This window comes from Coccinella septempunctata, chromosome 5 (genome assembly GCF_907165205.1).
Source record: "Coccinella septempunctata chromosome 5, icCocSept1.1, whole genome shotgun sequence".
NCBI classification, from domain to species: domain Eukaryota; kingdom Metazoa; phylum Arthropoda; class Insecta; order Coleoptera; family Coccinellidae; genus Coccinella; species Coccinella septempunctata.
Window position 1 is genome coordinate 5,696,752 of NC_058193.1, and position 72,089 is coordinate 5,768,840.

A 72,089-nucleotide genomic window follows, 5' to 3' on the forward strand; every position below is an offset into this window, starting at 1 on the left:
TTGAAGTTTGTCACATATTCCAAGAATAGTTTGGGAAATATTTGTTTTTCTAAACTTAAGTCTAAGACCCCGAAAGCACTAGAATCAAATTTGGTATACATAATAAATTGTAACAATTGTGATGGCTGCTATATAGGCACCATAAAACAACTCCTAAAGGCTAGATTGTCCAATCATAAAAGTTCAATAAGGAACCTATCCAACAATAAAACTGCCTTGGTAGAACACCATCTTGTCACAGGCCATAATTTTGATTTTGAGTTAGAGAACGTTTGCATTTTAGATAGATAAAGAGACTATAGAAAGAGGATGATATCTGAGATGGTTTGTATCAAAAAGTTTGATAATTCTGTTAATTTTAGAAGTGACATAGACAATTTAAGTAATACATATTGCCATCTCATCAATAAAATTAAAATTTGGAATGGATAGTTGCTGGCGAACACAACAGTGTTGTCAAATGTATGTTTTCTCTTTTTCATCCTGTGACTGTTTGTTTGTGATCTCTACGCTGTTAAGTGAGATCACATCCATTTGACTTGTTCACGAAACTGAATTTTGTAACCTCTAGTTGTGGTTTATTCTGTGACTATTGTTGATAGGATTTTCTGTAGTCGTCCACAGTACATATTACTTCTACACCGAGTTCGGTGCGGAGAGCGGATCGGTGCGGACCTAACCAATTTCGATTCTTCCTGGTGGCGTGTTATTTCCCCTATTGCAAGGTGGTGAGATAGTTCAAAAACAGGAGTCGGATTATTACTTTTTGATTTAAGGTTTCATTGGGATACTTTAAGTTATTTTTCATTTGTTTTTGGGGTTTTTCTTGTATATTTTTTTCTTTCTTATATACCTATTTAAAACTGTACGTGAAGTACACTTCTTTTTGAGAGTTGATGAAAAAGGAAAAAACATCAGTAGAAAGGGATAAAAATGGCAAATAATAGTCCGGGGATTCATCCCCGGATAAAAACGGCAATTACTCCGAAATCGATAAAAACATTGGAGAATATACAAGAAAATAGTGAGCAATTTTCTTTCGCAGATTTAATAATACTTAAAAATGAATTAGATGAACTGAAAAAACAGGCAATTTTGAACGAAGACAGCGAGTTGAATACTCAAGTCGACATATTATCACAATCTTTAACATTGAAAAAAGATGCGAACGAAAATAAACACATATTCAAATACGGAGTTAATGATAAGGGACCATATGTTGTTTTTGTAGAAAGTAAGATTGGTAACGTGGGAAATCTAAACCCATTGACTATAGGAAAAATTTTTTTCGAAAATAACAACTTTGAATTAAGAATAAATAAAATATCCAAAAAAGGTAGAAATAGAATAGGAATAGAGTTTTCCACGGCCGAAGATGCAAGCAAGTTTGTATCAAATAATACTTTTCCAGCTTATAATGTATACATCCCTGCAGTATATTAAACAGTCAGGGGTATCATTTCGGGAATAGATGTAGATATTAGATGAACAAGAAATTATAGATTTTGGAAAATCCGATTACGAAATAATTAATGTTCGAAGACTAAAGAAAAGAATTATAATCGATGGCGAAGTACAATACAAAAAGACTAAATCTTGCGTAATTACGTTTAGAAGTACTACATTACCTAAATATATAACATTATACCATAATTTTTTAGAAGTCTCGCAATACGTCTATCCTGTTATACAATGCTTTAATTGCCTACGTTTCGGACATACGGCACATTTATGTAAAAGTAGTAGGAGATGCAGAAATTGTGGTGAGGATCATGAATATGTAAACTGCCCTAATGAATCAAAATGTATATTTTGTGGAGAAGGGCATACGTCGATGGAAAGAACCTGCCCGGAATACGAACATCAAAAATTGATTAAAGAAGTTATGGCAGTATATAAATATACCTTTTATGAAGCGAACCTTATGCTTCGAAAACGAAAAAATTTCAATATAGGTACGAGTGCATTTCCGAGTCTTCCGAAATACGAGGAGGAAAATAACATCAAAACACTCCCGGTAACAGTTAACAGAATATCATATGCGGACAAAACAAAAGCATCAAAAAAACATTCAGATAATAAAACGAATAAACCCCACAGAATTACCACCTTTTCTCCTAGGAAAAGAATAGCTCCTCAAAAACCAGCATATGACAGAGATGAAATTAAAAAATGCCTGATCGAATATGAACCAAATTACAACATGAATAATAGAGAAAAAATTTATAATACCCAAAACTCAGAAATGGATAAATCTATAAACTCAGATGATATTAATCCAACAAATGAAATAGAAACTCAATCGAACTATTCAAATTTCGAAGAGAATATTATAAATAATGAGAGAAAAATAATTATTCACGATGTACAAATACATAAACCTCCAGAGTATAAAATAGAAATAGATGATACATCTATGGATGAAATTGGAGAATATTAACCCTTCATTATATCATGCCCACCGACAAATATATGTGTATATGTAAACCCCTTTATTATTTTGTTTACCTAACTAGTCTCAAATATATTCAATATGTTTATTATACAATGGAATATAACATCTATAATAGCTAATTATAACGAACTTATGGGCAAGCTGACAATGTCTATGCCGGATATGATAGCCTTGACTGTAACCCTTCTTGATAAAGATAAAATAATTAAAATAAAAAATTTTAAATCATCAGAAATGACAGATATGACCGTTGGGGAGGAATAGCCCTCTTAATCAAGGAAAATATAAAGTTCAAAATTATAAACATCAATATCCAAAATATGCCAAAAAACTTCCAATTTCAGATAGTAGAAGTAAACAAGGTCTGGTTTATTAACATATATAACCCACCAGATACCAAATTAGACAAGAAAATATTGATTAAAATAATAGATTCAAGCCCAGGTCCTTTTGTGATCATGGGAGACCTGAATGCGCAAAACTTCATGTGGGGTTCTGAGTCCATAAACCCCAATGGTAGGATTATTCAAGAGCTAACTGAAGATCGGGATATAATTATACTAAATGATGGATCTGCGACAAGACTGACGAAACCAAATGAAAAGAAAAGTGCACCAGACCTGACTATTGTACCGACTAATCTCGCCAACAAGTTTTCGTGGATGGTAAATCATGATACAGGACAAAGCGACCACTTCCCAATTCACATACATTTTTCAGAAGAACCAAACATAAAAACGACAAAATTTTATTCTACAAGAAAATTTAAAACTTCCATAGCTGATTGGCCTAAATTCCAAACGAATATAAACAATTTCATGAGTGAGAATGAAATAAACAACTTAAGTGAATTCGATGATATGATTAAGATATGTGCGGAAAGAAGCATCCCCATCAAAATAGATAGAAAAACCAATAACCATAAGATTGCGATATGGTGGACTGATGAACTGACGAAGGCAATACTCCAGCGAAAAGATGCCTTTGCGGAATATATAAGAGAACCCAATTTGGAAAATTATATCAGAGTAAAGGAATTGAAAGCCAGAACCAAACGTATGATCAAAACCGAAAAAAGGAATAGTTTCAGAAAATTTACTGGGTATAAATTTCAACAATAGCAAGAAAGCATGGAATACCATAAAAAAATTCAAAGGTAGTAAAGATGGACATACCTGCAATAACCAACCCGAGGTTGAAACCGTGGAAAAATTAATGATCAAACTAACAGAAAATAAATCACCCCTGATATCTTTTAACCTAGAGAACAACCATTCCCCTATGATCACCCCATTGGAAATTCGTAAACTTATACCGGAAAAAGACTCTGCTCCTGGAATGAATTCGCTGACATATCCAATGTACAGAAATCTACCTATAATGGCTTGGGAAAAATTAGCGGAAATATTCAACAAGCTACTTGTAAATCCACAAACTATAAATACCTCAATGAAATTTTTCATACTCCCTTTCGGCAAACCAGGTAAAGACGTCAACAATGTAGACAATTTACGACCCATCTCGTTGGCACCCTGCTCAGTGAAAATATTGGAGTCAATAGTAATTTTGTATGATATGTTATCGGCATACCAGTAGACATCGCAAATCTGATTATAGCTTTAATGAATTATCGGGAATTATATTTTCATGATAAAGATGCAGACAGCATAAAGGGACCCTGGATAGCGCATGAAGGATTAATACAGCGATCATTACTTAGCCCTACATTATTTAATATATATCTCTTGAAAGTTGGGGTGTGCGCAGCGGGAAATGTTAAGATTTGTCAGTGTTCTGATGATCTGTTTTTAGAATGTACAGGATGGGACATAGGAGAGATATGGGAAAATCTAGATAAAACCTTAAAAAATCTAGGAGAATGGCTGGGAAAGAGAAACCTCAAAATGTGTGCAGAAAAATGTGCTGCAATGTTATTTGCACGTAGACCCATACCTGAACAAATACCAAAGTTCTCCATCGAAGAAACAGAAAACCCCTGGAAACAAGAGATAAAATATCTGGGAGTAACATTAGATCAAAAACTCAATTGGACAAAACAAATAGATGAGGTCTGCGGTAAAGCAATGAAGAACTGTAACATACTGAGAACATTATGTGGAACCTGGTGGGGTGCCCAACCTGGAGTACTGTTGGGGATACATAAATCGCTGATCCGACCACAGTTGGATTTTGGGGCTCTATTGTATGGAACAGGCTCTGTGACCTCTCTGAGGAAGTTAGACAGGGTACAATATCATGCACTAAGAATAAGCTTGGGACTTATGCGATCTACACCAGTAAACATTATCCTTTCAGAAAGTGGAGAAATGAAACTGGAAAAAAGAAGAATATTACTATCGTCAAAATATATACTAAAAAGAATGAGATGCAGAAATGACCCAATACTACAAAACATTGAAGAATTAACACTTTCCAAAGGTTTTTGGAACAATAATAGAAAACCACCCTTTGTAGAAGCGTATGAAAGAGTAAAGCCCAGAATTAAACTCATGGAGAGATCACAAAAACTTTCAGTCTACAACTTAAATATTGATATGCACATCAGGGACCGTGATATAGTGGTAGCTCCAATAGAAAAAAATAGCATCGACGCACCTTTGAAGATCCAATCCTTTTGCGAGAGGCATATTAAATCCCCATATCAGGCTATTTATACCGATGCATCAAAACAGGACAATCCTCGGACCGTTGGAGCTGGAATATACTCTGAAAATATATCGGCATCTCTCAGATTACCAGATCATTGGGCTATATACACAGCAGAAATGTTCGCAATTGGATATGCCTTAGAGTGGTCCCTGAAGAACAACCCTAGAACAAGTATCATCATTTTCACGGATTCACGAAGCGCAATTATGAAACTTAAAAACTGGAAAATAAAAACTGACATACATGCTATAGAAATTAGGGTTAAAACACTGCTAATAAGAGCAGAGGAGATGGGAATTAATGTTAAGTGTGTGTGGATCCCCAGCCATTCTGGCATAGCTGGGAACGAGGAGGTAGATAGGCTGGCTAACAAAGGGAGAGACAAAGAAGTAACAAAATACGAGGGTAGCTACCAGGATATTTACAACATGATTAGACAAGAAGTCAAGAAGGAATGGCAGACAGTATGGAAGGAAATGGGCAGAAGTAAGGGAAAAACCTACGTCAATATGGTGGGAGTTAAGGATAACATTACGGGAAACAAGTTAATAGGAACAAATATTTCAAGAAAAACATTAACAACAATGATTAGATTGTGATCTGGACATGTGCTATCACCCCAACACCTATACAAAATAAAAATCAAAGATGAGGAAAAATGCCATTGTGGCGATCGCGGTGATATAAGACACATATTTTTCGAATGCTCATTGAATCAGGAAAATTGTTCACTATTTTACACAAGATTAGAAGCATTCTCCTTTCAACGCCCAATTAATCTGAATGAGGTCATTTTCAGCTCCTCTCCTGATGTTGCAAAACTCATATCTGAGTTCCTCAGGGCCTCAAACATTAAGCTGTAATTTTGATTTGACTCCTGTTAAAAGACCTAATAACATATTATGTTTGTTTGACAGTAACAAGTTGTTGTTTTCCTATGTCAGTGATGTCAACCTGTTCCTGTGTAAACACCGAACCCGAGACCGAACGTTTTGACACATGATACTGGGTGCATGTCCAATGGACGACCCCAAGGTTTCCCAACGTGACAGCTTAGGAAACAAAGAAGAAGAAGAAGAAGAAGAAGAAGAAGACTTCTACACCATTTTTTAGGTTAGAGTAGAGTCATGCCCTATCTGTTCTCGTTATACCGCTGATGTCGTTATTTTCCTAATTTCATTATATGTTGGTAGGTTGCCTCCTCTCTTCGTACTCGATGAAGTCTGTATGTTCATTGTTTTGTTTTTTTTAGCCTGAAGAAGAGGACAATCGTTCCTCGAAACTGGAGCAATTTTGTAAGAATTGAATAATGAATATATTCGCCACGATACCGACTCAATTTCTGCTGATTCTTGTTTTTTGGCAACTAGAGGTATTTCATTGATTGGATCCTTCGGTACTGTTGACACGAACAACTTTTGAGATGACATTCTACGAAGATGTGCAGGTTCATTTTGGTTTTGAGGCGAGGATGGCACTCAAAGCTTGGTCCAATGCAAGGGAAAGCTTGATCAAGTTGGAAGGTAGAAATGTTGAAATGCAGAAGCATGAAACTTATCCCTACACACATAAAACAGAACTTTAATTCAGTCTATGGGATGATGATGTCTGATCATCCATATAAGCACAAAGTGAACAACATCATCACTAGCTTCCAGAGGAAATGTCTCAACACTGAGATAATAATATAATAATATCTTTATTCCACTGAATATACAGTGACGTTAGCAACTTCAAAAGTTTTATATTGAACAGAAAAAAAGAGTAAAAAACAAGTGAACAATAAAGTTAAAAATACAAATACTCAAATACATGTAAAACAAAAAATTATAGGACCCTCATTGCCAAGACGAACTCACTCACGCTATAATAAGAGCCATTGGCGAGAATCGATCTCAGTTCACGCCTGAACTCCGAAGGACGTTTTTCAATTAAATACATCGGTAGAACATCATATATCTGAATACCCGATATCATCGGAGATTTCTCATGAAATGCATGGTTCAAGCCCGAGTGGTAGAATCTTCGACAACCGCGAGTATCATACGAATGGTGGTCACAGAGTCTAGGAATCCTGAATCTCATGTCATGAATATAAATCATGAGGTGGTAAACATACATGGATGGAAGTGTCAGGAGTCCACGGAAACGAAAGTACTCCCTACACGAGGTTTGGGGATCGAGCCCAAACAACGCGCGAATAATACGCTTCTGCAAAACAAATGCTCGGTGAGATCCCGCAGCACGCCCCCAAACCAGCAGACTATATCGCAGTACTGGGGCGATGTCTGAGTGATAGAAAGTCAGAGCACAACGAAAGCCAACATGTCTTTTTAGATGACATAGGGTATAGTAACATCTATTCAACCTAGCGCAAACGTTGTCGATCTCAGATGTCCAGCGCAAATGTTTGTCAAAAACGCAGCCAAGAAGCATCACCTGATCTGACAGCCTTAGAACAGCACCTCCGAAAACAAGACGAGGTTGGCAAGGCTCCCTATAAGGGCTGTGAAACTCGATCAGTCTTTTCATTATTTATAATCAAATGGTTGTTATCGCACCACTTTGAGAACTGGTCGAGCACAGCGTCGCACTTCTCCTTCAATACTTTGGGGGACGGATCACTCACCACAACACCAGTGTCATCAGCATAGAGAAATACCTCTCCATCAAGTATGTATTCAGGTAGATCGTTAATGAATAGGAGGAATAGCAACGGTCCCAATGAACTTCCCTGTGGGACTCCGAATAAAATGTCAAATTCCCTTGAAATAGAATCCTCAACCCTTACGCCAAATCGCCTATTGCGCAAGAAGGATATGAGCCAATCATTCAGCTTGCCGCGAATTCCCAAGCGATACAATTTTCTCGAAAGAAACAGCGGATCAACACAATCGAATGCCTTACGCAAGTCGAAACTAATCATTGTGACATAATGACCGTCATCCAGCCTTTTGGAGATGGACTGCACCATACTACAGATGGCAGTTGTAGTGGATCGGCCAGCGCGGAAACCATGCTGACACTCGGTGAACAAACCGTGACCCTCAATGAAATCAACCAATCGTGTATAAACTGTCTTTTCAAAAATCTTAGAGAAAACACTCAGCATAGTGATTGGACTATAATTATCAACTAAGCCACGATCACCCTTTTTAAAGATCGGGACGGTCAAACCCATTTTCAATGTGTCAGGAAATGATCCGTTCGAAACAGAAAAGTTTATTGTATCTGCCAAAATGTCGCAGATATACGGGGCAGATTGTTTCACAACTCGAGCTGGAATGTCTTCCCAGCCTGCTGTTGAACGATTTGGTAATGATGCTATTATACGTTCAACTTCCTCTGGAGTAACGGGATGGAAAAACATAGAATTTGAGATGTTTTTGGACGTGGTGGAGCACTCAACCGAAAGAGAAGCTGGAGGGAAACGACCAGTAATAAGTCCCTGGGCAGCCGAACTGAAATATCGACCAAAGAGGTCGCACAATATTTTAGCATCCGATATTTCCCGATCACCCTCGTACAGTATGAGGCCTTCACGGGAAACACATTTATGCCGAGCCGAGTCGACAATTCGCCACGTTGTTCTCATCTTATTTCTACTAGCATCAATCATATCATCAAATATGCCCTGACGATAAGACAGAATCATATTGTTTACCTCGAACTTCAACAGATCTCGATTATTACGTGTTAGTAAACAAGGAATGTTAGATGCTAGCCAAGTAGCGTGTTCGAGCTCCAGAATTTTCTGTCCCAAATTTTCGGGAAATATTGCAGATTCGATAGCAGGACAACACCTTACATTTCTCAGCCGCTTAGGAAAAGCGGCATTAAAACACCAAAGGAAGTCCTCATAAAACGAGTCGAAATCATCGTCCAATCGGTGTTGTCGGCCCGTCAGAAGATTCCTACGCAGAAGGAAATCAAACTCGGCAAACCCGAAATCGGAGAACCTACGACGAAATACCCTCCTAAATGTGTGTTGATGGGGTAGCGTTGTTTCGTCCTTGAACGTGACAACTTGAACATAGTGATCTGAAAAACCTGCATGATAATTCAAAACATTTACGATCTGGGGCCTATCATTTCCACATATTACATAGTCAACGCTACTTTTGGATGTTCTGCCGTTGCAGTCGGTAAAAACTCTGGTGTAGGAGGAGATTAGTGAACGCAAACTAAAATTTCCCAAGATAGAAAAGAAAGATCTCGTTGGCGCGGCGTCTGGTGAACACTCATCTATATTGAAGTCACCGCAAATGAAAACATTGTCAAAATTAACGAGAACTAACGAAAGCATTTGTGTAAATCGGTTTTCAAATATCTCTAAATCACCGCTTACTGATCAGTATATACAGACAATGCATGTTCGACCATAAGAAGCGCCACAACACTCAAAATTAAACTCCTCGCACAAAAGCTCCAAGTATGAGATCCTGGAACATTCAGTTTCAATAGTTGATCTAACAAAAATCACACTACCACCGTGGATGTGATCCTTCCTACAGTATTCAGCCACTCGGGTGTAACCGCTCAAATTAAAACAATCTCTATCGTGCATTTCAGTGATCCAATGTTCCGTAAGACAAACAAAATCTGGGAAATCATTTCTGAGTAACAAAACGTCAATTAATGGGTACTTATTAGAGATACATTGAGTATTAAGATGCAAAACTTTCAGTGAATTAGGTTTACTTGCGTGGAGTGAACCCGCCTCAACAGAAGAGCCCAAATCAATCTGACGACCCTGTCCTGTGGGGATTCCCACGGGCGCCTCTTCGTCCAGGAAAAAAGTACCTCTTGACAAGCATTCCAGACGGCCAAAAATCTGCATTGTATAAGACATTCTCAAGAGAAGGATCAGCTCCTATTCTGAAGCTGGAATTTGGTCCCTTAGTATCAAGTTTGACGATATTAAAAGTATATTCTGGTGTCTTAGAATTGAGGTAGTTGCGGACATCGTCAACGGTAGTGCCAGCCTTGCATCTTCCGACATGGAGCCATATATTTCGCGGAGTGGCCGCAAAACCATCAGAAGTCTGGACAGCCATTCCCAAAAATTACATTTCCCTTACCGGATGCCTTCGCTGGCTTTCGTACCCTGGATTTCTCAGGTTTTCCCCCAGCATACGAAGTCGGTGGTCGAGGAGACGACAGCAACACCGCATTAGTCATCATTCTGGTGGATGTGGGATCCGAAGATGAATTCTTATCAGCTTCCCTACGGTCCAGATGAACTGTGTCATGATTAACTTCAGCCATATGCAGTGCCAACAATCGCTCGTTTTTATTCTGCAGATCGTCGATTTTCGTTTCCAAAATACGAATGTGAGATCTTAACTCAGCTGTGGCTGTGTTTATTTTTTCTTCAATAAAATCCTTCAGAGCAGATATCACTGAACTAAGATGAGAGTCCTCGCTATCGTTTTGGCCTTTTAGGCGCAAATTGTATGAGGTTTTCGACATATTCTTTAAAAGAAATCGTTAGGCACACATGCACAACCGCTTGTTCGACGTTCGAATATTCAATGATAATGATAACTTTTTGGCATATCTGTAGTATAAATAAGAAAATCAGAGAGATTGTTAGACAGGCATCCACCTTGATCCACCATATAGTTGTCCAGAACTTCATTAGGTTTCAGGACATAAAATTTAACAGAGTGTTTCAGAAGATACACTTAGTCCATCAGAAGAAACTGAGAAAACTGTCATCGTCACAATCTGTGGTCAAGATAGGAGAGAATCATGATTGGATATATAACACAACGAATGTCACCCTGCCAGAAGAAGTTGGTGCCATACTAGCAATGGGTCCTAAGTTCATCACTCCTTTCAATCCTGACAAAGTACGTTTTTTTAGTTTACTAAAGGATGTTGAATGTATAATCGGTGAAAGAATACCGGAGGTGGATAGAGAAGAGAATAGAGCTCTTTGCACTAATGCCATCACTAATTTTATGAATAAGTCATCCTTTGGAAGATATGAAAGACCAATAGATGGTGAAATTCGAAGAAAACTGAAAAGCACAAAAATATTCCTTAAGAACAATCCAGAGATCATGGTCACTCGAGCTGACAAAGGTAACCGTACAGTACTGTTGATGAATCCAGAGTATTTAGACAAGATGATCAAGCTAGTTCAAGATGCTGACACATATAAATTATTGAAAGGTGATCCTACACCATCACTACAGAGAGAAGCCAACAAAATAGTTCTCTTACTGTTTAAAGAAGGCTACATTTCAGAGTCAGAGAAGAATCGACTCGTCAAATACAACTGTATACCACCAAAGTTGTATGGACTATGTAAAAAACATAAGAGTGGCATGCCGTTGAGACCAATGGCTTCCTGTTTAGATTCACCAGGATATAATATAGCCAAATTCATCCATGAAATTCTCAACCAGTTGACTCCAACTTTTTCACACAATATTAAAAATTCAGAAGAACTTATAGAAAAACTGAAAGACATATCAGTACCACAAGACTATTGTCTTGTCTCGTTTGATGTGGAAAGTCTGTTTACAAACATAAAACAGCCTCTTGTTGAGCAGCTTATCTCAGATAACTGGGATAATATACAGCCTTTTACTCAGTTGGACCTCAATAACTTTTTGGAACTGGTGAAGTTCAGTTTCCGTAGTGGCTATGTGATGTTCTTGGACCAATTTTACGAACAGGTTTCAGGATGCTCAATGGGATCGCCCAGCTCACCCAAATATGCAGATATGGTGATGGATTATGTTCTGTGTGAGGTGGTAAGAATATCTGGTATAGACCTTTTAATCTTGTGCTCGTACGTAGACGATGTTTTTGCCGTGATAAAGAAGAGTTCAATCAACCGTGTTCTTGATGTTTTCAATGCTATTGACCCACATTTGAAGTTCACTTGTGAACTCGAGGATGAAGACTCATTCTCCTTACCATTTCTGGACGAGAGTGTTAACAGCAGATTTAGTTAAGAATAATTTCCCCAGAAGATTAGTCAACAAATGCATTAATGACAATATAAATCAACCTAATGAAACTAGAGACAACTTTCATTATGTGAAGATACCACTAATTCCTGGTCTATCTAACAGATTGAAGTCAATCTTAAACCTAGATAATTTGAAGTTTGTCACATATTTCAAGAATACTTTGGGAAATATTTGTTTTTCGAAACTTAAGTCTAAGACCCCGAAAGCACTAGAATCAAATTTGGTATACAAAATAAATTGTAACAATTGTGATGGCTGCTATATAGGCACCACAGAACAACACCTAAAGGCTAGATTGTCCAATCATAAAAGTTCAATAAGGAACCTATCCAACAATAAAACTGCCTTGGTAGAACACCATCTTGCCACAGGCCATAATTTTGATTTTGAGTTAGAGAACGTTTGCATTTTAGATAGAGAAAGAAACTATAGAAAGAGGATGATATCTGAGATGGTTTGTATCAAAAAGTTTGATAATTCTGTTAATTTTAGAAGTGACACGACAATTTAAGTAATACATAATGCCATCTCATCAATAAAATTAAAATTTGGAATGGATAGTTGCTGGCGAACACAACAGTGTTGTAAAATGTATGTTTTCTCTTTTTTATCCTGTGACTGTTTGTTTGTGATCTCTACGCTGTTAAGTGAGATCACATCCATTTGACTTGTTCACGAAACTGTATTTTGTAACCTCTAGTTGTGGTTTATTCTGTGACTATTGTTGATAGGATTTTCTGTAGTCGTCCACAGTACATATGACTTCTTCACCGTTTTTTAGGTTAGAGTAGAGTCATGCCCTATCTGTTCTCGTTATACCGCTGATGTCGTTATTTTCCTAATTTCATTATATGTTGGTAGGTTGCCTTCTCCCTTCGTACTCGATGAAGTCTGTATGTTCATTGTTTTGTTTTTTTTAGCCTGAAGAAGAGGACAATCGTTCCTCTAAACTGTAGCAATTTTGTAAGAATTGAATAATAAATATATTTGCCACGATACCGACTCAATTTCTGCTGGTTATCAGTAAATAGATCTTCAAAGAAAGAAGAAAAAACAGATAGGGTAGTGAAAATAATATATGACAGCAGCAAAGACGAAGATATCTGGGAGAGTCTGGTGAAGCTCAGAGATGAATTAGTCGGGGAAAGTCATCTTGCCATGCACAGATTTGAGGGTATGTCTATAGAAAGACACAGAAAAATGTTAGAAGTGATTTTCCTAAGCTCCATCACAAGAATAATTATCTTTAATGATGAAGACGATGAAAATACAAACAAAGACGGGAAGAGAACTAAAGAAAAGAAGACATATGCAATAGTTGTGGAAACAGCAGGCTCAGGATACACGGAAACACTTAAACTGGTCAAAAAACAGTTTGAAAGTAACCCAGCCAGACAAGCCATAAAGACAATCAGGAGTACTAGGGACGAAAAGATGGTCATAACCCTGGAAAAGGATGACGAGAGAATGAAAACCTTCAAAGAAGCCCTAAATTCAGCCCCAGAAAAAATAGAAGCAACATGTCGGTGGGCCAGAAGCCAGAAACAATCCATACTTCACATAAGGGCCATGGATGCAATAACTACCGAAGAGAAAGTGAACACCGCTATTAACGAAAGAATCGGTGGAGAAGGATCCCATCTCGTGAAAATAAGCAGCATCAGGCCAGACAGAAGTAACACACAAGCCGTCACGGTCACGACGAACGAGGTTATAGCAAGGGAACTGCTAAAAGAGCCCCTCAAAATAGGCCTGACAAAGTGTTCTGTGGAACGGAGAATAGAGCTAGAAAAGTGCTATAAATGCTGGGAGGTCGGTCATACGGCAATTAAATGCAATGGCTCAGATAGGACAAATCAGTGCCACAGATGTGGAAAGGAGGGCCATAAGAGCAAGGAATGCTCAAATGAGGAGGAATGTCCAATTTGCAATGTGACCGGCCACAGGGCCGCAACTAGCAAATGTCCTCAGTACAGGAGAGCACTTGGGAGAGCCAAAAGAGAAGGACCTACCACAAACAGTCTTCGGTAGCTGCAAAATAGAAGTGCCGGATGCTGAAGACAAGACTGATACGGAGGAACAGAATTTAAAATTACCTAAAATATGGAAAAACAACTGTGATAAACATGAACCGGGCTGTGATAGAATACCGATATACCTTGGCTGTGATTTTACTTAAACGGGCCCTTTACACCCTGTAGAGTATAAAAATTGCAGACTCTTTTTACACCGAAAACCATATTTGTTTAAACATGTGTGTGCGTTAGATTTCAAAGTCGAGTTTCATCAGACAAAATGTTAAAAATACTTCAGTTAAACCTGGGAAGAGCCAAAGAGGCCCATGATCTAGCTTTTGAGGAGGCTACCAGAGGAAAAATAGACTTGATGATAATCTCTGAACCAAATAAAAAAATCAGCTCCAACAGGAGATGGCCAACGGATGAGAAGGGAGACGTGGCAATAGCAGTTCTCAACAAAAATTTAGAAATAGATGAAATAAATAAACAAAACGGGTACGTCCACGTAGTGCTATATGGGATTCACATAAACGCGATTTACGTATCACCGAACATCGATCTGGAAGAATTCAAACAGGGAGTGGATGAAGTCTTCATAGCGGCCTCATAGCACCCGGAAAAGTCAATCATAGTTGGTGACGTGAACTCAAAATCGCCCTTTTGGGGCTCATCCTCTGCTGATGCCAGAGGAGAATACATAGAGAATTGGCTGGCTCAAATGAGGTGGATGGCAAGAAACAACGGATGTCACACTTTTGAGCGAAATAATTCAAGGAGCCATATTGACGTGACATTATGTCCAGAAAAAATGGCAAGGAAAATCCAAAATTGGCAAGTGGATTACGTTAACCCGTTCACTTATCACGGTCACATAAGGTATGAGATTACAACTGAAGGAAGAAAAATAAAAAAAAACTGAGCCAACTAAGCTAATCCTAAATATGTGAAAATATGTACAACTCCTAAGAGATATAACAGATGACGAGGGCCAAGACGTGTACGAAAGCATTATAAAGGCATTTAGAATGTCGACGACAAAGGAAAACATGGGAGCTAACCGAAAACCGTATTGGTGGAACGCAGATCTGGAAACCCTTCGAAATGAGTACATTAAGACAAGGAGAAAATACACTCGGCGTAGCGGACCTGAAGAAGAGCGGTTGCGACTGCTGCAGAAAATGAAAGAACAGGCTAAGCAATTAAAGAAGATGATATGGGCCTCAAAAAAAGAAAACTGGAAGAATATCCTAGCAAACCTAGAAGCAATATCTGGGGACAAGGATACCGCATCATAACCGGACATCTCATGAGGGGAAATACACAACACTAGCTACCAGCCGCAAAGAGAAGGAAGATATTGCGCGACTTATTCCCGAACACGACCAAAAGGCCCAGAAAAATACAAGTCGACATTCCCACCCCCGATCCTTTCACAGCAGAGGAACTCAAGTCGGCTATCGAAGGAATAAAGAACGGGAAGGCCCCTGGACCTGATGGCCTCTCAGTCGAGGCTTTGAAGCTGGCATATAAGATCATACCAGAGAAGCTTCTAGCCATGTTCAACGATCTATTGGAAAAGCAGGATTTCACGAACACCTTGAAAGCAGCAAGGGTGGTGTTACTCCCAAAGAAGGGCAAAGACCCAAATCTCTCCACGAGTTACAGACCTATCTGCCTCCTGAACACAATGAGTAAGTTATACGAGAGACTGATTGTGAATAGACTGGAACTGGAACTGGAGGAGAAAGAGCTTATATCCCCCGGTCATCATGGCTTCAGAAAAAAGAGATCGACAGTGTCGGCCATCATGGAGGTGAAGGACAGAATAAAAAGGGGAATGTCGAGGTGGTGCCTTGCGGTATCCATCGACATCAAAAACGCCTTTAACACGGCACGATGGCATCACATATTGAATAGCCTAACGAAAGGAGGAGTAAGCGAATACCTCATAAGATGCGTGGACGCGTATTTTAGGAAAAGGACTGTCAGATGTGGGAATGTGGTTCACGAGTGTGCCATGGGGGTCCCACAGGGTTCCATAAAGGGACCGATCCTGTGGAATGCCATGTACGACGGTGTCCTCAGACTGCCGTACGACCCGGAGGTAATGGCGGAGGCATACGCGGACGGCCTCCTTTTTCTGGTTGAGGGAGAAAACGAATCGGAGGTGAGAGGAAGAGCAGAGAAAACGGTGAGAACAGCCGTGAAATGGATGGAGGCCAAGGGTCTGGAGATTGCACCACAGAAGACGGAAATACTGGTGATCAGAGGGCCAAGGTGTAGGGAACCCTTCGAGATGATGGTGGAAGGCGTCAAAGTCAGAGCAAGACCTCAAATGAAGTACCTCGGAGTCATCCTGAGTAGAAACCTAAATTTCGCGCCGCACGTAAAGTACATAATGGAGAAAGCCTCGAAAAAATGCGCTCAACTAGCGAAAATTATGCCAAATATCAGCGGACCGACTTATGGAAAGCGTAAATTACTGTGTGGAGTAATACACAGTATTGTCCTCTATGCGGCACCAGTATGAAGAGAAATAATGAGAATTAACACCCATTGTGAAAAGCTTATTTCAACGCAGAGAAAGGGACTCTTAAGGGCGGTGTCAGCCTATAGGACGGTGTCGGCGGAGGCGGTGCAGGTGGTTTCGGGATTCCCACCTTTGGACCTCATGGTGGCAGAGAGGTGTTTTTTATTTAAGGTGGGAGGACACCTTGAGGGAAATCGAAGAATGGCCCAAGAGAGAACCTATAGGAAATGGCAGGAAAGATGGGACCGGGATACAGGAAAGGCGGCCTGGACGAAACGCTTAATTGCTAATATAAAGCTATGGATAACATGCAAGCATAGGACGACCTCCTATTTTTTCTCGGAGTTCCTTACGGGGCACGGCTCCTTCGGAACATTTACCTATAAAATCGGAAAGACCGCAACAGAGCTGTGCGCGAGATGCGGAGTAATAAACAGCCCGGAACACGTTTTCCTAGAATGTGCCAGATGGGAAGTGGAAAGACGAGAAATGGTAGCAAAACTCGGATTTTTACCGTCGATAGACGAGTTGATTCCCTGGATGCTGGAGGACGAGCGGATCTGGAGAAATATATATTATATGATTCTATCATGGATATAATGGCCAAGAAGGAGTTAGAGGACCGAGAGGCACAGAACAATTGAGGGCCAAGGAGTACCGTTGAGGTGTGGATTAACTCCTTTCCAACGATACTCAGGAAAGAGGTGGGGGTTTAGTGGGTGCGAGCCCCACACAACCCCTGGCAGCATTGCACCGCCCAGCTGCCGGAAAAGGCTGAGAGAGCTTCCCCATTCCTCAGGGCAAAAAAAAAGGTTAGGTTAGGTTAGGAAGACCAAAGGAAAATTCTGGACAAATTCGTGAACGAGAAGTTCGAATTGCAGAGTGATCGATTAGGTTAGGTTAGGTTAGGAAGACCAAAGGAAAATTCTGGAAAAATTCGTGAAGGAGAAGTCCGAATTGCAGAGTGATCGATTAGGTTAGGTTAGGTTAGAAAGACCAAAGGAAAATTCTGGCAAAATTCGTGAAAGAGGAGTTCGAATTGCAGAGTAATCGATTAGGTTAGATTGGGTTAGGAAGACCAAGGAAAATTCTGGAAAAATTCGTGAAGGGGAAGTTCGAATTGCAGAGTGATCGATTAGGTTAGGTTAGGTTAGGAAGACCAAAGGAAAATTCTGGGAAAATTCATGAAAGAGAAGTTCGAATTGCAGAGTGATCGATTAGGTTGGGTTAGGTTAGGAAGACCAAAGGAAAATTCTGGAAAAATTCGTGAAAGAGAAGTTCGAATTGCAAAGTAATCGATTAGGTTAGGTTAGGTTGGGAAGACCCGAGGGGTGAACCGGTCGTGAATTGTGGTGTACACATTGCAGGAATTGTCATGAATTGAATTGAATTTCCAAGAATTGTTGAGAATTGTCATGAATTGTTGAGAATTGTCATGAATTGCCAGGAATTGTGGTGAATTGTCAAGAATTGTTGTGAATTGCCAAGAATTGTGTGAATTATCAGGAATTGTTGAGAATTGTCGTGAATTGTGGAGAATGGGCTATTTTTCTAAATTTCGAAATCTAAGAATTTTTATAACTCAAATACATATATCGAAATTTATTTTTTTCGAATTTTAACACATTGCATTCGGTCGGAAATTGTGATTTCAGAAGAGCTCTCTTATGAACATTCTCATCATTTTCACAATCCGGCGACGCCCATCGAGTCAATAGTGGTCATGAAAGTTTTCTGATCACCTGTGACTGATAAATATCAAGTTTGGTGATCACATTCAACAAGAAAAACAAACAATGACACGAAATGTCATCGGTTTTAAGAGGGTATAAAACATGGATAAGGTATACAATTCAGAAATTTTTTTTGTAATATGTGGATATTTCGGTGGATATGGAATTCCATATTTTCTTGATCGGTTTCACTGGTGTCGAATTGACAAAAATTACTAGACTGTAGTAAGGGCATTCTACGTCACACGCTTTTACACAATCGAAGGTTTATTAAGTTTCGAAGGGTGTATATCTGAATTTTGAAGCGAATCTCTTACGTGTTGGATAACTAATGGAAATGGGTTTCCATAAATAATTTGTATTCGATTTTGGAGTTTTAGGAATCTTGCCCATCGTCGTAAATTATAAAGAATTGTTCTGAACTATTAATTTCCGTGAATTGTTCGAAAATTCTCATGAATTGTCTGGAATTGTTATGAATTGCAATACATTTTCTAATTGTTGGGCGATTCGCTGTCTTGCAATTCACAGGTGTCCAACCTGTCCAACTATCAGGAAGCAGAAAGGGAGGTATGCATTTATGTATATGGACATGTATATAGTCATATACATGTAGACATGTATATAGTCGCATACCGGCGCAATAGTGCAAACTCTGAGTTTAATTTCTGTATTCTGTGATTTGAATTAAAGTAATATAAGATTGAGCAGGTAAGAATTATACAACATCTTATTTTTTCATTATTTCTTATTGATACACAATAATTTCCTATGGGTGTGAAGCCAGGTTTCTTTCACCCACAGTTACAATCTGTCAACGCCGCGCTCTGAGGATAATTGTATTGTTCAGTATACAATTCTTACAGTTCTGAAAAAGATATTAATGCTCGTTTTAGGATTTGAGTTTCTCTTGAAAAAAGAATGAGATATGGTGCAGTCCGATATTATTCATACCTTGATTTATACCAATGAAAATTATTGCTAGGAACAGTCATCAAAGCTCATTGTCAGCCCGTACGGGGGCCTGGAGGGATTCAAAGTTGAAAATTTCAAATTTTCTCGAGACATGTGCATTCTTGAGAATAGAGTAAATTGGTCCGATATAACATTTTACATCATAAATAGTCATCAAAACACATTGTTAACCTGTACAGGGACTATTCACCAACAAGATTCCATTGAGAGAATTGGTCCCGGTCTCTTTGCGTTCAATAGCAGGTACCTGAAACGATTCCTTTGGTTGAAACCGTTTTATTACTCTATTGGGAATAACCCATTAAAATCATTGGCGTTCTTGCTTCGGGCGTTCTTTCTTCAATGCATATCATATAATTTTGGTTATTTCAACCTCATTTTTAACACTTTTATAATTTCTGAGAAGATGTTAATTCGAAATGTCGGTCTATATCGGTATATCGATAATGTCAATTATATATTCACAGCTTCTTCCCTCTCAACCTGACAAAGATCATTCGGAGGTTCATCTAAGACTTGGAGACTCGCTTGGAGATGTCTCCCCAAGTCTAAACATTTGGCTAATGTTTCAAATAATTTTTTTGACATGCCCCATAATATTCAAAATAAAAAATTTATCTTGTTGTATTTTGATATTTTATTCACGCTGTTCTATTCAACTGAATATTCAAATATATAAATCATATATTTCGCTCATACCATTTGTTATCATTAGAGCTTTAGTAATGTAATAAAGATTGCGTTGAATAAATTCCTAAATATGTAGGTACACACTAAGGATCACCGAGTTGGGCAATTCGGAGATGGATATATTTTTAGTTGATTAATCAGTGAAGATGAATTAATAATATTAATAATTGTTTTCAGCACACAAAAAGTAGACATAGACATAGATATTTCAGCACGTGTGTCGAATCTCTTGATGGTTATTCTGTAAGCTCTTTGTTATTCCATATAAATTGAACGAACAACTTTCATGAGAACACAATCTTGATTTCAACGCACCATGTTTTTGAAACCTGGTAAGTTGTGTTATTATTTTGTAGTACTTCACATACTTTCATAATATTCCATAAAATAACTCGACATCGAGCTCGACATGTTGATGTATGATTTAAAATTAATAGCTTGCACAGTAACCATTTTTTTCAACTACTCGATCAATTTGCGTTTGATAGAAGGTACTGATTCAAAAGATTCCACCTAGAAGTATTTCTTCGCTTCATAAAATTTTATAACTCAATTTGGAAAAACCTACAAAAATTGTCGTTACGAACTAGTACGCTCTGTTGTATTCAATATTGGGGCCTGTATTGAAAGAGGAAATGCTAGGCTATATAAGGCGCTTAAAAAACAAGAAAACAGTTGGATATGATGAGATACCTGTTGACCTATTAAAAACCTGTGCATCAATACTTGTGAAACCTTTAACTCATATAATCAATCGAATATTGCAAGTAGGCGAATATCCACAGGCACTCAAAGAAGCTTTGGTTAAACCAATTCACAAGAAGGGAAATAAAAACATCTATGATAACTATCGCACTATATCAATATTATCTAATATCAACAAGATTTTCGAGAGAATAATTTTTGATAAGGTCTTACATTTTTTTGAAAAAAATAACATCTTGGTTAAGCAACAATGTGGTTTCAGGCAGGGAAAATCCACAATAAATGCAATGTATCAGGCACTAAATTCCATCATAAAATCATTGAATAAAAATCAAGTGACAGCAGCTCTTTGCCTTGATTTGACAAAAGCATTTGACAGTGTGAATCATAACATCCTATTAGAAAAAATGGAAAAATATGGAATAAGAGGAGTTGCACTAGATCTCTTCAGATCATATTTAACAAGAAGAACTCAAAGAACCACAGAGAGAGGAAGAAATGGCAAACAGGTAATATCAGATCCCTTACATGTTGAGAGAGGTGTACCACAAGGCTCAATATTGGGTCCTCTACTCTACATAATCTATACCAATGATTTAATTCATGTAACATCCAATGATATGGTTATGTTTGCTGATGATGTATCAATGATTTTGTCTCGTAACACTCTGACTGAATGCAAGGATCAGCTTGAATGTGACTTGGAAAATCTTGAAAAGTGGTTCAAAAGTAACGGATTGGTAATAAACATCGATAAAACAAAATTGCTCGTCTTTAGGGAAAGAAATAAAGATGCCATAAGCTTGACATATCATGGTAAAACAATCAAGACAGAGGATGCAGTACCTTTCCTGGGGATATATATCGATGGGGACCTGAGTTGGAAAACACAAATTGAAAATCTGTCTACAGGCATTGCAGGATATTGCTATGCTTTGAGGATATTGACCAATATAATTAGTGAAGAGACGGCCCTGACAGCTTATTATGCCTACGTTCAATCCAAACTCAGGTACGGAATAATTTTCTGGGGTAATTCTGTTGAGGCTGAGAGAATATTCAAAATGCAGAAGAGATGCTTGAGAACTATCTTCAAAATGAAATACAATGAGAGCTGTAGAAATATATTTATTGGTAATAACTTATTGACATTGTACAGTCTCTTTATTTATGAATGTGTAATGTATGTAAGCAACAACTTCAATGATTTTAAAGAATTACTGTTAAGTCATGAATACAATACCAGAGGAAAAAATTATCTCAGTAGAGAAAAAACAAATTTTAGTTATATACAAAGGAATGCTGTATATTTTATAATCACAGTATGGAATAAATTTCCTCAAAATTTTAAATGCTTGCCTATTGCAATTCAAAAAAAAAAGATTAAAAATGTTTTTGGCTAGAAAATGTTATTATAGTGTTGGGGATTTTTTGAATGAGGGAGATTTTGTTTCATTATAGGTTCATATGTATTGACGTGATCTACATCTGTTGATATTTGATCAAATAAAGATTATTATTATTATTATTATTAGGGTTGCCCGGGGTTGCCCATTTTGACCAAAAAGATTTTATGCACAGAATAACTCTAGAGCCATTTGCTGAAGGAATTTTAAAAAATTTACCTGAAAGTATTTTTTCGGATCATACAATTTTATACCTCAATTTGGAAAAATCCAAAATTGTCGTTATGGAAGGGAATGCTTTTATCCTATATTAGGTCGTTTTCACAACATTTTATTCAGTTGAATTTCAACGTTGTTTGAATCAGCCTCAGAATCAGCATACCTCGCAGAAGACTTACCCTTGTAGAACTCGAAATTTCCTGCTTGCTAGTGATAAGAGTGATCGTAGATAATAAAGTGATAAATAACACCGGATCGAACTAAACGAAGAATATTAAAAAAACCATATATTTGTGAGTATTCCATTTAATTGTTGTCTTTCATGAATATTATTGGATATTATTATTATTTGCATTGTCCGTATATTTTCAGTTCCTTATAATGAATTGACATTCATATTTATAATGACGAAGTTATGCCTTATATATCGCAAACAAATCTCCAAAGTCAATCTGAAATTTGAAATTTCGAATTCCTCGAGGAATTCCTTCAGGCCCAGCAATAGTTCTCATTGATATTAATTATATCCGACTGCACCATATCTCATTCTTTTTCCAATAGAAACTCAAATCCTAAAACGTGCATTGATATATTTCTTAGACCTGTAATAGTTTAAAATCCCGCTGCAAATTTGTATACTGAACAATACAGTTCTCCTCAGAGCGGGCGTTGCCAGATTGTAACCGTGGACGGAAGAAAGCGTGGCTGGTTTCACACCCGTTAATTTCCTGATGCTTTTATTATTATTCATTTCATTTCGCAAAATATGAGGTAATGTTTGAATTTTGGAGGCAGTCACATATTGTTGATTATCATAATCATGAAAAATAAATAAGTTTCTTAATTTTTACCTGGGTTGGAGAGGCTGTTAGATTTGCTGTCGGTTTTGATGAAAATTACTTACAAACCTTCCCGAGCTCCAATAGAAAGCCATGAGGTTTAGAAAAACCATAAAATGTACATCAATTTCGACAATTAAATTTTTCCCTCGATTTTCTCATTCTGGTTTTCGAGAATATGAAGAAAAGGGAGAGACAAAAGAAATTTGTATCAATTATAAAGGCCAATTTTATTTTTATCGAGATTTTCATCAAACCTCAGTCGACTTTGTTCCCACCATGCACATTATATCGCTCGTGATATTGTTACAAGTATTGTCATAATTCAACCAGATATTTTGGAATCCTAAGAATATTAATAATAATTCCGTTTCTTTCATGAAACCCCTCTCCCACGAAATTGTGGATATGGTTTTCAAATTCTGTCCAATAAATTGAAACATACATCTCGCATACATGCTACGAGTTTTTGAGTAACATGAATAATAACAAGATATTGGGGTTTACAGCCCAATGAATTCCGAGATGGACTCTATCACAAGACTAGAAGACTGTTCCGGAAACGAGAAAAATGAAGATTTCTTCAATGAAATTGAGATTGCGACAAAAGTTGCGATTCCCAAGGAATTGAAAAACATCCTCAAGTTTAATGGCTTGCTAAGCGACGGTTTATTATCGAGGATGACAGATGCAGATTTAGATGACATGGAAGAATTTGCCAGAAATCAGTTACATCAGTTGATTCAAGATAGTGATTTGGAAAACTATTACGGCGTTTTTAAACGAGATCCTTCGAAATAAAAATTTTTGGTCGGACATAGAAAAACTTTCCATTTAATTGTGGACTTTTTCAAAAAGAAGATGAAGGAGGAAAGTCAAACTTCGGTTAATATCAAAAAGTCATATATACAATTGAAACAAAAAAGAAAGGTGACGAAGATTATAGAACACTCGACCGATCATTTGGATCTGAAAAATGAAGATAGTCTACAAACAAATCTGGATCTACTTGAAGAAAATAAAATATCTGACATAATAAGAAACTGGATTCAGGGAAAGGTTGATAAGAATAAGTGGAAAAGTCTGAAGCCTCAATTAGAAGATATAACTGTAAAACTGACTGATGATCGAACAGGAGAGAAATGCTTTATAAAATGTTTTTGTGGAATAGTTATAGCAATAAGCAAATTCGGGAACAAGAAAGGAAAATGGATATATTCGAATTTCCATTCCCATATGTCCAAACATTTGAATGATCCGACCTCTGATCCGAGAAGAAATGAAAAAAGGACACGTCAAACAAGTTTACTAACCAATTTCGTATCTATTTCGAATGAAATGAAGAGCAAAGAAAGCACCATAAATATAATAGAAAACAAAATCATTAACACCCCTAATTCAGAAGGACTGCAATTTAAACATTCAATTGGAGATGTAGAACCTTGTGCAGGACATAGGGAACTAAACTCGGAACCACATTTTCGAACATTTCAGATGCCAGCTCGGATGCTAGAACTAAACGAGGAAACAGAAATACACGAAAATATCACGGAGAATAGAGCGAACTCGGCAGCAGAATACACTGAAGAAAACCCTAGAAAAAACGTGGAAAAACAGTCCAAAAATGAAACCTCGGAGGAAACCTCAGAAGAAACAGAACATAATCTGGAAGAAGCAGGGGTCCTGACCGAAACAAATATCACGAAATGGAAAAGTGTGAAATATCAACGTTCCGAAAGACTCAATAGAAGAAGAGAACACTTATCCCAGAAAGACCAGATGAAAATAACAGATTATTTCAAAATTATAAAAGAAATATCGGAAACACTAAATAAAATGGACTGTGAAGCAAGTCATAATTTCTTAACTAGAATAAAAATTGCTGATCAACATTTGGCCAATGACGAGGAAGAAAATGTCACCAGTAACTTTCTTCGTAAACTTTCAACCATTGCTAAGGATAATTCTACAAATAAAAGAAATGAATACTCTGATTTCATTAAGAAAGTGGGAATTTATCTTTTCAGAACAGGCGGCAGGCTTCTATACGAAACGCTGCAATCGAATCTACAAAATATTTTGCCCTCGATTTCGAGTTTAAATAGGTTTTCGAAGGCAAATAATGAAAAAGTTATGACGGAAGCATCCTTCGATTTCGCAGGTCTCGAAAAGTACTGTACCCAAAGGAATATTCCCAAAGTTGTATGGATTTGTGAGGATGGAACCCGCATAACGAGAAAAAGAGAATATGACAAACGGACAAATTCTGTTCTGGGATTTGTCTTACCCTTACAGAATGGGGTGCCACAACAAAAAAAGTACGTTGCCGATACAGAGAAAAATATAGTGAGCTATTTTGAAAATTCAACGCCTAGAGCAACTATAGCGTATCTCATCATGGCGCAACCATTAGCGGAAAATGTCCCTCCATATTGTTTATGCGCTTTTGGAACCGACAACAAATTGAATCATCATGATGTTCTTCAGCGATGGGAGTTTATGAAAAGTCAAGCTGCTAAATTCGATATAAAGATTTTAGGTTTTTCATCAGATGGCGATACAAGACTTCTCAAGGCAATGAGGATAGCCTCATCTTTGCCGATTGAAAATTCAAAAGACTACGATTGGCCATGGTTTTCAATGAATATGAAAATTGAGGAAATATATGTACAGGATACTACCCATATCCTGACTTAATTGCGCATAATTGCGCACAAGGCTTTTGAAATTCGGCATCCAATTACCCATAGGTAAATATTTTGTCAGCGTCAGCCATCTACAAGAATTAATAAATGAATGCTCAAAAGGTCTGCACCAGCTGACAAATTGGCATCTTCGAGCCGAGGATAAAATGAATTTTTCGTCTGCTGACTGAATATGTTCCGATGTAGTAATGGATAACTTAAGAACGATACCTAACGCTGAGGCCACCAGCAATTACCTAAAACTGATGAGGTACATGATTGGATCATTTTTGGACCATAATACTTCTCTACAGACAAAAATATATATGAGCTGGTATTGCACATTTTTCTTAAGAATATGGAGAAGTTGGATAAAAAGAAGTAGGCAGTACAATACAAAAGATAATTTCTTGTCTGATAATTGTTATCAGTGCATAGAACTTAATACCCACAGTCTCATTCTATTAGTTATTTTGTTTCGAACAAATCCTCAACTGCAGCAAGATATGTTTGATATAACAAAATTTGGATCGCAGGCTTGTGAAAAAAGGTTCCGAATTCTAAGAAGCATGACCTCCACGTATTCGACTGTCATTAACTTCAGTATGAAGGATATTCTTCATAGAATTAATAGAGTTAAAGAAGTTAATGACATAATGTTTGAATTGAAGGATGTTTTTAATTTTCCGAGGGAAAACAAGAGAAGTAGTTCATCTAAAGTGGAATTAGATTTTGACTTTGACATTGAAAGTATAGTACTGAAGTCTTTGAAAGATGCGAGTGAAGATTTTGGAAAATTGGGAATAACTAAAGTACAGGACAAAGATTGGCAGAATGTCGAAATATATCTGAAGTCAAATCAAACGGAAGTAGTTGAGGAAGAAATAGACGAAGGGGAAATAATAGTGATCGATGATGAACCGAACCCAGATCTTATGTGGACAGAGCCAATTAAAGAAAAAAATTACGCCCTTAAAGATTTCAGTGCTTCAATAAAAGATGCTGATGTTACATCCGATTCACCCTTCTTGAAAATCGATTTTGATGGGAAGCAAAAAATAATAAAAAAATCTTCACTTATATGGTGGCTGGATGAAGGCAACGAAAAAGTTAGTACTGATAGACTAAGAAGATTCTTCATCTCCAAAAGGAAACTAACTCGGAAACTAAGCACACCGCCGAGAAAAAAGGCTAGAAAAACTCAAGAATCGACCTCTCGCTCGACTCAGGAATTGACAGATGAAGACTCTGAAGTGGAATACATGGAAACTGACGATGAGAATGAATTTTCTTCATTAGAAAATAAAGATCAAGAACTTGATAATATAAAAATCGAAAACGAAAGATATTATGCCGTGTTTTATGATACGGAATATTGGATTGGCAGGATTCTGGAGACCATAGAAAATAATAGCGTCTATAGGATGAAATTCTTGAAACGAGAATTAGATAAATTCATCTGGCCGCGGAAGGACGATATAGCCCTCATAGAAAAAAAATTTATATTTTATGGCCCCATAAATTTAATCGGCTCTGGGCCATTCAGCCTTAGATGAATGGATCTAGTCACTATCGAACAAAAATACAAGAAGATAGAGAGAGTGTAGTAAAATCTTTTTGTTTTGTTTTTTTTTTTTACTCATTATGCTCGCCATTTTTATATATTTTATATACTTTATTTCTTGTTCCTAATTTATTCACTGTTATTTTTATTCGCAGCATTATTTGTTTTTGTAGTTTATAAGAAAAGTAGCAGTAAATTTTCAACCTACATGTTCATGTTTATATTTTTTGTCCCTAGTCAGAATTTCCTTGTCAAACAAAGATATATGAGCTGAGGTATCAAATGGTACCTAGCCTCTGAAGAAGAGCTTCACAGATTTCTATTATTAATGCTCCCTTCAAAATTGAAGAGTTATAAAGATACTCTTAATGTTAGAAGATTTATCTATCTTTCTATGTCTCATCCATCAGGCAAATTTCCAATCTCAAGTATGAAAAACCAACTTACAGAGTAAGAAAATCAACAAAACGGTCGACTACTTCGAAATTTACCGGGGTTATCAAAAACCGTTTTAATAAAATTGGACTGTTAGAAATACAAATATCGATGATAAACTGAAATATATATATATATAATTCTTCTTCAGGGCTTTGAATTTGAGGTTATTTATATATATATATATATATATATATATATATATATATATATATATATATATATATATATATATATATATATATATATATATATATATATATATATATATATATATATATATATATATATATATATATATATATATATATATATATATATATATATATATATATATATATATATATATATATATATATATATATATATATATATATATATATATATATATATATATATATATATATATATATATATATATATATATATATATATATATATATATATATATATATATATATATATATATATATATATATATATATATATATATATATATATATATATATATATATATGATGTAATCTGACTAACGGGATTGTTGGAAATGAAAGGGCTGATTCTGAATACTACATTTATTCTTAGTCGACGTTTCGGATCTTTACAGATCCTTCATCAGGACTCTAAAAACAAAATAACGAAGTCACATTAACATTCATTGGTTGATTGAAATGGGCACACATTACCGAATAGTTGAGTTTCTCTGAAGCAGTTGGAAAGACGTACATCAAAAGGCACTCAAGAAGTTCTCCGAGATGAACAATGCATACACAACAATACTTAAATTTATCTTCAAAAACTTTTTTTTCATCTAACAAACTCATCCATCAAACAATTTCCTTAGAAAAATAGGTTTTAACAATTCTAGATTTTTTTGACATATCTGACATATCTAATTGAAACCATAGAACAAACACAAAATGACAAACTACACAGAAACAAATCATCCATTGGTCTCACCATGATTATACGACAAAATATAACTATAAATATTGCTTATCCCTTCAATGTCTCTTCTCGAATTCATTGTTTCTTTTAATTTTTTAATATGATACATTTCCAAAAATGTTCTCTTGTACAAATTCATCTCCACATCCAGTACCTCTGCTAGGTCCCATCCCATGACATGGTCTGTCTTTCGGCAATGTTCTGCAAGAGCACAAACCTTCTTTGGATTTTTTTATATCACTCCTATGTTGAATAATTCTCTTCTTAAGTTGTTGTTTAGTTTGACCGATGTACTTTAGGTCACATCCTAGGCAGGGAATTTTATACACCACTCCTGTCATCTTTGTAGTTTCTAGAGACCAATGGATGATTTGTTTCTGTGTAGTTTGTCATTTTGTGTTTGTTCTATGGTTTCAATTAGATATGTCAGATATGTCAAAAAAATCTAGAATTGTTAAAACCTATTTTTCTAAGGAAATTGTTTGATGGATGAGTTTGTTAGAGGAAAAAAAAAAAGTTTTTGAAGATAAATTTAAGTATTGTTGTGTATGCATTGTTCATCTCGGAGAACTTCTTGAGTGCCTTTTGATGTACGTCTTTCCAACTGCTTCAGAGAAACTCAACTATTCGGTAATGTGTGCCCATTTCAATCAACCAATGAATGTTAATGTGACTTCGTTATTTTGTTTTTAGAGTCCTGATGAAGGATCTGTAAAGATCCGAAACGTCGACTAAGAATAAATGTAGTATTCAGAATCAGCCCTTTCATTTCCAACAATCCCGTTAGTCAGATTACATCATTATAGTTTGGAGTGAATTTTGATATTTATATATATATATATATATATATATATATATATATATATATATATATATATATATATATATATATATATATATATATTTATCCAGCATACTATGTTGCGTCCATACATTGTCTTTGGGCCATACACTATTGCGTCCTGAATAATACTGCGTCCGTATACCGGACGCAGCATTGTTTTTCAAAGTTTTCTCTGGTATTTCGAGGGATTCAACGACAGGGGTGGTCGCAAATCGTGAAGGAAGTCGAGAGCTATCTTTGGAACAACTATAGATTCCATTCATCTTTTGATAAAAGAGTTATTCTATGTTGAAAAACATATCTCCAGACGCAGTAAAGTGCTTCTCATGAAACCTAAAGTATATTTTTAGTTCACGCAAATTCCGCTTCGGGGGCGCTTCAAATGATGAAAACTGATATACAGTCAATATACATCTTTCACACGACGCATAATGTTGCGTCCTAAATCTGGCAACTGTGTATACAAGTAAACCAAGTTGTATTTGCACAACTGAAATGATTTAGCTTCCTAGGCTCCAAGGTCATCCCGAAAGTCTGTTAGGTGAAGAATTGGATTCTGTCTCTAGAGCAATAGCAGGTCCGATTTAAGTGCCCTTATGGTGTTCTTTCGACTGATATTGTCACTATTATTTTTTCGAATTTTATTCCACTTCAATTAGAAATCAAATGATAACACTTTCCAGAGAATTATCGGATTTATAAATTGACATGAAAGGTATCGCTTTATCCGCTTATGCTTATGTCATCTCATTTCACTTGTGAATTAAAAATTTTTTATTCCACTGGATGAATAAACGTCAACTTCTCTTGTTGCTAGAGGCAAGTGTATTTGCCTCTTCATTTCCTTTAGTTCCCGAGGGACCAGGAACCTAGCTATAGAGTCATACGGTCATACAGAGCAGTTTTTGTTGATCGGTCATCCTGTAGGCCATCTGGCATTTGTGAATTGGTGTATTCTCCAGATTCTATGTTCTTATGTTGTTATCTATTACTTTCTTCATCGTCTTCAATAGAAACGATGTTGAATTAATTGTTCTTGAAGATTGTGGGTCCCCATTTTGGTGTGAAGGGAACTTTTGTCCTTCTCCATTTTCTGTGTTTATGACACATTCTAAGCAGCTTCTGGTTATCTTCAGAAGATGAAGACGAATCTCTAGGATTTTTCTTCACACTTCTGGTGATCTATATAGATTGAAGGTGTTCATTTCCCACTCCAGACATCGTCTTTTAAATATCCCAATCTTCCTTACGAGGATTCTTGGTCTATATTGCTGTATCGATTCTAGTTATGGGTTTACTACCTGTGAAGATTGTTTTGGGAAAACTGAAAGATCGTTCCTGTTCTCCTTCGGTGAATTATCCGTCTGGCTTATTGAGCGATATTGTGGGGTTGATTACTCCTTTTGCCATGACCTTTTGTATTCTGAGTGCTGTGGGATTAGAAGTGACATTACCACAAAAATTAAAAAGTTCTTCAAATTATGTAAACTCTTGTATATATGTAGTGTCCTTGTAATGTATTAATTAATAAGAACTGTCTGTCAAAGTGTATACCACAGAGATGCGAGATCTGATTGAATTCAGAACAAATTATACAGATGACTGAAACAATATATTTATTCTGGGCGTAGTAAGCCCGGGTGTCCACTGGAAGCATATTCGAGCGGCTACACGCTCTCGCGAAACGAGCGTTTGTAGCCGCTACAAAACAGGCGGAGCGGCGCTACAGAGGTTGTCCACGGGAGGCGGCTTCGTGCGTTCAATTCAGTGTTGGAGCCGAAGGATCGTTCTCAATCCAGTATTGCTTGTTGTTTGCGATGGCTGCAATTTTTATAGCCAAAATCAAATCGAGAATTCAACCATTTCTACTGTCAACCGAAGAACGGACCTTATATATTTCCCAACTACTACTGAATGAATAGAATTTTATTTTACAGACAATGCGATGAAAACAACTTCCAATAAGTATTCAATTGTTTGACTCATCTAGAAAGGTTTCCTCCTCAGCTAATTTTTTCGTGGCCAAAAATGCGTGTTTTCGTTTTTTTTTTCGATTTTATCCCCCCTGGAAAACTGAATATAAACAAAGATCAATTTTTTTTATTATAGATCACTAAATTCTCGATTGAGGCGGCGTTCCTCAACCCGTTTCCATATTAGAGTATATCAATGTTGAGCTAAATTTCAGAGATATTATCGTTGACTGTCCATGACCACGAAATGGTCTATGACGTTTTAAATCTGAAATATTAACGAAAAAATTGTATTTGTGTGATGAACGTGTGTTTTCAATCGATGTGCTTTACAACTCTTTTATACGTTTTTATACTTCTCTCATATATAAGCTGCTTTCAAGGATTTTTCCGAGAAATCACTATGAAATATAACACTTAAAAATGTTTCAGGAAATTGTCACAACTTTGGGATCCATTAGTGAGAAAAAGTACACACTTGATGGCATTCTCTGAACATATCAATGTTGAGCAAAATTTCAGAGATATTATCGTTGACTGTCCATGACCACGAAATGGTCTATGACGTTTTAAATCTGAAATATTAACGAAAAACTTGTATTTGTGTGATGAACGTGTGTTTTCAATCGATGTGAAATTTAATGCTTTACAACTCTTTTATACGTTTTTATACTTCTCTCATATATAAGCTGCTTTCAAGGATTTTTCCGAGAAATCAATATGAAATATAACACTTAAAAATGTTTCAGGAAATTGTCACAACTTTGGGATCCATTAGTGAGAAAAAGTACACACTTGATGGCATTCGACGTAGAATTCAGTACTCTATAGCTTTTCTCCCAAGTAATTAGTCCATATCCGTATTTCTTGAGGACATATGATTGAAAAACTACAAAAAACCCCATTGCTTTGCGGCCAAAAGTTATGTTCAATTCATTTGAAGGAAAAAACCCAAGATGATTCAATTCGGTCACTGATGAAGCCAATTAAGCAATAGAAATCTTTTATAGGCACAAAATCCTTACTGAATCTCAATTTAACCGGACTGGAATGAATGAGCCAACGGGCGTACTCGCGCTACACTCGCTACAGATCCCATTTCAGGCGGAACGCGCGTACGAGCTCGTAGCCGCTTGAATACGCTCGCTCGAAGTCGCCTGCAGTGGACAATGCTGTATTGAAATACGTTACTTGAGATCTGTAGCCGCTTGCCGCACGTTCACGCTCGTTTCACGTGAGCGCGTAGCCGCTCGAGTACGCTTCCAGTGGACACCCGGGCTAAGGTTGAACAAGCGTACGGGTCTAGAACTTGGGCGTCCTACATGAAATCCTACTCTAGCGAGTAGATGTGCCCTTCAAGGGTCCATGAAGGAACCTCAAACAAACAACGCCCTTCCTGACATCAAACTTAACTGCACCGAATTCATTCAACAAAACAGCATGATCTTACTCGAAAAAACTTCTCTGAACAGCCTCCAGTAGTCCGAGAGCTGGCTACGAAATTCGGCAAAAGTTTTGTACTGGCGCATAATTTAATATGATTTAGTATTGAGGGTGTACATAAGTCAGCCCACTCTCAAGGTCAGGTAATGGAACACCTAGCGGCGACGCGCTTTGATGTAGGTATATGAAATTACAACACACTCTACAAGTATTTTGTAATGATTGAAAATTGTCACTAGTTCATAGAACAGAAAACTTGAAAAAGTGGTCAGATCTCATTTAAATGAAACGCGGTGTGTCAGTACACCACATAAGTTGCTGCCTTGACGATGTTGTTTCCAAAGAATTGTATTGGCTGAAACTGCATTTACTGCTCAAATATCATATATTATTTGTGAATAAAATATTCAGACCACATATCAATAGAAGAGAGGCAGTCAGCAGTCACCCCAAAAGTACGGATATTGTAATTTTATATAAATCGAAGAGCGTCGCCGTCAGATGTTCCACTACCTGACCTTTTAGCGTGGGTGCTGATTCATATACACCATCGAAACTAACTCATATTCAATTATGATCCATTACAAATCTTTTGCCGATTTTCGTCGCCAGCTCTCGGAATATATGTCATTGTGATGTGTATGGCAATCGTATATTGGGTTCCAAGCGATGCATCCAAACTCCAGTTTGTTCGTCACAAATGTATTGAACAGCAAAATCATGGTTTCCGGATCAGAAAATATCTGCTATTACGCACGATGAATACATACAATCTTGGCCTCGTACCAAGTAAATGATTAACATGAGGAACAAATGTAAAACTTTGATCAAAACAACGCCAAGATCTTTTATCTCCGTTTTTTTGCTCAGGACGCTGCAATCAAGACTATAACTATACAGTAAATAGTTCTTTTTCCTGGTGTACGTGGCGACATTGCACTCAAAAATGCTCAATGGTAGTTGATTTCTGCCACATCAAATCAAGAATGAGTCCACAAAGCACGCTGCAGGAAACGCAGTCTTCAATAGAGCCTATATCACCAAAGATTTTAAAATCGTCGGCATGTGCCCATGCACGAATAGGATTAATTAGATGCATCCTCACTTGTTCAAACTTCTGGGAGTGGATAACTGGAGTGGAAGGCCTCTAAAATTCCCTGATCGACTTTTTGTTCCAGATCGTAATGCGAGAGGTTTGGCCAATTAGTTTCGAACTGTTGTAAGTTTTGCTTCAGATGGATCTCAATGGTGGATCAGTTCCTCTTCTGTTATTTTATATTCGATTATCCTATGGTCAGAGATTGATGGTTTGGTCACCATTTCCCAAGCTTTAACACTTCTTCTGGAAGCTGCGTTGACCATTGTCACGTCCAGAACCCCTTTTCTTGCCCTAGTGACAGAACCAGGTGTTGTCCCCACGTTCTTGAGATAGTTCTTCATTCTGCCAGAGTTCTGCAGGCCAGAATAATCTCCAATTCAGTAACGTTATTAGTTCTCAGATCTAAAAATTTTTCAATCAGATTTACCATTCAAACTTTATGCCCTGGGTATGAAGCCCCCTGTTCGAACATTGATCCTTTGTATTTTTCACTTTTCTGTTCTTCGTTCACTACCACATTATTTTTGGCAGCGAAGGGAATACAACATAAGAAATTCTTTGAGCTCTTTTTCTGGCAGAACTTTATCGAGCTTTATTGCGTGTATATACACGCTTTTGAAAAAGCCTAATTGCAATATATGCGAGCTTTATCATTCTCAAAAACACCTTTGGTCTTTGGAGGTACAAATGAGCTTTGGTTATTTGTCTATGCCATAAACTTCTCTCAGATGGAAGTAAGGAATTCACATTGTGTCTCTCTATATACCCTGATAAAGTATGAATTCTGCAAGCGGACAAGATGTGCATAAGAGTTTTCGTCGATCACGGCTAGCCCTGCAAGATGTTGAGGTGACCAATTTTCCAATATTCCATTCCATTCCAATATTCCATTTCCAACTTTTGTGTATAATGCTGGTATTGCAAACTTTGAAACCCCTGTCTTCCTGCATTCAAGGAAGGTATATCCTTTGTATCGAAGAGTTACAGTTACAGTTTGTTCGGCGCATCTGTCGAATCCCCCAGACCTGCTACCGCGACCAAAGCGGTCTATTGTGGCACACAAACGAGCTCAAAGAGCTAAACTTCTACCTCCAGTGCCATCTTCCAAGGGAAGAGGTGATAACAGAGGAGGAGTAGTTCATGAGTTCCCCTAGAACCAGCCTGAGCGAACCTTGTCTGCTGCTGGGCAGTCACTGAGGATATGCTCAATGGTTTCGTCCTCCTATAAGCAAAGAGAGTCCTTGTATATCGAAGAGCTAGGATGCAGGCTACGATTCATATTCAAACTCTTCTATCGAACTCGAGAATTTCATTCGCCGTCCATTTAACTACCCTGAGAACTCTCTCAGAGTAGTTGACTACCCAGACTGCCAAATTGTTCGTAGGATAAACTAGCGACTGTGTAGTTAATGCATTCCTAATTTAAGTTATCTCCAGAGCACCACTCTCTCACATTCATTTATCATCAAGAAAAACGAAAATGAAATATATAACATTTTTAAAATTATTACATAATCACTAAAGCTCTTCTTGACAAAAAGACACTTAAAGAGTGTTTAAAGCATCCTGAAATACGATTCCCCAAGTGAGCAGTCCACAAACTAAGGATGATAGCCATCATAAATATAGAGGTGTTTTGAAAGATGAAAGTTGTAATAACTGGAGCCAATGTTATAATAATACGATCACGTCACTCATACGAGTTCGAATATTCCTACTGTACCAGATTCTAAAACATATGTGGCAACTACGCTGGACGCAACAACATGCTAATGGTGAAAGATTGAATAAAATTCGGACGCAGCATTGTGCTACATATGAAAACAAAATATACGCCGGACGCACTAATGGTAGGACCATGAAAGGACGCAATAATGTGCGTATATCAACTTCTTTATTAATAAAGATATTTGAGATCTGAAACGACCAAACTACGTAATTTTTTGCGTAGATTAATATACTTCGATCAGATTCCACCTAGGTAGCGTATTTCTGGGAGACGCAATAAGGTTGCTTTTTGAAAGGACGCAATAAAGTATGCCAGATGTATATATATATATATATATATATATATATATATATATATATATATGATGAAGACTTGGCGTACGAACCTGGTCGTCAACACTAAAAACCATCACTACAAAACAGGAACAATAAATATAAAAAGTGGCATATTTCAGGGGGATACTCTTAGTCCCCTCTGGTTCTGCCTGGCGATGAACCTCCTCAGTCAGCTCATAAACAGACAGAAATATGGATATATTGTGGAGAGATCTCGGAACATCAAAATAAGCCACCAAATGTATATCGATGATCTTAAATTATATGCTGCTAATGAAGAAGAAATGAAAAAACTTTTAAAAATAGTCGCGTCCTTCACGAAGACCATAGGGATGGAAATTGGGGTGGATAAGTGCGCGGTGGTTCACGTAGGAAGGGGGCAAATACGGGATGGCGAGGGACTCGCAGTCATGGAGGACGTAACAATACCTAGGCTCAGCGCGCAAGGTCATTATAAATACCTAGGAATACAACAAGCCTTGGACATAAAGAAGGCCGAAATGAAGAACATTTTTCGGGAAAAATACTTCTCGAGAGTGAAAAAAATACTGCAGTCCAAGCTGAATGCTAAAGCGACGTTCACGTCGATGAACATGTGGGCTCTCCCGTGTTTGTCATACTCATTTGGAATTATCAAGTGGACTGCTGCAGAATTAAAAGAACTCGATATTAAAACGCGCGCGCTACTAACCAGGCACGGAGTTCACCACCCACACGCTTCGTCTAATCGACTATATATCAGAAGACAGGAAGGAGGGAGAGGTCTGCAAAATATTGAGAAATTGTACAACGAAACAGTCGTAAGCATGCGGGAATATTTTCATGCAAAGAACTCACCTCTTTTGCAAGCTATATGTCGGAGTGACGAGAACTTGACTCCATTAAATCTGAGCAGCCAGGAGGGACCAGTTGGTGGTATAACAGAGGCACAACTCATTCGGGAGTGGCATAGCAAAGCGCTCCATGGGAGGTATCCTGGTAACCTGGAAAAAAATAACATCAATAAAAAGGAGTCACTAACTTACCTTAGGGCTGGATACCTGTACCCAGAAACGGAAGGCAGACTCGTTGCCATCCAAGATCAGGTGGTCCCAACGAGATCCTACATAAAAAACATAACGGCAAGAAACATACCAACTGATAGATGCCGTAGATGCTTGCAGGCGCCGGAATCTATACAACACGTCGTGTCCTCGTGTTCCGTCTTGGCGCCGACAGACTACACGGAGAGACATAATGCCATGGCTAGAATTTTCCATAGAGCCATCGCCGAAGAAACCGGATTGGTGAAAAGATCAAAAAAGCCATATGAGTATCGTCCGAGCACAGTTTTGGAAAACGGCGCATATAAACTTTATTGGGATATGGTCATAACAACGGACAAACCAATACCGCATAATAGGCCCGATATAGTGCTTTTCGACAAGGGGCAAAGATCTGCCAAAATCATGGATGTCACGGTTCCAGCTGATGATAATATATCCAAAGCATTCACGGAGAAGCTTACGAAGTATCAAGATCTTGCCTTCGAATTGAAGAACACTTACGCTCTCAGGTCGGTGGTGATTCTCCCACTCATAATTTCCACCAATGGACTGGTCGAGGCACACTTGGAGGAGTACACTGGCATGCTGGGTCTACAAAAAGAATTAATAAGTACTGCACAGAAACAGGTTATTCTTGCAACCACAAGGATAGTGCGAAAGTTCCTTACCACTTCCTGAGTCCACCTTGTCCGAAAACGGACCGGTGTACTCGGTGAACCAACCCCATTGTGGTGAAGAATAAAAAAAAAAAAAAAAAAAAAAAAAAAAATATATATATATATATATATATATATATATATATATATATATATATATGAACCTGTAGTTCGTTGTTACCTCCGTTAAGTTCATTGGGCGACCTGACCTCCGGGTGAAGGAGTTTTATAATTGGAATAATTTTTGCTTATATATGTAGAGGGGAAGGTAAATAACAGGGGTACCTAAAGAGGGGAAAAGATTTTTATCGAAAAATTTTTCTTCAAACGAATCAGACCTTACTACCTCCGCATATATTTCTTATTAGTAGTGCGCTCTCACCTCCCGCAACGTTGCCAGATTTTAGGAGGACAGAAAGTGAGCCAGCTTGAATTCTACTCATATATAAAATACAGCTGCTTTTCCGTTTCATTCAGACATATTGAAACCTGTATATAGTTCGAGAACGATACTAATATTGATAAACTTCATACGCTAATAATATAATTGATTGATTATGTTCGTGATCTCGGTGTAAATGAATTTGGACAGAAATTATTATCTTTTCTTCATGAATATATCAACAATTTTGAATAAATATGCTTATGTCCACGATACTTCGTCCGATAGGGGAGTTAAATACCATATAGGTCCCCAAATGAATGATACATGACAATGAACGTGACATATAAGATTAATTCCAAAGACAATTTTACCGAATTTGTTCTGGTATGTTATCTTATTTCTGGGCATTATATACACGATATTAGGAACTCCATTGAAATGTTTTTCCCGAATGAATCAACAAAGATATACGTTTTACTTTCGGCTTCTATACTTCATTCACTTTCATTTTAGCACTGGATTGGCCATGGAAATTGGATACCTTTCACTCTGTATGGTACGAAAATGTTGGGTTAAGACGCTTGTCAAAACATTTTTGAGTTTTAAATCAGTGCTACGTAGTCCGTTTTACGTGAGACTCTCAGTAATTACGTATTTCATCATAAAGTCAAATCACATCGGAAAATATTGAGTCGAAAATATGTAACGAACATAATTGACGTTTATATAAACCGATTGAAGAAATACCAAATCTATTTATTTACATGGAAAATACAAGTGATCAGTAGCTTGAGGAGAGTTACTATTGTTTATCTTCTTTTGCTGAAGGTTGAAGACGTTACATCAGTTGTAGAATTCAAAAAAATCAACCCGAAGATGAGATGCATTTGATGCAGTGTTAGCATTGAGTTGAATACTCAAAGGTGGTAGAGAAGGGGTATCTCTTGAAGAAATGAACGGATAATTACAAGAATGTTAAATTCTTCAACAAAAATCATCTTGCGTGAATGGTAGTCAAATTAATTAAAAGAAGTTTGAAGCAAGAGGAGCTTCACCTTCAAACAAAACAACTGGCTTGTATTCATGTCTGTTTATTTTCAATACATTGATATAATAAAAATAATTATACAGGGTGTGGGGTAATGAATGGATAATATGGAGCCTGCGGGTAGAGGACTCTTTGACGGTTCAGATAAATATATTTCACGTTTGGTAAAAGTGCCTTGATTTTCGAGATATTGGGGATTTTCGATTAATCACCCCAAATAATAATAAAAACTGGATATTGACATTTTTCATCATAGGGGATCAAAAGAAACTCCCTGATTTAATGGGATTTCTCATCAGTCTTTTGCGATTTTTCAGTACACAGGGTGCTTCACAAGTAAACGGACAAACGAAAACCGTGAATAGAGGGAATTGAGCTGAGTTCAGAACACCTCATATGTGTGTCTTAGGCATTCCGTTTCCGATATACAAAGGAGTTTATTCAAATTTCTCGAATTTTCGTTCGGCTATAACTCCAAATATTTTAGTTGGATTCTGCTAAAAATTAATTATCAGCTTAGCGCTTAAACTTGTAAGTTTCAATAAAACAGAACATTAAAATTTGACGAACACAGGACCGGACTCATTGAGGCTATATTCGAATTTAAACTCATGCAAAACACTCAGTTTGTAGTTTTTCGTCATAACTTTGAATTTTTTAGGTATCTGCATTGATTTTCTCAAAATCAATGAAAAACCAATGAAATTTTGGTATGCCTTATCAGTGGATTATTTTTAATGAATAATTGTTTGGTGGTGAAATGCCTCTGGAATAAACAGCACTGCATATTGACTTTTACTTCACATTAATTAATGGGATGAATGATGAATATGATCGCCAATCAAATGTGGAAATCTAAAAATGGAATTGTAAATGGTCAACTGAATTTTTTCGTTCTCAATATATATCTTGCATTTGTTTTTGATATTTATAGCATATCTGGTTATTCAGATAAGTCATTTACAGTGATAATAAGCTTCATTATTGATGTTGAACAAAAATAGAAATAAAAAACTACGCTATCATGAAAATAATAATTATAACCTGATATCTTCCGAATGAATCGCTTTTTATGGACATCGTGGAACTGAAGTAATTTTCCGAACTGATTTTCACCTCATTTGGTCTTTTAGTGAAGGTAATGATTGGCACTTCGAATAAGTATGATGAATGCAATTTCGAATTCTTCACCGATTCCGTAATATAGTCATTATTGGATCTATGGAAATCTATGGATTGGTCTGGTCTTATCACAATTTATTATTGAAACATTGATGATATTCATGCAACAACCAAAATATTTATCAGTATTTCAGTTCATTTCATTAGAAGGGTAGGACAACATTGGACTGCTAGATCTCCAGATCTGACACCCCGCGATTTCTTTCTTTGTTTTTATTCACACAACTAGTTGTCCATAGAAAAAAAGATAAATTCTGAAGATCAAGTTTTAATTTGTAGTTTCAAAATAGCGTAGTTTTTCCATCCATATTTGGGTATTATCAATTTTGAAACATTTTATCATTGTGAATGACTATTTTGAAGACCGAATATGGTATTATTGTTGAACACATTCAACAGAGTATTCTTCGAAAACAAATCAATTAAGAATTTCTAAATACATTTCCATGAAGTCAGTGGCGGCTCGTGATCTAGTTCACTAGGGGGCTACTTTTAGAATAATAATAAAAATATGAAATTTTAAAACCAGTTTTCCGCAAAATTGTATGCAATTTATAATTCTTTTTGAAACATACCTGTTCTTATCTGCTTGCTCGTTGTGCTTAATAATATTATTCCGGTATTCTAATTGAGCAGCGATATTAGTCGTAACCAGAAAAGCTAATTCTGTCGAACAATTTACATGCTTGGCAAATAGCTCATGCTTCTTAATTTTTTCATTAAGGTGCTTCAAATCTCTAAATCCTGCCCTTGCCCATACGTTATCAATTGTTATACACTTGTCTTGAGAATCGTCTTGCTTAAGAAGTTTTATCTGCCTGGGTTGAATTTAAATCGGGAGTCGGTCTACCCAGCAGTTGAATACGGCTTTTTTCCGCCAGCGAAAGCCTCGCGAAATCAGTTTTTAAAATATTTTGAACACTATTGTCCGCCGTGATTTCAAAACGTAAGCAAATACAAACGCACGCTAGGTTGTCTATACGCTAGCCGGCAGCGGCTAGAATGAAGCGGATAGGGGCGACTTTTATCGTAGCCCTTTTACTCCTTGAAACGACCGACACGAAGAGTTGCGGCTGGAGCCGAATGACTGTCCGAATGCAAGAATTCGGGGCTATACGATTCATCGCCCATGCAGGGACGAACTGCTAAATTATGATTGAAATAAACAAAACTGCAGGAGTCGCATGAAAGTTTTACATTAATAAATTATATAAATAACCGTGGAAAGTAATATTTTCATTGAAAATCGTATGGGAAGGTAAATAGCATAGAAGGATTGATTTCTTGTGATTTCTTGTATGGGGGGCTGTAGCCCTATAGCCCTCACAGACCAGCCGCCACTGCATGAAGTGCTCTATTCCTTAGAGGCATCTGACCAAAACAATTATTTCTAGAACATGATCAACTGGTGGAACAACCCAAAAATCAATTCATTTTGAGACAATAATAATGCAGATAACAAAAAAGTTAAAATTATGATTAAAAAACTACATACACGGAGTTTTTATGAGTTTGAATTTAAGTGAAGCCTCACTGAGCCCGGTCCTGATTTTTTTCGAATTTTAATGCTCTGTTTCAATGAAGTTAACAACTCAAGGCTAAATATAAATTTTCAGTTGACTTGATCGAGAATTTCAGGAGTTATTGCGAAACGGAAATTCGTGAAATTTCAAAAAACCCCGAAGGAACCTATATATATAAAGGGTGCCCCAAAACTATTGAATCAAACGTCACACCACGATAGAGTAGATAAAATACTATCGAATGACACCAACATTAGTTGAGCGAAAATGTACCGTTTCTGAGAAAACCTAACCTAAAGTTGCCGATTTTCGAACTATTTTTTCAATCACATGGCCAATTTGTGAATAAGGATAGCGTTTTTCTTCCATATTATCACCCCTGTTTATTCTGAGTATTAAAAATCATGTAGAAAAAACAATTGTTTCAATTTACATTTACTTAGGTTATGGTTATCGATTAACTACTTAAAATAATTTCAATTAGGGGAGATTAAACAATAACATTAGTTCAATATAATTTAAAATCGATATCCTTTTTCACAAAGTGGCCCTGTTATTAAGAAAAATAGTTCGAAAATCGGCAACTTTAGGTATTTCAATAAAATTCTGATTATTTTGGAAACGGTACATTTTCTTCGAACTAATGTTGGTGTCATTCGATAATAATATTTGGTTTACTTATTATTTTTTTTTAAGGTGAATCGGCTCGAAATCTTGGATCCCCCGACCTGCTAGTTTCGTAAACTTCTATGACAATAGCATAATAACTCAAATTTCAACATTTTAACACAACGTTTTGAATTTAAGGGAGAGACACATTATAAAAATCGATAGCAAATTACCGCCTAAACTACGAGCTTGCCGAAGTTGAAACTGGTACCAATCTACTCAGTGCTTCATTATATGTATAGTTTTATGACTCAGTGTTTTTTAGAACCTGTAACAAAAAATTAAAAACTGTAAACTCGTCATCGCCTTCCAAAAGCTGTATCTTGGAAGGGCTGTTGATTTGGAAAAAATTTAAAGGAACTACCCCCGCTTATTTTCATTGAGGAAGCATCATATTTATTTTGGATAGTGGAAGTTTAATCAATATGTGTTATTTTCGAAGACCAAAACAAAAATTTCAATTGCACCTGGTTTGTTAATTATAAGAATCATCATTTATTTCGAATAATAAAACGAAAATACTTAAATTAACTTTTGTCTTTCTCCTTTCATCATGCGTCCATCATAGTGTCCGCTGTTCATCATAGCTTTTGGGAATTTACCAATCAATCATATGTATCCGAGTATGTATCTATATTAATAACTTCATTTTGTAGATTCATCATGTCTTGACAAAAATATGGTTACAATTTCAAAATATTTTGACTCGAGGCCCTTCAAAAGACAATTTTGTTTATTTTTTCCCTTACATCGTGTATGATCTATCGAAAAATGCAAATCTGTTTTGGATAATTCTTCACAAAATTTTACTTGTTTCGATATAATTGGTAATTTTCTTTATGATACATCACTAAAAAATTTAAACCAGAGAGATGGTACAAGCTATTCAAATTTTAGGGAAAATCCAATAAAAACATAATCGATAATAAAACAGATGTTTCTGAGCAAAGGATTCGTCAAAATCATTGAGCAATCCGATTTAAGAAAAATATATAGAGCGTTCCATCTGAAATAACACAACAATGTCCAACATTCGGTTTAGCCGAAGTTGTTCTTTTCTGTGATATTGTAAAATTTGTTGCATTTTTTCTCTTGATTCTTAAATAAAAATTTTCGGAATGGCTCATTGTCCTTGAATATTCAACACAATTTACATCTGAATATTTAGCTTGATATGAAAGAAGTTCAACGGATGCATAGATACACACGATGAAATATAAACAGTCATGATCCCATTCGAGAGAGCCAAGATTGGTTTTCTTTCACGTGATTCTTTCCCCTACAGGAGAATGCGATAAAAAATCGTTGAGATATGCCGCCAGGATTGCAATTATGGAGGAGATAGCGCGCTGTGCCTCTCTGCAGTTAATTCCTCCGTATACTTATATTCCGCCTGTCTACATCTGCTTTGAAAATACAACGTTGCCATTTTCGGAGGTGCTAACGAGCAAAGAGTCGCCCACAGCAATTCTTCGATATACAGCTCAGCACACTAGCGCCAGTGATATACACTCGAACTAAAAGATTGTTCAGTACATAAACGGGGTGCGTTGTGACCTCAAAACGATTTTTTGATATGTTGGTCCCTGAAGCCTCCTGAATCTAACAAGCTAAAAAACAAGGCAAAACGTTGTCACCTCCGATTTCGGAGGTGACTGCGATATATATGAGGTGAAAGCGTTAAACGAGTTACTATTTTGGAGGTGGTATTAACACTTTATAACTATATATATATATATATATATATATATATATATATATATATAACATTCATTCATTATGTTGGGTATCTAGGTTAGGATAACTTTTGTATTGTTCATTTATTTCGTATAAACGTTTCGGCGTATGCCTTCTTCAGTATACATTACATCTAAAAACAACAAAAAATTAATATAATAAAATCATGATTGTATAAATATCCTACTTTATGTTTTCATCATCGTTTTGGTTTCGTCTGTTGTGTATTGTCTTGTCAACTATGTCATTGTTTTGTACGTCAGCAGAGTCTTGTCTTCTTCTTTCATTTGATGGTCTTCGCAACAATGGCATATATATATGACTTAGGTTTTTCGTGTCTTGTTTGTCGTTTACTACATTTTCGCTATTTATCTGAATATGGATCATTTCTAATATTTCTCTACGTTTTTGTTGAGGTTCGATTCCCAAAATTTTTGTGTCTTCGTAATTGAACTCATGTTTGCTTGTGTTCTTATGTTTATTAAGAGCTGTGGTAGCGTTCTTCGTGTATTTATGTGCGTTTAGTCTGTCTTTTAGTCTTTGTGAAGTCTGTCCTATGTACTGTTTGTCACAGTCCTTGCATGGTATACTATACACGACTTGTGATTTTTTGGTTTTGGGTGTTGGTGCTTTCAATTTGCTAAACACACTACTGATTTGATTACATGGCCTATATACTATTTCACGGTTGTACGGTTTGATTATATTGTTCATCTTCTGCGACAGTCCCTGTATAAATGGTAATTGTATTCGCACTGTGGTCTCCGTTGTAGATTTCTCTGTATATTGTGTGTTGTAGAGTCGGTGTGTCCTTTGTTTTATGAGTTTTTTTATGAATGTTTCAGGGTAGTGGTTTTTGATCAAGAGTTCCCTCACTTCTATTAATGTTTTCTTCCGGAGTATCGGTGATGTAAGTTTTAACGCTCTGTCTATGTATCCAATGGCTGTGCTGTGCTTAACAAACGTTATACAATATATATATATATATATATATATTTATCCAGCATACTATGTTGCGTCCATACATTGTCTTGGGGCCATACACTATTGCGTCCTGAATAATACTGCGTCCGTATACCGGACGCAACATTGTTTTTCAAAGTTTTCTCTGCTATTTCGAGGGATTCAGCGACTGGGGTGGTCGCAAATCGTGAAGGACGTCGAGAGCTATCTTTGGAACAACTATAGATTTCATTCATCTTTTGATAAAAGAGTTATTCCATGTTGAAAAACATATCTCCAGACGCAGTAAAGTGCGTCTCATGAAACCTAAAGTATATTTTTAGTTCACGCAAATTCCGCTTCGGGGGCGCTTCAAATGATGAAAACTGATATACAGTCAATATACGTCTTTCACACGACTCATAATGTTGCGTCCTAAATCTGGCAACTGTGTATACAAGTAAACCAAGTTGTATTTGCACAACTGAAATGATTTAGCTTCCTAGGCTCCAAGGTCATCCCGAAATTCTGTTAGGTGAAGAATTGGATTCTGTCTCTAGAGCAATAGCAGGTCCGATTGAAGTGCCCTTATGGTGTTCTTTTGACTGATATTGTCATTATTATTTTTTCGAATGAAAAAAAATTATAACTCACGTGAATTTTATTCCACTTCAATTAGAAATCAAACGATAACACTTTCCAGAAAATTATCGGATTTATAAATTGACATGAAAGGTATCGCTTTCTCCGCTTAAGCATATGTCATCTCATTTCACTTGAGAATTAAAATTTTTTTATTCCACTGGATGAATAAACGTCAACTTCCCTGTATTTGCCTCTTCATTTCCTTTTGTTCCCGAGCGACCAGGAACCTAGCTATAGAGTCATACGGTCATACAGAGCAGTTTTTGTTGATCGGTCGTCCTGTAGGCCATCTGGCATTTGTGAATTGGTGTATTCTCCAGATTCTATGTTCTTATGTTGTTATCTACTACTTTCTTCATTGTCTTCAATAGAAACGATGTGCAATTCATTGTTCTTGAAGATTGTGGGTCCCCATTTTGGTGTGAAGAGAACTTTTGTCCTTCTCCATTTTCTGTGTATATGACTCATTTTAAGCAGCTTCTGGTTATCTTCAGAAGATGAAGACTCTTCTAGGATTTTTCTTCACACTGGTGATCTATATAGATTGAAGGTGAAGGTCTATATTGCTGTATCGATTCTAGTTATGGGTTTACTACCTGTGAAGGTTGTTTTGGGAAAACTGAAAGATCGTTTCTGTTCTTCTTCGGTGAATTATCCGTCTGGCTTATTTATCGATATTGTGGGTTTGATTACTCCTTTTGCCATGACCTTTTGTTTTCTGTGTGCTGTGGGATTAGAAGTGACATTACCACAAAAACTAAAAAGTTCCACAAATTATGTCAACTCTTGTATATATGTAGTGTCCTTGTGATATATTATTTAATAAGGACTGTCTGTCAAAGTGTATATCACAGAGATGCGAGATCTGATGGAATTTAGAACAAATCATACTGTACACAGATGACTGAAACAACATATTTGTTGTGGGCGTAGTAAGGTTGAACAAGCGTACGGGTCTAGAACTTGGGCGTCCTACATGAAATCCTACTCTAGCGAGTAGATGTGCCATTCAAGGGTCCATGAAGGAACCTCAAACAAACAACGCCCTTCCTGACATCAAGCTTAACTGCACCGAATTTATTCAACAACTTACTTACTCGCAAAAAACTTCTTTGAACAGCCTCCATTAGTCCGAGAGTTGGCAACGAAAATTGTACTGGCGCATAATTTAATATGATTTAATATTGAGGGTGTACATAAGTCAGCACCCACTCTCAAGGTCAGATAGTGAAACGCGCTTTGATGTAGGTATATGAAATTTGTGGGCTAAGTCAAAAACTCAAAATTCCTAACAGCATTTAATCAAACGTGGTGACCGGTTTCGCATCAGCAAAGCTAATGCATCCTCAGACCAATCGGCACACTACAAGAAAACAACAACTATTTAAGAAACAGAAGGACAAAGAACAATGCAACCTACTGTTTATGCTATTCTAATCAGGGTCGTCAATTCTATAAAAAACGAGATACACAATAACTAAAATTAAGTACATCAATTCACAAGTCAACTCAATAACAATCAAATTAAAACTGAGAGACAAGACCTGATATAGGTTAGTTTAAGAATATAGAACATGAACACAATCATTTCGTGAACCACAGAATTCATAGATTAGTTTCTAATTGTTTTTACATACAAATCAACGAAGAAAGGGATATATGGAACTACACACAAACTTTATAAAACAGCGTTCATAACGTACATCTCACTAAAATCCACTTGCGAGTTCAGAACTAGGAATGGATATAATTTTTTAAATTTTAAAATTTCGAATTTTTCCAAATAGTCTATTAAAAGGCAGTTAATGCCTGTATGTAATATTTTTAGACCTGTTTCTTGTACAAAGTGGTGACCTTCTTTAAATAGGTGATTGCCAAAATGGGAATCATTGTTCCACGATAATCTCATAAATTTTACCCAAGTTCACTTAGAAAAGTCCGAAATAGACCTTCTGGAAAAAGGAATAAAGTTTAATCCTACATCCAATATCAATACGGAAAGAAACCTAATTAAGTTGGCAGCTGAGATAGAGGCTACCATGAACCACATAAGAGTAAACAAGTTCGAAATTAGAGATGAAATAAGACCATTACTGAGAAAAGAACTAAAAGACTTGAGGACAAACAAAAACTTGGGTAGAGGCCATTTCAATGATAAAGTTATCAAGTCAATCAGAGAGAAAGTTGAAACTAACAAACTCACAATAACTAAGGCAGACAAAGGTATGATAATTATGAAAACAAAAGATTACAATAAAAAAGTGTTGGATTTCTTATAAAAAAAAAATATAAGAGAAAAAAAGATATCCTTATCAACAATCATACAAAAAGATAAAAGAAGTTATTAAAAGGATTCCTGACAGTTCAGAGTTAAAAAATATAAAAGGTCTCAAAATTGACAACACTAGAATCCCAAGATTGTATGGCCTTATGAAGATACATAAGAGCAAAATTTTAGATGAAATACCTATTAGACCAGTCGTGTCGAATTGCAACGCTCCAACATACCAATTGTCTAAATGGTTAAACATCTTTCTGAAAGAAAAAAATAATTTTTCACCATAATATACAATAAAAAACACCTTAGATCTGGTTAATAAAATTAAAGATATAAAAGTAGAAGATCATTACAAAATTAGAACATTGGACATAGAGAACCTATATACCAACGTGCCTACATTGGAAGTTAAGAGAATAATAGAAGAAGATCTTGATCAATCTAATTTATCAAATGATACAGTCGAAACAGTATGTCAGATTTTGAATTTATGTCTGAAACAAAATTTTTTCCAATTCGATAACAAAATATTCGAACGAATACAAGGATTGGCAATGGGCAACCCCATTGCTCCATATTTAGCAGATAGGTACATGGACTATTTTGAAAAAACCCACATCTTTAATTGGGGTAACGACTTTTCTCCACTTATCGTCTATTACTATCGTTATGTGGACGATATTATAATTTTGTGGAAAGGAACTGACCAAGGATTTGATGATTTTGTCACATATCTGAACAGTAGTGTTAATAACATAAAATTCAAGAATGAACACATCAATGATAAAGAGTGCAATTTCTTAGACCTAAACATCAAGTTGTTGGATGGCAAACATTCCTTCGACATTTTCAGAAAACCAACACATACAGACGTGTCAATTGACATCAGCTCACAACATCATTGGAACCACAAGATAGCTGTTTTCAACACTTTATTAGAACGACTTGTGAATATACCATTAAATGAGGACAATTTTAATAAAGAAATTGGAATAATTAAACAAATAGGTAGCGAGAAAAAACAATTTTGACAATAATATGATTGATAGAATGTTAAATAAAAAATTACATAAACGCTTATTGAGGAGTCATTTTCCCATTAGTCAACATAGAATCGAAGATAAAAGATATTTCCCTCTAAGCTTTGTTGGGACTTTATCGAGTAAGGTGGCTAGATTGCTGGAGAAAGACAATAATATAAAGATAGCCTTCAGACCAACAAACAACTTAAGAAATTTACTTTTCTATTGAAAAGTAGTATCTTTGTTATTACAAAGATCCAGTTTCCCCATTGGAGAAGAGTGGTGTTTATAAACTCACTTGTGACACGTGTGGTGCAGTGTATATTGGAAAAACTAATAGGACGTTCAATCAGAGAATAAAAGAACATCTAGGAATTTTGAGGCTAGGCCCACATTACGATGATTCCCATTTTGGCAATCACCTATTTAAAGAAGGTCACCACTTTGTACAAGAAACAGGTCTAAAAATATTACATACAGGCATTAACTGCCTTTTAATAGACTATTTGGAAAAATTCGAAATTTTAAAATTTAAAAAATTATATCCATCCCTAGTTCTGAACTCGCAAGTGGATTTTAGTGAGATGTACGTTATGAACGCTGTTTTATAAAGTTTGTGTGTAGTTCCATATATCCCTTTTTTCGTTGATTTGTATGTAAAAACAATTAGAAACTAATCTATGAATTCTGTGGTTCACGAAATGATTGTGTTCATGTTCTATATTCTTATACTAACCTATATCAGGTCTTGTCTCTCAGTTTTAATTTGATTGTTATTGAGTTGACTTGTGAATTGATGTACTTAATTTTAGTTATTGTGTATCTCGTTTTTTATAGAATTGACGACCCTGATTAGAATAGCATAAACAGTAGTTTGCATTTTTCTTTGTCCTTCTGTTTCTTAAATAGTTGTTGTTTTCTTGTAGTGTGCCGATTGGTCTGAGGATGCATTAGCTTTGCTGATGCGAAACCGGTCACCACGTTTGATTAAATGCTGTTAGGAATTTTGAGTTTTTGACTTAGCCCACATATCTAGCGTTCCTACTTGGACTTTGGGTATATGAAATTACAACACACTCTACAAGTATTTTGTAATGATTGAAAATTGTCACTAGTTCATAGAACAGAAAACTTGAAAAAGTGGTCAGATCTCATTTTAGTGAAACGCGGTGTGTCAGTACACCACATAAGTTGCTGCCTTGACGATGTTGTTTCAAAAGAATTGTATTACCTGAAACTGAATTTACTGCTCAAATATCATATATTATCTGTGAATAAAATATTCAGACCACATATCAATAGAAGAGAGGCAGTCAGCAGTCACCCCAAAGTACGGATATTGTAATTTTATATAAATCAAAGAGCGTCGCCGTCAGATGTTCCACTACCTGACCTTTTAGCGTGGGTGCTGATTCATATACACCATCAAAACTAACTCATATTTAATTATGATCCACTACAAATCTTTTGCCGATTTTCGTCACCACCTCTCGGAATATATGTCATTGTGATGTGTATGGCAATCGTATATTGGGTTCCAAGCAATTCATCCAAACTCCAGTTTGCTCGTCACAAATGTATTGAACAGAAAAATCATGGTTTCCGGTTCAGAAAATATCTGCTATTACGCACGATGAATTCATACAATCCTGGCCTCGTACCAAGTAAATGATTAACATGAGGAACAAATGTAAAAGTAAATAGTTCTTTTTCCTGGTGTACGTGGCGACATTGTACTCAAAAATGCTCAATGGTAGTTGATTTCTGCCACACCAAATCAAGAATGAGTCCACAAAGCACGCTGCAGGATACGCAGTCTTCAATAGTCGGCATGAGCCCATGCACGAATAGGATTAGTTAGATGCATCCTCACTTGTTCAAACTTCCGGGAGTGGATAACTGGAGTGGAAGGCCTCTAAAATTCCCTGATCGACTTTTTGTTCCAGATCGTAATGCGAGAGGTTTGGCCAATTCGTTTCGAACTGTTGTAAGTTTTGCTTCAGATGGAACTTAATAGTGGATCAGTTCCTCTTCTGTTATTTTATATTCGATTATCCTATGGTCAGAGATTAATGGTTTGGTCACCATTTCCCAAGCTTAAACACTTCTTCTGGAAGCTGCGTTGACCATTGTCACGTCCAGAACCCCTTTTCTTGCCCTAGTGACAGAACCCTGTGTTGTACCCACGTTCTTGAAATAGTTCTTCATTCTGCCAGAGTTCTGCAGGACAGAATAATCTCCAATTCAGTAACGTTATTAGTTCTCAGATCTAAAAATTCTTCAATCAGATTAACCATTCAAACTTTATGCCCTGGGTATGAAGCCCCCTGTTCGAACATTGATCCTTTGTTATTTTCACTTTTCTGTTCTTCGTTCACTACTACATTATTTTTGGCAGCGAAGGGAATACAACACAAGAAATTCTTTGAGCTCTTTTTCTGGCAGAACTTTATCCAGCTTTATTGCATGTATATACACGCTTTTTCAACAACTTGGCATATGCCAAGTTGTTGAAAAAGCCAAATTGCAATATATGCGAGATTAATCGTTTTCAAAAACTGCTTTGGTCTTTGGAGGTACAAATGAGAGCTTTGGTTATTTGTCTATGCAATATGCCAAGTTGTTGAAAAAGCCTAATTGCAATATATGCGAGCTTCATCATTCTCAAAATCTGATTTGGTCTTTGGAGGTACAAATGAGAGCTTTGCTTATTTGTCTATGCCATAAACTTCTCTCAGTTGGAAGTAAGGAATTCGCATTGTGTCTCTCTATATACCCTGATAAAGTATGAATTCTGCAAGCGGACAAGATGTGCATAAGAGTTTTCGTCGATCACGGCTAGCCCTGCAAGATGTTGAGGTGACCACTTGCATTATATTCTTCTTATACTACCTAGTATTCTTGTATCTAGTATCACTCCATCTTGATGAACAAATCCTCCCGTTTCCGACATCAGCTCAGCCGATTCCAGAAAAGCAGAAGATGATTTTTACAGCAAGTCATGGTCTTTCAATCTCTTGAAATATATAAAGTATATGTTTACTCATATGATATTCGAATGAAAACTTCAGTTTTGCTTGTCAATCTGGCTTGAGATCGATTCATATGTCGGATATTAGCTTCTCCAAAGCACTCCAGCTCTTTGACTTTGATTTTATGATGAGCTACTATTCCCTTGAGTGGGTCTTGACCTCTCAATAATCTTATTCCATTTCCAACTTTTGTGTATAATGTTGGTATTGCAAACTTTGAAACCCCTGTCTTCCTGCATTCGAGGAAAGTATATCCTTTGTATCGAAGAGTTACAGTTACAGTTTGTTCGGCGCATCTGTCGAATCCCCCAGACCTGCTACCGCGACCAAAGCGGTCTATTGTGGCACACAAACAAGCTCAAAGAGCTAAACTTCTACCTTCAGTGCCATCTTCCAAGCGAACTTTGTCTGCCGCAGTCACTGAGGATATGCTCAATGGTTTCGTCCTCCTATAAGCAAAGAGAGTCCTTGTATATCGAAGAGCTAGGATGCAAGCTACGATTCATATTCAAACTCTTCTATCGAACTCGAGAATTTCATTTGCCGTCCATTTAACTACCCTGAGAGAGTAGTGACTCTCCAGTTTGCCAAATTGTTCGTAGGATAAACTAACAACTGTGCAGTTAATGCATTCCTAATTTAAGTTATCTCCAGAGCACCACTCTCTCACATTCATTTGTTATCAAAAAAAAACGAAAATGAAATATATTACGTTTTTGAAATTATTACATAATCACTAAAGCTCTTCTTGACAAAAAGACACTCAAAGAGTGTTTGAAACTTTCTGAAATACGATTCCCCAAGTGAGCAATCCACAAACTAAGGATGATAGCCATCATAAATATAGAGGTGTTTTGAAAGATGAAAGTTGTAATAACTGGAGTTATTATGTTATAATGCGATCACGTCATCGAGTTCGAATAATCCTACTGCACCAGATTCTAAAACATATGTGGCAACTACGCTGGACGCAACAACATGCTAATGGTGAAAGATTGAATAAAATTCGGACGCAGCATTGTGCTACATATGAAAACAAAATATACGCCGGACGCACTAATGGTAAGACCATGAAAGGACGCAATAATGTGCGTATATCAACTTTTTTATTAATAAAGATATTTGAGATCTGAAATGACCAAACTACGTAATTTTTTGCGTAGATTAATATACTTCGATCAGATTCCACCTAGGTAGCGTATTTCTGGGAGACGCAATAAGGTTGCTTTCTGAAAGGACGCAATAAAGTATGCCAGATGTAAATATATATATATATATATATATATATATATATATATATATATATATATATATATATATATATATATATATATATATTCAACGACAGGGGTGGTCGCAAATCGTGAAGGACGTCGAGAGCTATCTTTGGAACAACTATAGATTTCATTCATCTTTTGATAAAAGAGTTATTCTATGTTGAAAAACATATCTCCGGACGCAGTAAAGTGCTTCTCATGAAACCTAAAGTATATTTTTAGTTCACGCAAATTCCGCTTCGGGGGCGCTTCAAATGATGAAAACTGATATACAGTCAATATACATCTTTCACACGACGCATAATGTTGCGTCCTAAATCTGGCAACTGTGTATACAAGTAAACCAAGTTGTATTTGCACAACTGAAATGATTTAGCTTCCTAGGCTCCAAGGTCATCCCGAAAGTCTGTTAGGTGAAGAATTGGATTCTGTCTCTAGAGCAATAGCAGGTCCGATTGAAGTGCCCTTATTGTGTTCTTTTGACTGATATTGTCATTATTATTTTTTCGAATGAAAGAAAATTAACTCACGTGAATTTTATTTCACTTCAATTAGAAATCAAACGATAACACTTTCCAGAGAATTATCGGATTTATAAATTGACATGAAAATAAGCTTTATCCGCTTATGCTCATGTCATCTCATTGCACTTGTGAATTACATTTTTTTTATTCCACTGGATGAATAAACGTCAACTTCCCTCGCTGCTAGAGGCAAGCTTATTTGCCTCTTCATTTCCTTTATGTAGTTCCCGAGGGACCAGGAACCTAGCTATAGAGACATACGGTCATATACAGAGCAGTTTTTGTTGATCGGTCGTCCTGTAGGCAATCTGGCATTTGTGAATTGGTGTATTCTCCAGATTCTATGTTCTCATGTTGTTATCTACTACTTTCTTCATCGTCTTCAATAGAAACGATGTTGAATTAATTGTTCTTGAAGATTGTGGGTCCCCATTTTGGTGTGAAGGGAACTTTTGTCCTTCTCCATTTTCTGTGTATATGACTCCATTCTAAGTCTTCTAGGATTTTTCTTTACACTTCTGGTGATCTATATAGATTGAAGGTGTTCATTGCCCACTCCAAACATCGTCTTTTAATATCCCAATCTTCCTTACGAGGATTCTTGGTCTATATTGCTGTATCGATTCTAGTTATGGGTTTACTACCTGTGAAGGTTGTTTTGGGAAAACTGAAAGATCGTTCCTGTTCTCCTTCGGTGAATTATCCGTCTGGCTTATTGAGCGATATTGTGGGGTTGATTACTCCTTTTGCCATGACCTTTTGTATTCTTAGTGCTGTGGGATTAGAAGTGACATTACCACAAAAATTAAAAAGTTCTACAAATTATGTTAACTCTTGTAAATATGTAGTGTCCTTTTAATATATTAATTAAAAAAGACTATCTGTCAAAGAATTCAGAACAAATCATATTGTACACAAATGACTGAAACAATATATTTGTTCTGGGCGTAGTAAGGTTGAACAAGCGTACGGGTCTAGAACTTGGGCGTCCTACATGAAATCCTACTCTAGCGAGTAGATGTGCCATTCAAGGGTCTATGAAGGAACCTCAAACAAACAACGCCCTTCCTGACATCAAGCTTAACTGCACCGAATTTATTCAACATAACAGCATGATCTTACTCGAAAAAACTTCTCCGAACAGCCTCCATTAGTCCGAGAGCTGGCAACGAAATTCGGCAAAAGTTTTGTACTGGCGCATAATTTAATATGATTTAGTATTGAGGGTGTACATTAGTCAGCACCCACTCTCAAGGTCAGGTAGTGGAACACCTAGCGGCGACGCGCTTTGATGTAGGTATATGAAATTACAACACACTCTGCACGTATTTTGCAATGATTGAAAATTGTCACTAGTTCATAGAACAGAAAACTTGAAAAAGTGGTCAGATCTCATTTTAGTGAAACGCGGAGTGTCAGTACACCACATAAGTTGCTGCCTTGACGATGTTGTTTCAAAAGAATTGTATTGGCTGAAACTGCATTTACTGCTCAAATATCATATAATATTTGTGAATAAAATATTCAGACCACATATCAATAGAAGAGAGGCAGTCAGCAGTCACCCCAAAGTACGGATATTGTAATTTTATATTTTTTTTTATTTATTTATTTATTTATTTATTTATTAATTTGGGACACAAACGGGACGAACCCAAAGCAGTGTCCACAATTCAGTGTTACAGAAAAAAAAATATTTTATCCACATATGAATATCAAGCCCTAAATTGAACACATAAATCGATGATTAAACAGAAAATGATATTATTATTCAAAAATTATACAAAACAGTGTGGTATACATAGGAATTCATCTGAGCGACCTCAACAAACCGGTACTACGACTGCAGTTGCAACGGCGAAAATAACCAAGAAGAATGGACCGAAACCTAGAGGCAGAATCAGAAAATATATCAATGTTAGTGACTTTAGACAGCTCATTAAATGTTTTCATTAATCTGTGAATTGGAGAGTTAAGAAAATAGTAAGTACTCGCAAAGTCAGTAAAAAATGTATCCGTGTGTCGAGTGTTATAAGAGGGAACGACCAACCTTACATAGTTGGACAAATGAGTACAATCGATTTTGTTGTTCACCAGTTTGTAAGTGAACATTGCATCAGCTATCCTTCTGCGATGCTCAAGAGGAATAAAGTTTAATTTCCGATAAACTTCGGATGTATCATTCACAAGAGGGAAGAATCGTCTCTGGCATATGAATCAAAGAGCGTCGCCGTCAGATGTTCCACTACCTGACCTTTTAGCGTGGGTGCTGATTCATATACACCATCAAAACTAACTCATATTTAATTATGATCCATTACAAATCTTTTGCCGATTTTCGTCGCCAGCTCTCGGAATATATGTCATTGTGATGTGTATGGCAATCGTATATGGGGTTCCAAGCAATGCATCCAAACTCCAGTTTGCTCGTCACAAATGTATTGAACAGCAAAATCATGGTTTCCGGATCAGAAAATATCTGCTATTACGCACGATGAATTCATACAATCTTGGCCTCGTACCAAGTAAATGATTAACATGAGGAACAAATGTAAAAGTTTGATCAAAACAACGCCAAGATCTTTTATCTCCGTTTTTTTGCTCAGGACGCTGCCATCAAGACTATAACTATACAGTAAATAGTTCTTTTTCCTGGTGTACGTGGCGACATTGCACTCAAAAATGCTCAATGGTAGTTGATTTCTGCCACACCAAATCAAGAATGAGTCCACAGCTGCAGAAAACGCAGTCTTCAATAGAGCCTATATCACCAAAGATTTTAAAATCGTCGGCATCAGCCCATGCACGAATAGGATTAATTAGATGCATCCTCACTCGTTCAAACTTCCGGGAGTGGATAACTGGAGTGGAAGGCCTCTAAAATTCCCTGATCGACTTTTTGTTCCAGATCGTAATGCGAGAGGTTTGGCCAATTAGTTTCGAACTGTTGTAAGTTTTGCTTCAGATGGATCTTAATGGTGGATCAGTTCCTCTTCTGTTATTTTATATTCGATTATCCTATGGTCAGAGATTGATGGTTTGGTCACCATTTCCCAAGCTTTAACACTTCTTCTGGAAGCTGCGTTGACCATTGTCACGTCCAGAACCTTTTTTCTTGCCCTAGTGACAGAACCAGGTGTTGTCCCTATGTTCTTGAGATAGTTCTTCATTCTGCCAGAGTTTTGCAGGCCAGAATAATCTCCAATTCAGTAACGTTATTAGTTCTCAGATCTAAAAATTCTTCAATCAGATTTACCATTCAAACTTTATGCCCTGGGTATGAAACCCCCTGTTCGAACATTGATCCTTTGTATTTTTCACTTTTCTGTTCTTCGTTCACTACCACATTATTTTTGGCAGCGAAGGGAATACAACACAAGAAATTCTTTGAGCTCTTTTTCTGGCAGAACTTTATGGAGCTTTATTGCCTGTATATACACGCTTTTTCAACAACTTGGCATATGCCAAGTTGTTGAAAAAGCCTAATTGCAATATATGCGAACTTTATCATTCTCAAAAACTTCTTTGGTCTTTGGAGGTACAAATGAGAGCTTTGGTTATTTGTCTATGCCATAAACTTCTCTCAGATGGAAGTAAGGAATTCGCATTGTGTCTCTCTATATACCCTGATAAAGTATGAATTCTGCAAGCGGACAAGATGTGCATAAGAGTTTTCGTCGATCACGGCTAGCCCTGCAAGATGTTGAGGTGACCACTTGCATTATATTCTTCTTATACTACCTAGTATTCTAGTAACTATTATAGTATCACTCCATCTTGATGAACGAATCCTACCGTTTCCGACATCAGCTCAGCTGACTCCAGAAAAGCAGAAGATGATTTTTACAGCAAGTCATGGTCTTTCAATCTCTTGAAATATATAAAGTATATGTTTACTCATATGATATTCGAATGAAAACTTCAGTTTTGCTTGTCTAATCTGGCTTTCTAATATCTTTTGTTCTGCTGGCGTGATAGATTTTCTTACTAGCTCAAGATCGATTCATATGTCGGATATTAGCTTTTCCAAAGCACTCCAGCTCTTTCACTTTGATTTTATGATGAGCTACTATTCCCTTGAGTGGGTCTTGACCTCTCAATAATCTTATTCCATTTCCAACTTTTGTGTATTGGTAGTATTGCAAACCTTGAAACCCCTGTCTTCCTGCATTCGAGGAAAGTATATCCTTTGTATCGAAGAGTTACAGTTACAATTTGTTCGGCGCATCTGTCGAATCCCCCAGACCTGCTACCGTGAGCAAAGCGGTCTATTGTGGCACACAAACAAGCTCAAAGAGCTAAACTTCTACCTCCAGTGCCATCTTCCAAAGGGAAGAGGTGATAACAGAGGAGGAGTAGTTCATGAGTTCCCCTAGAACCAGCCTGAGCGAACCTTGTCTGCCGCTGGGCAGTCACTGAGGATATGCTCAATGGTTTCGTCCTCCTATAAGCAAAGAGAGTCCTTGTATATCGAAGAGCTAGGATGCAAGCTACGATTCATATTCAAACTCTTCTATCGAACTCGAGAATTTCATTTGCCGTCCATTTAACTACCCTGAGAGAGTAGTGACTCTCCAGACTGCCAGATTGTTCGTAGGATAAACGTAGGATAAACTTACAACTGTGCAGTTAATGCATTCCTAATTTAAGTTATCTCCAGAGCACCACTCTCTCACATTCATTTGTTATAAAAAAAAACGAAAATGAAATATATAACGTTTTTAAAATTATTACATAATCACTAAAGCTCTTCTTGACAAAAAGACACTTAAAGAGTGTTTGAAACTTTCTGAAATACGATTCCCCAAGTGAGCAGTCCACAAACTAAGGATGATATAGAGGTGTTTTGAAAGATGAAAGTTGTAATAACTGGAGCCAATGTTATAATACGATCACGTCATCGAGTTCGAATAATCCTACTGTACCAGATTCTAAAACATATGTGGCAACTACGCTGGACGCAACAACATGCTAATGGTGAAAGATTGAATAAAATTCGGACGCAGCATGGTGCTACATATGAAAACAAAATATACGCCGGACGCAATAATGGTAGGACCATGAAAGGACGCAATAATGTGCGTATATCAACTTCTTTATTAATGAAGATATTTGAGATCTGAAACGACCAAATTACGTAATTTTTTGCGTAGATTAATATACTTCGATCAGATATATATATATATATATATATATATATATATATATATATATATGAACCCGTAGTTCGTTGTTACCTCCGTTAAGTTCATTGGGCGACCTGACCTCCGGGTGAAGGAGTTTTTTAATTGGAATAATTTTTGCTTATATATGTAGAGGGGAAGGTAAATAACAGGGGTACCTAAAGAGGGGAAAAGATTTTCATTGAAAAATTTTTCTTTAAACGAATCAGACCTTACTACCTCCGCATATATTTCTTATTAGTAGTGCGCTCTCACCTCCCGCAACGTTGTCAGATTTCAGGAGGACAGAAAGTAGGGCAGCTTGAATTCTACTCATATACAGCTGCTCTTCCGATTCATTCACACATACTGAAACCTGTAAATAGTTCGAGAACGATACTGATATTAATAAACTTCATACGCTAATAATTGATTGATAAGGATTCGGAGTAAATGAATTTGGACAGAAATTATTATCTTTTCTTCATGAATATCAACAGTTTTGAATAAGTATGCTATGTCTACGATACTTCGTCCGATAGGGGAGTTTAATACCGTATAGGTCCTAAAATGAATGATACATGACAATGAAATTTTTCGTTACATATGAGATTAAATCCAAAGACAATTTTACCGAATTTGTTCTGGTATGAAATAGTTATCTAAATTTTGGGCATTATATTCACGACATGAGGAACTCCATTGAAATGTTTTTCCCGAATGAATCAACAAAGATATACGTTTTACTTTCAGCTTCTATACTTCATTCACTTTCATTTTAGCACAGGATTGGCCATGGAAATTGAATACCTTTCACTCTGTATGAAACGAAAATGTTGGGTTAAGACGCTTGTCAAAACATTTTTGAGTTTTAAATAAATGCTACGTAGTCCGTTCTACGTGAGACTCTCAGTAATTACGTATTTCATCACAATGTCAAATCACTTCGGAAAATATTGCGTCGAAAATATGTAACGAACATAATTGACATTTATACAAACTGATTGAAGACATACCAAATCTATTTATTTACATGGAAAATAGAAGTAATCAGTAGCTTGAGGAGAGTTACTGTTGTTTATTTTCTTTGGCTGAAGGCTGAAGATTTTACATCAGTTGTAGAATTCAAAAAAATCAACCCGAGAATGAAATGCATTTGATGCAGTGTTAGCATTGAATTGAATACTCATAGGTGGTAGGGAATGGGTATCTCTTGAAGAAATGAACGGATAATTACGAGAATGTTGAATTCCTCAACAAAAATCATCTTGCGTGAATGGTAGTCAAAATAATTGAAAAAAGTTTGAAGCAACAGGAGCTTCACCTTCAAACAAAACAACTGCCTAGTATTCATGTCTGTTTATTTTCAGTACATTGATATAATAATAATAATTATACAGGGTGTGGCGTAATGAATGGATAATATGGAGCCTGCGGGTAGAGTACTCTATGGGGGTTCAAATAAATATATTTTACGTTTGGCAAAAGTGCCTTGGTTTTCGAGATATTGGGGATTTTCGATGAATCACCCCAAATAATAATAACTGGATATTGACATTTTTCATCATAGCGGTTCAAAAGAAACTCCTTGATTCAATGGCATTTCTTAATTGCTCGAGGAGTCTTTTGAAATTTTTCAGTACACAGGGTGTTGCACAAGTAAACGGACAAACGAAAACCGTAAATAGAGGGCATTGAGCTTAGTTCAAAAACACCTCATATGTGTGTCTTAGGCATTCCGTTTCCGATATAGAGAGGAGTTTATTCAAATTTCCCTAATTTTTGTTCGGCCATAACTCCAAATATTTTAGTTGGATTCGGCTAAAAATTCATTATCCGCTTAAACTTCTAAGTTTCAATAAAACAGAACATTAAAAGTTGACGAACACAGGACCGGACTCATTGAGGATATATTCAAATTTAAACTCATGCAAAACACTCTGTTTGTAGTTTTTCTCGTCATAATTTTGAATTTTTCAGGTATCTTCATTGATTTTCTCAAAATCAATGAAACTTTGGTATGCCTTTTCAGATTATTTCTAATGAATAATTGTTTGATCGTGAAATGTCTGGAAAAAACAGCGCTGCATATTGACTTTTACTTTACATTAATTAATGGGATGAATATGATCGCCAATCAACTGAGGAAATCTAAAAATGGAATTGGAAATGTTCAACTGAATTTTTTCGTTCTCAATATATGTCTTGCATTTGTTTTTGATATTTATAGCATATCTGGTTATTCAGATAAGTGATTAACAGTGATAATAAGCTTTATTATTGATAATAAACAAAAATAGAAAAAACTACCCTATCATGATCATGAAAATAATAATTATAATTCGATATCTTCCGAATGAATCGCTTTTTATGGACAACGTGGAACTGAAGTAATTTTCCGAACTGATTTTCACCTCATTTGGTCATTTAGTGAAGGTAATGATTGGCACTTCGAATAAGTGTCATAAATGCACTTTCGAATTCTTTACTGATTCCGTTATAGTCATTATTGGATCTATGGAAATCTATGGATTGTTCTGGTCTTATTACAATTTGTTATTGAAACATTGATGATATTCATGCACCAGCAAAAGTATTTATCAGTATTTCAGGTCATTTTATTAGAAGGGTAGGACCACAATATTGGACTGCTAGATCTCCAGATCTGACACCCCGCGATTTCTTTCTTTGTTTTTATTCACACAACTAGTTGTCCATAGAAAAATAGATTCATTCTGAAGATCAAGTTTTAATTTTTAGTTTCAAGATAGCGTAGTTTTTCGATCCATATTTGGTTATCATCAATTTTGAAACATTTTATCCTTGTGAAAGAGTATTTTGAAGACCGAATATGGTATAATTGTTGAACACATTCAACAGAATATTCTTCGAAAAAAAATCAATTAAGGATTTCTAAATACATTTTCATGAAGTGCTCTATTCCTTAGAGGCGTCTGACCAAAACAATTATTTCTAGAACATGATCAACAGGTGGGGCAACCCAAAAATCAATTCAATTTGAGACAATAATAATGCAGATAACAAAAAAGTTGAAATTATGATTAAAAAACTACATACACGTTGTTTTTATGAGTTTGAAGTTAAGTAAAGCCTCACTGAGCCCGGTCCAGATTTTTGTCGAATTTTAATGCTCTGTTTCAATGAAATTAACAACTCAAAGCTAATTATAAATTTTCAGTCGACTTGATCAGAATTTCAGGAGTTATAGCCAAACGGAAATTCGAGAAATTTCAAAAAAACCCGAAGAAACCTATATATAGGGTGCCCCAAAACTATTGAATCAAACGTCACACCACGATAGAGTAGATCAAATACTATCGAATGACACCAACATTAGTTGAGCGAAAATGTACCGTTTCTAAAAAAACCTAACCTAAAGTTGCCGATTTTCGAACTATTTTTTCAGTCACAAGGCCAATTTGTTATTAAGGATAGCGTTTTTCTCCCATATTATCACCCCTGTTTATTCTGAGTATTAAAAATCATGTAGAAAAAACAATTGTTTTAATTTACATTTACTTAGGTTATGGTTATCGATTAACTACTTAAAATAATTTCAATTAGGGGAGATGAAACAATAATATTACTTCAATATAATTTAAAATCGATATCCTTTTTCACAAACTGGCCCTGTTATTAAGAAAAATAGTTCGAAAATCGGCAACTTTATGTATTTTAATAAAATTCTGATTATTTTGGAAACGGTACATTTTCGTCGAACTAATGTTGGTGTCATTCGATAATATTTGGTTTACTCTATCGTGGTGTGACGTTTGATTCACTAGTTTTGGAACACCTTGTATATGGTATGATTCTGAACTCAGCTCAATGCCCTCTATTCACGGTTTTCATTTGTCTGTTTACTCGTAAAACACCCTGTATACTCCTTGTACTCTGAAAATTTTAAAACGAATGCCCTCACCGTCATATGAAAATTCAAATTCTTCTTGTTGTAAGAACCGTTCATCCTTTCACCCAACGCCGACCCTAGTTACATGGCCCGTTGAAAACGAAATCGGCATCTGTTTACTGCAAAACACGTGTTCGCTGATATGAAGGGTTCAAAATTTTCTACCTGATTCGGGCTTTTTAGGAACGAATTGCTCAAGATGCCGAGTTCGAATAACATTTCGTTTTGCGTGTTATATTGGATAAAATTGAATTTATTGCATGGATGATTCGAGAATTATTGATGTCCAGAATGCTCCAGAATGATGAAAATTTTCAGATTTCATTGAAATTCTTGCGAAAATTATCTCGTATATTTTCAAGTTTAGATTTTAATTCATTCAGAACTTTGAATTTCGGCAAATAATGATGTAAATGATATAGATAACAGTCAATCACATTTCCTTCAGCGCAGTTGTTGTTTTGAAGAAAAAGCAGTAGATTCTCGCAAAATCCGAAACTCTACATGTATAGCAGTTGTTCAGTTCGGGATTAAAGTTTATCCTAGATTGATTGTGACATTTCAGTTCAGTTCTGTCAGATTATCTAGGATCATCTTAAATCTCTGCCTCATCCTGAACTGAACAACCGGGCCTTATAGTAATAGCAACGTAGCATTCATTAAGTCGGTATATTATTGGAATAATACTAATTTTTTATAGCGGAGAATAGTGGTTTTCAGCCTCGGTAGGTATTCACGAAATTCATTTTATTATGTTTTTTTAAGGTGAATCGGCCCGAAATCTTGGATCCCCCGACCTGCTAGTTTCGTATACTTCTATGACAATAGCATAATAACTCAAATTTCAACATTTTCACAGAAATTTTTGAATTTAAGGGAGAGACACATTGAAAAAATCGATAGCAATTTACCGCCTAAACTACGAGCTTGCCGAAGTTGAAACTGGTAACAATCTACTCAGTGCTTCATAATATGTATAGTTTTATGACTCAGTGTTTTTTAGAACCTGTTGAAAAAATTAAAAACTGTAAACTCGTCATCGCCTTCCAAAGGCTGTATCTTGGAAGGTCTGTCGATTTGGAAAATTTACAGGAAATACCCCCGCTTATTTTCATTAAGGAATCATCTCCCTTATTCCTTCGCATTTGTTTACAGATATCCTGTATATAGCTATATTTTATCTATGTACCTTTTTATTCTAGATAGTAGAAGTTAATCAATCATCTGTATCTCAATCATATGTATCCGAGTATGTATCTATATTATTAACTTCATTTTGAAGATTCATTATATCTTGACAAAAATATGGTTGCAATTTCAAAATATGTTGACTCGAGGCCTTCCGAAGACTTCAATATTGTTTATTTTTTCCCTTACACCCTGTATGATCTATCGAAAAATGCAAATCTGTTTTGGCGAATTCTTCATAAAATCTTACTTGTTTCGATATAATTGGTAATTTTCTTTATGATACATCACTGAAATATTTAAACCAGAGAGATGCTACAAGCTCTTAAAATTTTTGGGAAAATCCAATATTTAAACATAATCGATAATAAAAGAGATGTTTCTGAGCAAAGGATTCCTCAAAATCTTTGAGAAATCTGATTCAAGAAAAAAATATAAAGAGCGTTCCATTTGAAATAACACAATGTCAAACATTCGGTTAAGCCGACGTTGTTCATTTCTGTGATATTGTGAAATTTGTAGCATTTTTTTCTCCTGATTCTGAAATAAAAATTTTCGGATTGGCTCATTGTCCTTGAATATTCATCACCATTAACATCTGAATTTTCTTATCCAAAAAATGTTTCTCTCTGAACAGGTTATTTTATTATATGCAATGATACAATACTGATTATTCGTTATACTAATAGGTAGTATTATCTATATGGATCATTTCCATAGAGAGAAGAAATATCATTATGGACAAGACTCAAATCGATTCGTTTTCAGATAGGTAATGAAATAGTTCGCCAAATTCAGAATTATAGTGTAAGCTTGAGATGAAAGAAGTTCAACGGATGCATAGATATACGCACGATGAAATATAAACAGTCATAATCCCATTCGAGAGAGCCAAGATTGGTTCTCTTTCACGTGATTCTTTCCCCTACAAAGGAATGCGATAAAAAATCGTTGAGATATGCCGCCTGGCTTGCAATAATGGAGGAGAAAACGCGCTGCGCCTCTCATTACTTAATTCCTCCGTATACTGATATTCCGCCTGTCTACATCTGCTTGCACAGTACAACGTTGCCATTTTCGGAGGTGCAAACGAGCAAAGAGTCTTTCAGAGTAATTCTCCGATATACAGCTCAGCACACTAGCGCCAGTGATATACACTCGAACTAAAAGATTGTTCAGTACATAAAGGGGGTGCGTTGTGACCTCAAAACGATTTTTTGATATGTTGGTCCCTGAAGCCTCCTGAATCTAACAAGCTAAAAAACAAGGCAAAACGTTGTCACCTCCGATTTCGGAGGTGACATCGATATATATGAGGTGAGAGCGTTAAACGAGTTACTATTTTGGAGGTGGTATTAACACTTTATAACTATATATATATATATATATATATATATATATATATATATATATATATATATATATATATATATATATATATATATATATATATATATATATATATATATATATATATATATATATATATATATATATATATATATATAGGGGTGGCGTATGCCTACGGGGAGTGACGTACCCGAGTCAGCCAGACCCTAGGCCAGCAACCTGGGTGTCTGTAGAAATCAAAGAGCTCCAGTAACAAGAAGCCAAAACCAGGGCGGTAGGCGGCAGCGGACTGGCCACCTTCGGAGCCGTCAGGAGGAAGAGTCTGATGGGGGTAACTGTGGGGCGAGCGGCGCAGTCCCCCGAGATGGCACCGTAAGCTCAGATCAAGTCCCAGGTGAGAAAGGAGGTTTAGGTTTGAACGAAGCTATGGCTAGTCCCACACAGGCCTCTGGGAGAAGAGATGGGAGAACGCGGTGGTCTGAGGATGACAACATGCTTATCATGCGCGTTCATTTTATTGCACTGGAAATGCAGGAAGACACAGGAAGGACTTACAGAGAGCTGTTGACTGAGACCTGGAATGAGATCAACCCAGAAAGACGATCCTATCCCAACCTATTGTCGAATAGGGTCAAATGGCTGCTGAGGAACAACAAATTCTCGGCGGTTGACCTTGATTTGATTCAAAGAAGTGTCAGACCTAGAGGAGCTGAGCCTGAGATGGAGGTTGAGATTGAGACAACTGAGAGCCTAAGACAAACGGTCGCCAGAAGAAGCCTGAGAACATGTGGGATGGAACGACGATTTTGCAGAAACCTACTGATGTACTCTGGAATCGCTGCAGATAAACGACCCAAGTTGCCCAGATTGAAATGTACGAGTCGTTTGCTACAGATTGTCCAAAAAATTGATGGCATATTGAATAAGTTTATTCCTGACTGTACAGGCCTGAAGGAGATGGTAGATGCGGTGTACGCGGCAGCGATCACTGTCTGCGAAGAAACAGGCCAATGTTTAGAGAATAACCAGCCCACTGAGCGAAGAAATATAACACCACCATGGAAGGAGCGCCTAGAGAAGAAAATAACTGGAATAAGAAAGAAAATCGGGGTTATTGATACTTACCTAAACATGCCAGACCCAACAAGAAAACTCATAAAGAAGACCCTGAGAATTGCGGCAGAATTCCATGTGAAAGGACGCAGTAGACAATTTAGAGAAGAACTGGTCATTACCTGCGATCGATTGAAGCAAAAGATCAAGGCTCTGGGAAATCGACTGCAACGATACAATGAACGGGTTAAGAGATATAAAAACAACCAGCTCTACTACAAAAACCCACAACAATTTTTTCGATCGCTTGAAGAGGATACTAGGCCTAGAAGCGCTGAATCGCCGTCTCTTGAAGAAATGTATAGAGAATGGTACAAAATCTGGGGAGAGGAAAAACTGCATGACGACGGGGTCTTTTGGATCAGAGAGGCGGAAAAGAAGACAGAATTGTTTGATATGGAGGATATCAAAATAAGAGAAGAGGACATACAAAAGGTGCTAAAGAAGACGAACAACTGGTCAGCTCCAGGTCCGGACGGATTGCATACATATTGGTGGAAGAACTTCAAATCAACGCACAAAGACCTAGCTAGAATGTTTCAGGAAGCTCTGAGTGATCCCTCACTGATACCGGAATCTTTCACCCTAGGAGTAACTCATATGATACCTAAGGGAAAAAACACCACCGATCCGAAAAACTATCGACCTATCACATGCTTGCCCTCAATATACAAGATACTGACAGGTATACTAACTACCAACATTTGGAAACATGTGAACAAATATGGTATAATGACTGGCGAACAGAAAGGGTGTAGGAAGGATGTTCGAGGATGCAAGGAGACTCTCACCATTGATCATCTGGTAACTAAGCAAGCGCGAAAAAAGTTGAGGAACATGTCAATTGCATGGATTGACTATAAAAAAGCCTTCGACTCCATGCCGCACACCTGGCTTCTGAAAACATTGCGCCTATACGGAGTATCCGAAACTATTGTCAATCTTCTGGAACACCTGATGAAGACTTGGCGAACAAAACTTATGATGAACACAGAAGGAGAAATTTCGTTAACATCTGAAATAAAATTAAAAAGAGGGATATTCCAAGGCGACAAATTGAGTCCTCTATGGTTTTGTCTAGCTCTTAATTTCCTGAGCAACCTATTGAGTGAGAGTCAATATGGCTACGTCATAGACAGACAGAAGAAAACGAAGATAAACCATCAGCTTTACATGGACGATTTGAAGCTTTATGCGGCCAATGAAGAGGAAATGAAGAGAATGCTCAATATTGTGGCATCTTTTTCTGATACAGTAGGAATGGAGTTGGGAATCGACAAATGCGCGGTTGTTCACATGAAGAGAGGAAGGTTGATTGAGGGGGACGATATGAGGATGCAGAACAACATGTCTATTCGGAGAATGGGAACGGATGAAACATATAAATACCTTGGAATACAGCAAGGGCTAGAGCTGAATGTTGCTGAATCCAAAGCTGGCTTTGAGAATAAGTTTTTTGGAAGACTCAGGAAGGTACTGGCCAGCAAATTGAACGCAAAATCAATGTTCACAGCCATCAACACCTGGGCTATACCATGCATAGCGTACTCATTCGGAGTGGTGAAATGGTCTAGAACGGAACTGAAAGCAATAGACACCAAAGTGAGAGTTCTTTTGACCAAATACGGAATCCATCATCCACATGCCTCAGTCAATAGACTTTATGTGCCCAGGAAAGAGGGAGGCAGAGGATTACATAGTATAGAAATCATACATAATAATATCACGAAAGAAATGAAAGAGTATTTCTGGTCAAAAAGCTCACCCTTCTTCAAAATGATCTGTAAGGAGGACGATAATATAACAGCGTTAAACCTTGCTTCAGAAAGGAGAACTAACGAAGAACCAACCATTGAATCGCTAACTGACCAGTGGCACAGTAAGACATTACATGGTAGATATCCAGAAGCCCTAAAAAATAGTAAAATCAACACACAAATGTCTCTTGGATATATGACAGCCGGTTACCTTTATCCTGAGACTGAAGGCAGACTTGTAGCAATCCAGGACCAAGTAGTCCCTACCCGATCGTATGTCAAAAATATAACCAAAAGATACTTACCATCAGATCGGTGTCGAAAATGTTCTTTGTCCTCGGAGTCCATACAACATGTGACGTCAGCGTGTCCGATTTTGGCCCCTAGAGAATATACAGATCGTCATAATGCCATGGCCAAGGTCTACCATCAAGCTATTGCCATAAAAACTGGGCTGATACTAACTTCAAAGAAGCCGTACGAATACTCTCCAAAATCTGTCATGGAAAATGAGAAGTACAGGCTCTACTGGGATACCTTCTTGGAGACAGACAGACCGGTAGCACACAACAGGCCAGATATTGTTATCTTTGATAAGGAAAATAATGTGGCGAACATTATCGATATAACTGTGCCGGCAGACGACAACGTGTCTAGAGCTTACTCCGAGAAGATCACAAAGTACGAAGATCTCGCATTTCAACTAAAAGAGATGTACAGATTGAAAACAGTGTATGTGACACCACTTGTTATCTCAACTAATGGCCTGGTCGAGGTACACTTGAAGGAGAACACGAGCCAATTGGGATTGGATGAGAACGACGTCATAAGCGCAGCACAGAGGGAGGTAATCTTGTGGACGACAAGAATAGTCCGTAAATTTCTTGCGAGTGGCTGAAGACGTCTTGATTCATTGGAGGCCGGCGTCTTACAGTGTCGAACTGAGACCCTATATGGTGATTAAAAAAAAAATATATATATATATATATATATATATATATATATATATATATATATATATATATATATATGTGTGTATATATATATATATATATATATGTATATATATATATATATATATATATATATATATATATATATATATATATATATATATATATATATATATATATAATACTTTAGATAATGATCGTTGAATGATATATTATTTAATAAGGGATGTCGATCAACACACTGATGAGGTATTCACTCTTTATTCATAATAGCCTAGCTTTCGGAAACGGTTGTTTCCTTCCTCAGGGCAGCGAATACGAGCTCCAGTGTTATACGGCAATATAGTCATGAAATCAAAACTTAAAAATAATTTGAGCTTCTACAATTTCTTAATAAATCAATCACATGTACTGGAAGTGTCAAAAACAAAACCTCATATATATATATATATATATATATATATGATAATATTCTTTTAAATGGAACACCCTGTATATGCTCGTTTAGATTGTTTATTAATCCTGAAAGTAAAATTTGTCGTGGATGATATGCAGGGTATATAAAAATTCAACAGATAGCCGGGTTATAAAATCGACTCGAATATTAATTTATTTGAAAGCTTAAGTCGTGATTTTCAAGCTTTATACTCGACTTTATATTATACCTAGATGAAAACCCTTGTGTACCAATTGAGGTACCTATTTGTGGGTATAACTATGTTGATGAGGGAAGGTTAATAGTACATCAAACAATGAAGTATAGGATATCCATGGATAGAAGCAATTTCTGTAAGCTAGCCTCAGTTAGCCTTAACTACATAGTGTGATGTGAAGAAAATTCCCAAAATATATATTCAAAAAAAAATACATAACTATGAATTGTATTGAATTGTCATGAATTGTATTGAATTGTCATGAATTGTATTGAATTGTCATGAATTGTATTGAATTGCCATGAATTGTATTGAATTGTCCGTGAATTGCCGTGAATTGTCCGTGAATTGCCGTGAATTGCCATGAATTTTCTTGAATTGTGTGAATTGTTGAATTGTTTTATATGCTATTATAGGAATTGCGTGAATTGTCTGAATTGTGGTGTACAACATTTTCATGACCGGTTCACACCTCGGGAAGACCAAAGGAAAATTCTGGCAAAATTCGTGAAAGAGAAGTTCGAATTGCAGAGTGATCGATTGGGTTAGGTTTGGTTAGAAAGACCAAACGAAAATTGTGGAAAAATTCGTGAAAGAGAAATTCGAATTACAGGCTGATCGATTAGGTTAGGTTAGGTTAGAAAGACCAAACAAAAATTGTGGAAAAATTCGTGAAAGAGAAATTCGAATTACAGGCTGATCGATTAGGTTAGGTTAGGTTAGGAAGACCAAAGGAAAATTCTGGAAAAATTCGTGAAAGAGAAGTTTTAATTGCAGAGTGATCGATTAGGTTAGGTTAGGTTAGGAGGACCAAAGGAAAATTGTGAAAAAATTCGTGAAAGAGAAATTCGAATTACAGGCTGATCGATTAGGTAAGGTTAGGTTAGGAAAACCAAAGGAAAATTCTGGAAAAATTCGTGAAAGAGAAGTTCGAATTGCAGAGTAATCGATTAGGTTAGGTTAGGTTAGGAAGACCAAAGGAAAATTCTGGCAAAATTCGTGAAAGAGAAGTTCGAATTGCAGAGTGATCGATTGGGTTAGGTTGGGTTAGGAAGACCAAAGGAAAATTCTGGCAAATTTCGTGAAAGAGAAGTTCGAATTGCAGAGTGATCGATTATGTTAGGTTAGGTTAGAAAGACCAAAGGAAAATTGTGGAAAAATTCGTGAAAGAGATATTCGAATTACAGGCTGATCGATTAGGTTAAGTTAGGTTAGGAAGACCAAAGGAAAATTCTGGAAAAATTCGTGAAAGAGAAAATTTAATTGCAGAGTGATCGATTAGGTTAGGTTAGGTTAGGAAGACCAAAGGAAAATTCTGGCAGAATTCGTGAAAGAGAAGTTCGAATTGCGGAGTGATCGATTGGGTTAGGTTAGGTTAGAAAGACCGAAGGAAAATTCTGGAAAAATTCGTGAAAGAGAAGTTCGAATTGCAGAGTAATCGATTATGTTAGGTTAAGTTAGGAAGACCAAAGGAAAATTCTGGCAAAATTCGTGAAAGAGAAATTCGAATTACAGGCTGATCAGCCTAACTAACCTAACCTAATCAGGTTAGGTTAGGTTAGGAAGACCAAAGGAAAATTCTGGAAAAATTCGTGAAAGAGATGTTTTAATTGCAGAGTGATCGATTAGGTTAGGTTAGGTTAGGAAGACCAAAGGAAAATTCTGGCAGAATTCGTGAAAGAGAAGTTCGAATTGCGGAGTGATCGATTGGGTTAGGTAAGGTTAGAAAGACC

General features: G+C 36.5%; 5 protein-coding genes and 2 long non-coding RNA genes across 7 annotated transcripts in view; 6 read left to right on the forward strand and 1 right to left on the reverse strand.

Annotated features, from left to right (window-relative positions):
* Window positions 1-4,359: 4,359 nt before the first annotated feature.
* Window positions 4,360-5,724, forward strand: LOC123313929. The gene has a single exon (XM_044899040.1). It carries the CDS (start codon window positions 4,360-4,362, stop codon window positions 5,722-5,724), a length of 1,365 nt encoding a protein of 454 aa, XP_044754975.1.
* A 4,941-nt stretch (window positions 5,725-10,665) lies between these two features.
* LOC123313930 lies at window positions 10,666-12,096 on the forward strand. The gene has a single exon (XM_044899041.1). It carries the CDS (start codon window positions 10,666-10,668, stop codon window positions 12,094-12,096), a length of 1,431 nt encoding a protein of 476 aa, XP_044754976.1.
* Window positions 12,097-13,314: 1,218 nt separating this feature from the next.
* Window positions 13,315-14,145, forward strand: LOC123313931. Its single transcript, XM_044899042.1, has one exon. The coding sequence runs from the start codon at window positions 13,315-13,317 to the stop codon at window positions 14,143-14,145; it is 831 nt and encodes a 276-aa protein (XP_044754977.1).
* A 14,327-nt stretch (window positions 14,146-28,472) lies between these two features.
* On the reverse strand, window positions 28,473-29,206 carry LOC123313557. Its single transcript, XR_006537751.1, has 2 exons — window positions 28,599-29,206; window positions 28,473-28,535 (listed from the first exon to the last, which is right to left on the reverse strand). It is a non-coding gene; the product is annotated as an uncharacterized LOC123313557 (long non-coding RNA).
* Window positions 29,207-29,260: 54 nt separating this feature from the next.
* On the forward strand, window positions 29,261-29,616 carry LOC123313555. Its single transcript, XR_006537750.1, has 2 exons — window positions 29,261-29,490; window positions 29,554-29,616. It is a non-coding gene; the product is annotated as an uncharacterized LOC123313555 (long non-coding RNA).
* Window positions 29,617-36,312: 6,696 nt separating this feature from the next.
* LOC123313932 lies at window positions 36,313-38,007 on the forward strand. Its single transcript, XM_044899043.1, has one exon. The coding sequence runs from the start codon at window positions 36,313-36,315 to the stop codon at window positions 38,005-38,007; it is 1,695 nt and encodes a 564-aa protein (XP_044754978.1).
* Window positions 38,008-66,306: 28,299 nt separating this feature from the next.
* The window catches only part of LOC123313934, a 6,766-nt gene continuing 983 nt past the window's right edge, over window positions 66,307-72,089 (forward strand). The window contains exon 1 of the mRNA XM_044899044.1: window positions 66,307-69,597. Coding sequence (XP_044754979.1) covers window positions 66,307-69,597 — 3,291 coding nt within the window. The remainder of the gene's footprint in view (window positions 69,598-72,089) is intronic.

Bases quoted from the DNA above. Each gene is read 5' to 3' on its own strand.
- LOC123313929 (XM_044899040.1), top strand. From the start codon at position 4,360: ATGTGTGCAGAAAAATGTGCTGCAATGTTATTTGCACGTAGACCCATA.
- LOC123313930 (XM_044899041.1), top strand. From the start codon at position 10,666: ATGATAACTTTTTGGCATATCTGTAGTATAAATAAGAAAATCAGAGAG.
- LOC123313931 (XM_044899042.1), top strand. From the start codon at position 13,315: ATGTTAGAAGTGATTTTCCTAAGCTCCATCACAAGAATAATTATCTTT.
- LOC123313932 (XM_044899043.1), top strand. From the start codon at position 36,313: ATGAAGACTTGGCGTACGAACCTGGTCGTCAACACTAAAAACCATCAC.